General features: G+C 38.2%; 1 protein-coding gene and 1 non-coding gene across 2 annotated transcripts; both read left to right on the top strand.

The window, feature by feature from the left end:
• Positions 1–23,209: 23,209 nt before the first annotated feature.
• Positions 23,210–57,336, top strand: NMD3 (NMD3 ribosome export adaptor). Its single transcript, XM_055410526.2, has 16 exons — positions 23,210–23,345; positions 23,904–23,959; positions 25,042–25,176; positions 27,111–27,207; positions 32,393–32,473; positions 33,200–33,328; positions 33,745–33,835; positions 41,365–41,443; positions 42,124–42,220; positions 44,552–44,669; positions 45,867–46,012; positions 51,738–51,850; positions 52,631–52,703; positions 54,199–54,305; positions 56,566–56,636; positions 57,066–57,336. The coding sequence occupies exons 2-16, from the start codon at positions 23,916–23,918 to the stop codon at positions 57,194–57,196; spliced, it is 1,512 nt and encodes a 503-aa protein (XP_055266501.2). The 5' UTR covers positions 23,210–23,345; positions 23,904–23,915; the 3' UTR covers positions 57,197–57,336.
• Positions 53,383–53,489, top strand: LOC129554029 (U6 spliceosomal RNA). The gene has a single exon (XR_008685552.1). It is a non-coding gene; the product is annotated as a U6 spliceosomal RNA (small nuclear RNA).
• Positions 57,337–72,089: the final 14,753 nt, after the last annotated feature.

Raw genomic sequence — 72,089 nt, 5'->3', positions numbered from 1 at the left:
AATTCTTTCTGATTTTTGCTGAACTTTTGCATCCTTATCTAAGGCAGTGATTCCACCATGCTTTGATAATTTTATTCACAAGATACCAAATACATACATGAAACTTTTAAGTTTAATCTGCATTATTAATATTTCCCCCCTCACTTTCTGAAGTCTGTATAAATCAAGCCCTGATTAGTGGTATGTCCCAGTTTTCATAGTATAAATATTCCACTGTGGTCAATCTCAAACTACCTAGAAGATATTGCTAAAGAGATGCAATATAGTATTTCCATCATACGGATAAAATAACTAAATAAACTCAATAGCAAAGAATGATAGTCAAATATAGTACAGTAATTCAGTTCAGTTCAGTTCAGTTCAGTCGCTCAGTCGTGTCCGACTCTCCGCGACCCCATGAATCACAGCACGCCAGGCCTCCCTGTCCATCACCAACTCCCGGAGTTCACTCAAACTCATGTCCACAGAGTCGGTGATGCCATCCAGCCATCTCATTCTCGGTCGTCCCCTTCTCCTCCCGCCCCCATCCTTTCCCAGCATCAGAGTCTTTTCCAGTGAGTCAACTTGTCGCATGAGGTGGCCAAAGTATTGCAGTTTCAGCTTTAGCATCAGTCCTTCCAATGAACACCCAGGATCGATCTCCCTTAGATATGCAGATAACACTACCCTTATGGCAGAAAGTGAAGAGGAACTCAAAAGCCTCTTGATGAAAGTACAGTAATTAGGAGGTGATAAATTCTGAATACTTTTGTTTTAATATAACTTATTTATGCTTATGTGTTAATTTTTAATAATGGTTATTTTTAACAACCAGTTGTCAAAATTACTACAAATTTAACCTTTGGTCCCTGAGAGCTGGTCTGAGCCAACTCCGACATACCTTTGAACCTACCAGAATGAAAAGAGCCAATACCACATGAGATCTATGACAATTAATTCCTAGATAAATCCCCAATGGAAATGAACACCTAGGTTCATCAAAGACATGTATAAGAATGTCCACAGCAGCACTATTCATAATAGCCTTGAATGAAAAGCAACCCCAAAGTCATCCATAATAGAGCAGATAAATAAATCATTTAATATTCAATGAGAATGAACACACTATTGTTACATGTACCAACATGGATGAATCTCATAGATGTGAAATAAACCAGACCCAAATGTATACATGGGCTTCCCTGATGGCTCAGACAGTAAAGAATCCACCCACAATGTGGGAGACCTGGGTTCAATTCCTGGGTTGGGAAGCTCCCCTGGAGGAGGGCATGGCAACTCATTCCAGTATCTTTGCCTGGAGAATCCCCATGGATAGAGGAGCCTGGTTGCCTACAGTCCATGGAGTCACAAAGAGTCAGACACAACTAAGCACAGCATAGCAAAAGAATACATGCTGTTTGTTTCCATTTATATAAATTCAAAAACAGACAAAAGATGTCTACAGTGTCAAAGTCAGGAGAATGGGGTAAAGGCGCAAGGGAGACAACTGGTGTTCTGGCTGTGTTCTTTATCTCAGTTGGCAAGGCCTCCATAGTTGTGTCCAGTTTGTGAAAATTCATTAAACTGAACCACTTAAGATCTGTATGATTTTCTGTGGGTATGGCATCTCAGGGTTTAAAACATTTAAAAAAATCTACTCCCTAGATTTAAAAAGGTAAAACTGACCTAACTGATAATTCCAAGGTAATATTAAGTTGGCTTATTTAATTATCTATAACTGAAGGAGTTGTTTAGTCGCCAAGTCATGTCTGACTCTTTGCAAACTTGATGGACTGTAGCCTCACTAGGCTCCTCTGTCCATGGGATTTTCCAGGCAAGAATACAGGAGTGGACTGCGTTTTCCTTCTCCAGGGGATCTTCCCGACCCAGGGATCGAACCCAGGTATCCTGCTTAGCAGGTGGAGTCTTTATCACTGAGCCACATGGGAAGGCCACTGAAGGAGTAGGGAAGTAGAAACCAGAAGGTTAATTAATGGAGTCCCATTGTCTCATCATGAGAGCCTCTGAAAGAATTTTTATTCCTTTCGTGATTCAATACTTTCTACTACAAATAGAAGTGGATTACAAAAATCAGAAAATTAATGAAACACAAAGCTTACCAAATTTCTATACTAACCTTCAAAACAGTTAAACTCTATGAAGCTCTTTTGTAACAGACAGTAATATATCCCCAAATAATTTACTTGGTCCTTGAAAATATGACTCTGTTAAGAGTCATATAGCCTTTAAAATATTTTTCAAAGACATAATAACCTTGTTCATTTTTTCCCCATTTGGCCTGGATCCACAGAGAGAAAACAGCCGAGAGCCAATAAAATAAAAAGGAAGGAGTACTTCTCGTAAAAGATATGGGTAAATGGGTAAATGGATGTTGGAAATGGAGTGAGGGCTCCATCAGCCATAAACCCAGTGGAAGGAGAAGCTTTCTGTTGAGTAGAAATTAATTTAACATTGTATGTTGTAGATAAAAATGCTTGCCAGAGATTATTAATTCCTACAGACCCATAACTAGCTCTTTAAATTATTTTCAAATTACTTTTGAAAGCTTTCTCCTGCCATATCACAATATCACAGACAAAAATACATTAGACTCTGTTGCTACCTGAAGACTCTCCTTCTAGAAGCTTTACTGCTACAGCACATTTCACATTTCATAAATTTTGATGTCTGTTTTGCCCTAGACTTTCTTTCTATGTGAGTTATTTAGCAGAACTTAGTTTAAGATTATGTGATACGTCTAAAAGAGTACTCATTTTTGATGGACGTGATAGAAATCTTTTCTTGAAAGTTCATTCATCACATTTTGTAAGGAAAAGAACCATAACTGAGTATCAGTTTCACCGTAAATCTACCTATCTCCTTTGCAAAGAGTCTATAATCAGCAAATCAGTGATCTGGGAATTATTTTAGACATTTAACTCTGAACACACACCAACCTGACAAACGTGAGTAACAGGCTCACACTGACTGGACAGTCAGAAGCAGACAACACTTGGGTAAATCAAACAAGGTTTACATATTTGAAGGTGCTGCATGAAGTTAGAACAGATTAGCTGGGCAGCAGAGACATCAACTCTCATTTCCTATTAACGCTCAGAAGTGCTTTTACTTGAGAACCCGTCAAGGGGGCCACACCAGCAGATACACAGTTGGGAATGGCAAGTCTGAGCAAATGAGCATCCCATCAGACCTTTCAAAGACTAGGACTGTCACACCTAGTCTCGCATACATAATGCTAAAGCAGTCCAGGATGTCTTTCTTGGTCTTGCTTGGGTACATGCTGGAGACAACTGCACCCTGGCCAGGTATACCACAACTATCAGGGAATCATAGGACACATGCCAGATTGGCAGGAGTATATCGTTCTCACATTGTTTGTTTAGTCACTAAGTCATGTCTGACTCTTTTGTGACCTCATGGACTGTAGCCTGCCAAGCTCCTCTGTCCGTGGGATTTCCCAGGCAAGAGCCCTGGAGTGGGTTGCCATTTCCTTCTCCAATATAGTATTTGTACTGCTAAATAAACTCTTTGTTCACTGCTTTTAACCCCTCCAAACTATGACAGTATGGGCTGGATGTAATTCTGAACTCCATGCCATGGAACCAGAGTAATGGGTAATCTGTTACCCATATGGCTCTGGGAGTCATGTTAAAGCACCCTTGGACCAGTTTTAGGATCCAATCAACAAGTCCAGAGTTCAGTTCAGTTCAGTTCAGTTCATTTCAGTCGCTCAGTCATGTTGGACTCTTTGCGATCCCATGAATCACAGCACGCCAGGCCTCCCTGTCCATCACCAACTCCCGGAGTTCACTCAAACTCATGTCCACAGAGTCGGTGATGCCATCCAGCCATCTCATTCTCTGTTGTCCCCTTCTCCTCCTGCTCCCAACCTTTCCCAGCATCAGTCTTTTCCAGTGAGTCAACTCATCGCATGAGATGGCCAAAGTATTGGAGTTTCAGCTTCAGCATCAGTCCTTCCAATGAACACCCAGGATTGATCTCCTTTAGAATGGACTGGTTGGATCTCCTTGCAGTCCAAGGGACTCTCAAGAGTCTTCTCCAGCACCACACTTCAAAAGCATCAATTCTTCGGTGATCAGCTTTCTTCACAGTCCAACTCTCACATCCATACATGACCACGGGAAAAACCATAGCCTTGACTAGACGGACCTTTGTTGGCAAAGTAATGTCTCTGCTTTTTAATATGCTATCTAGGTTGGTCATAACTTTCCTTCCAAGGAGCAAGCGTCTTTTAATTTCATGGCTGCAATCAGCATCTGAAGTGATCTTGGAGCCCCCAAAAATAAAGTCTGACACTGTTTCCACTGTTTTTCCATCTATTTCCCATGAAGTGATGGAACCAGATGCCATGATCTTCGTTTTCTGAATGTTGAGCTTCAAGCCAACCTTTTCACTCTCCTCTTTCACTTTCATCAAGAGGCTTTTGCGTTCCTCTTCACTTTCTGCCATAAGGGTGGTGTCATCTGCATATCTGAGGTTATTGATATTTCTCCCAGCAATCTTGATTCCAGCTTGTGTTTCATCCAGCCCAGCATTCCTCATGATGTACTCTGCATATAAGTTAAGCAAGGTGACAATATACAGCCTTGATGTACTCCTTTTCCTATTTGGAACCAGTCTGTTGTTCCATGACCAGTTCTGACTGTTGCTTCCTGACCTGCATACAGGTTCCTCAAGAGGCAGGTCAGGTGGTCTGGTATTCCCATCTCTTTCAGAATGTTCCACAGTTTATTGTGATCCACACAGTCAAAGGCTTTGGGAATCGTGAGATTAAACAAGGAAAAAAAGACTGCAAAATATATGCCCTGCTAAGTCACTTCAGTCGTGTCCGACTCTACGCGACCCCATAGACGGCAGCCCACCAGGCTCCTCTGTCCATGGGATTCTCCAGGCAAGATCACTGGAGTGGGTTGCCATTTCCTTCTCCAGTGCATGAAAGTGAAAAGTGAAAGTGAAGTCGCTCAGTCGTGTCTGACTCTTAGCGACCCCATGGACTGCAGCCTACAAGGCTCCTCCATCCATGGGATTTTATAGGCAAGAGTACTTGAGTGGGGTGCCATTGCCTTCTCCGATACATGTCCTAGCGATAGACTATCCAATCATGTAGTCACTAAACACTGCAAGACAATTTTCTACATCATTATTTTTTTTTTAAACTTTCTATGTTGCATTGGGGTATAGCCAATTAACAATGTTGTGATAGTTTCAGGTGAACAGTGAAGGACTCAGCCACACATATATATATATATCCATTCTCTCCCAAACTCCCCTCCCTTCCAGCCTGCCACCTAACATTGGGCAGAGTTCTATATGCTATACAGTAGGTTCTTGTTGGTTATATATTTTAAATATAGCAGTGTGTACATGTACATCCCAAACTCCCTAACTATTTCTTCCACCATTCCTTCCCCCAGCAACTTTAAGTTCATTCTCTAAGTCTATGAGTCGGTTTCTGCTTTTTAAGTTCATTTGTATCTTTTCTTTTTAGATTCCACATATAAAGGATGTCATATATTTGTCCTTCTCTGTCTGACTTACTTCACTCTACATCATTATTTTATATGTGCTTTTATTTTGCTTATTTTTGTTGCCTTCTAAACCTATGTGGAGAAGGCAATGGCACCCTACTCCAGTACTCTTGCCTGGAAAATCCCATAGATGGAGGAGCTTGGTGGGCTGCTGTCTATGGGGTCACACACAGTTGGACGCGACTGAAGCGACTTAGCAATAGCAGCAGCAAACCTATGCACTGACATGTGAGGAGGTTTCTATTTAGCCATCCTCCATCATCTGGGGGCATCCTTTTACCAGGTGAAACACCCATTTGCGTTGGATGGTGTCCTTCCTTTCAACTCAGTTTTGAATAATAGGATGCCAAACTGCAGTGCCACAATGACATCCCAGCAATTTGGGCTCATCTTTGGCTTACTCCATGACTTTTTTTTTTTTTTGGCTGCACTGGGTCTTTGTCGTTGTGCTCAGGTTTTTCATCGCAGTGGCTTCTCTTGTTGCGGAGCACAAGCTCTACTGTGCCCGGGCTGCAGTAGCTGTGGTGCACAGGTTTAGTCGCCTCATGCCATGTGGAATCTTCCCAGACCTGGAACTGATGTCTCCTGCGTTGGCGGGCAGATTCTTCATCATGGGACTACCAGGAAAGCCCCCATGGCATTTTAATCGGAGAAGAATTGCTAGATGTTACACATCTCTGCCTAAAGCTTAATCTACCTTAACCACTCTGTCACGCTGAAACCTTTACTCACCCTGGATGGTTCCGCTGAGGCAGAGAGCTGATTTAGATCAGGAGCCAGGCTCACACCCTGGGTTTGCCTGAAGCCGAAGTTGAACGGTTCTATGAAGACCTACAAGGCCTTTTAGAACTAACACCAAAAAAGATGTCCTTTTCATTATAGGTGACTGGAATGCAAAAGTAGGAAGTCAAGAAACACCTGGAGTAACAGGCAAATTTGGCCTTGGAGCATGAAATGAAGCAGGGCAAAGGCTAATAGAGTTTTGCCAAGAGAACGCTCTGGTCATAGCAAACACCCTCTTCCAACAACACAAGAGAAGACTCTACACATGGACATCACCAGATGGTCAACAGTGAAATCAGATTGATTATATTCTTTGCAGCCAAAGATGGAGAAGCTCTATACAGTTAGCAAAAACAAGACCAGGAGCTGACTGTGGCTCAGATCATGAACACCTTATTGCCAAATTCAGACTTAAATTGAAGAAAATAGGGAAAACCACTAGACCATTCAGATATGACCTAAATCAAATCCCTTATGATTATACAGTGGAAGTAAGAAATAGATTTAAGGGACTAGATCTGATAGATAAGAGTGCCTGATGAACTCTGGACGGAGGTTTGTGACATTGTACAGGAGACAGGGACCAAGATCATCCCCATGGAAAAGAAATACAAAAGAGCAAAATGGCTGTCTGAGGAGGCCTTACAAATAGCTGTGAAAAGAAGAGAAGTGAAAGGCAAGGGAGAAAAGGAAAGGTATAAGCACCTGAATGCAGAGTTCCAAAGAATAGCAAGGAGAGATAAGAAAGCCTTCCTCAGCAATCAATGCAAAGAAATAGAGGAAAACAACAGAATAGGAAAAAACAAGAGATCTTTTCAAGAAAATTAGAGATATCAAGGGAACATTTCATGCAAAGTTGGGCTCGATAAAGGACAGAAATGGTATGGGCCTAACAGAAGCAGAAGATATTAAGAAGAGGTGGCAAGAATACACAGAAGAACTGTACAAAAAAGATCTTCACGATGAAGATAATCACGATGGCGTGATCACTCACCTGGAGCCAGACATCTTGGAATGTGAAGTCAAGTGGGCCTTAGAGAGCATCACTATGAACAAAGCTAGTGGAGGTGATGGAATTCCAATTGAGCTATTTCAAATCCTGAAAGATGATGCTGTGAAAGTGTTGCACTCAATATGCCAGCAAATTCGGAAAACTAAGCAGTGGCCACAGAACTGGAAAAGGTCAATCTTCATTCCAATCCCAAAGAAAGGCAATGCCAAAGAATGCTCAAACTACCACACAGTTGCACTCATCTCACACGCTAGTAAAGTGATGCCCAAAATTCTCCAAGCCAGGCTTCAGCAGTATGTGAACCGTGAACTCCCAGATGTTCAAGCAGGTTTTAGAAAAGGCAGAGGCACCAGAGATCAAATTGCCAACATCCACTGGATCATGGAGAAAGCAAGAGAGTTCCAGAAAAACATCTATTTCTGCTTCATTGACTATGTCAAAGCCTTTGACTGTGTGGATCACAATAAACTGTGGAAAATTCTGAAAGAGATGGGAATACCAGACCACCTGACCTGCCTCTTGAGAAATCTGTATGCAGGTCAGGAAGCAACAGTTAGAACTGGACATGGAACAACAGACTGGTTCCAAATAGGAAAAGGAGTACGTCAAGGTTGTATAGAGTCACCCTGATTATTTAACTGATATGCAGAGTACATCATGAGGAACGCTGGGCTGGAGGAAGCACAAGCTGGAATCAAGATTGCTGGGAGAAATATCAATAACCTCAGATATGCAGATGACACCACCCTTATGGCAGAAAGTGAAGAGGAACTCAAAAGCCTCTTGATGAAAGTGAAAGAGGAGAGTGAAAAGGTTGGCTTGAAGCTCAACATTCAGAAAACAAAGATCATGGCATCTGGTCCCATCACTTCATGGGAAATAGATGGGGAAACAGTGGAAACAGTGTCAGACTTTATTTTTTGGGGCTCTAAAATCACTACAGTTGCTGATTGCAGCCATGAAATTAAAAGACGCTTACTCCCTGGAAGGAAAGTTATGACCCGCCTAGATAGCATATTAAAAAGCAGAGACATTACTTTGCCAACAAAGGTCCGTCTAGTCAAGGCTATGGTTTTTCCCGTGGTCATGTATGGATGTGAGAGTTGGACTGTGAAGAAAGCTTATCACCGAAGAATTGATGCTTTTGAAGTGAGGTGCTGGAGAAGACTCTTGAGAGTCCCTTGGACTGCAAGGAGATCCAACCAGTCCATTCTAAAGGAGATCAATCCTGGGTGTTCATTGGAAGGACTGATGCTAAAGCTGAAACTGCAATACTGTGGCCACCTCATTCGACGAGTTGACTCACTGGAAAAGAGTCTGATGCTAGGAGGGATTGGGGGTGGGAGGAGACAGGGACGACAGAGAATGAGATGGCTGGATGGGATCACCGACTCTGTGGACGTGAGTTTGAGTGAACTCCGGGAGCTGGTGATAGACAGGAGGCCTGGCGTGCTGTGGTTCATGGGATCGCAAAGAGTCGGACATGACTGAGTGACTGAAGTGAACTGAACTGAACTGAACGCTTTTGATCTCCAGTAAGTCCCATGGGGCTCGAGTTTGTTTTCCTTACCAGTGAAGTAGGATCTAATCTTTTATGCTTTATGACTTTGCTGCAACAGTGTAGAGAATGCTTGTAACTTTGCCTTAAACAGTGCTTGACACACAGTCTGTGCTTGATAAACATAAATTGAGTCTAAATCTGACAGTTTAGGCTCTTGATATATCGCATGTGCAAAAAATTGTTTATTGTCTATACATTTTAGTGACATGGATGGGTTTTACTGAAAAGTCTCTAAACTTCAGCAATAAATTCATTGCTAGGATTTTAGAGGATAAGTTTGTTGTGCTGTGAACAGATGTAAAAGTGCCTGTAGCTAAAAGCATTTCCCTGTATGTGAAATTAAGATTTGCAGCTACATGCCAAGCAACTCATGATGGGCCACCACTTACCCTCTTAGAAGCTTTTTGAAAAAATTAGTAAGTGCAACCAAGAATTTGTTGAACTCAAGTAAATTTTCACTGAGCTGTTTGACTGCTCAGTCTGTTAGATGGATTAAAAGTTATTAGAGACGGACTGTCATTGACAGTGCTGCTGATGGATCAGCAAGCTGCGAGACTGCACAGTAATGAAGAGAAAGTCACTCCATACAGGGATTAAGATTTTAAATGGTTCCTCAAGGCACTTACAGACTCTACTCAAGAGCTAGTTCTGAAGTTTAAAAGAATATTGGAAGACTGCAGTCATGACCACTTAGGGCTTTCTGTTTTACATTCACAAATATTAATTGAATACATCACCACTGTCTAAAAACAGCCTAATAAACATTTACCAAGAATATCTGGCTATTAGACTTCTTAACTGAATGCACCCAGCTGTGTTAATTTTGGCAATGAATATGCAAATTGCTAAGCTGGAATAGGGATTCTAAACTTGGAAAGGGCAAAGGTAGGAGAGTAGGAGGTAGTTCTTGGAAAGTTAGCATGAATAGGAATGGACTACAGTGGTCAGTGGCTCAAACTCTCTGTGCATCTTTAGTTACTGCTCAGTCTCAGTCTGCTCACATGATGTTGGCTCTGCTGATTACAGGTGCCAGCCCTTAACTTCTGAGTTAATGATGAGAAGAATCAAGGACGGCAGGAAGCCTCATAACGGCCACAGAGAGTTCCTATGGAAGCAGGGACTGAGGTTCTAGCAGCAATAGCTGTATCCGCAGGGCAGGCTGTCATGTATATATTGCGATAGGGATATCTGTGTGGTTTTGACTGGATATGTTGGCTCTGCTGTGTGATTTCGGGTGATGTTCCTGGCTGCATGGCCCTCAGTCTTGTCTTTCACCTTCCTTTGGATTCTGGGGCCTACCAAGAGTATGTCACAAATTCCTTTTGCTAACTAAGCCAGAGTCAGTTTCTCATGCTTATAATTAAGAACATAGTATTTCATTTGAAAAGACCCTGATGTTGGGAAAGATTGAAGGCAGGAGGAGAAGGGGACAACAGAGGATGAGATAGTTAGATGGCATCACCGACTCAGTGGACATGAGTTTGGGTAAACTCCAGGAGTTGGTGATGGACAGGGAGGCCTGGTGTGCTGCGGTTCATGGGGTCGCAAAGAATCGGACACGACTGAGCTACTGATCTGAACTGAACTGATTACATGATAAAGCTATTCATTCAACTTTTTAAAAGCCAATGTTAGAATATCAAAAATCCCCATGGACTGGATTTGTGATGGTACATCACTTCGAGTCCTCCCTTATAAATTATAAGCTCCTGGGAATTCCCTGGTGGTCCAGTGGTTAGGACTCTCTGCTTTCACTGCCATGCTGCTGCTACTGCTAAGTCACTTCAGTCGTGTCCGACTCTGTGTGACCCCATAGACAGAAGCCCACCAGGCTCCCCTCTCCCTGGGATTCTCCAGGCAAGAACACTGGAGTGGGTTGCCATTTCCTTCTCCAATGTGTGAAAGTGGAAAGTGAAAAGTGAAAGTGAAGTCACTCAGTCGTGTCCGACCCTTAGTGACCCCATGGACTGCAGCCTACCAGGCTCCTCCATCCATGGGATTTTCTAGGCAAGAGCACTGGAGTGGCTTGCCCCGGTTCAATCCTTGGTCAGGGAACTAAAATTCCACAAGCCACTTGGTATGGCTAAATACATAAATGAATAAATAGCAAACTTATTCATAAACAAAGTGGGGGAAAAGAAATATGAACAGAATTCATATAAGCTGGGTTTCTTCATTTTCTCCCAGCATCCTATTTTTTTAAAAGAGTATTTTAACAGAGTAATAATTATTAAGTATTCTTTAAAAAATTGTTACCGGATCAAAGAAAAGACAAAGCTCAGGGGTAAAATGGCTGGGTCATAGTGCACATCTGGTTTGCCTGAATCCCTGACATAACATGCTGATGGGAAAATGTATATTCCATAATATTTAAAACAATCAGGTAGCCTGGAGAGAAAGACAAAGGAGACTTTCCCCTCTTGTTCTTTTAACACTTATGCCCGTAGTAAATGCTGTTTACTTTGGATAAAACAAGGTGCTAACAATCTGAAGAAACTCAAAGAAGTATGGATCACCTGACTGGCTTTCAAGGAAACACATTTATTCATTTTTCAAATGTTTATTAGACTCTCCTGTATCAGACCTGATGTATATAAAGATCTGCAAGGTATAGTCCTTGTCTGTTGAGGCTTATGGTTAATAGCAATAATCATCCACATGACTAGAAGCCTGTGTGGCCTTGTGACACACAGACACTTATTAGATATACATATATATATATTTTAGCTTATCTATTTTTGGTTAACGTTTTAAACATGTACAACCAACTACTGTAACCTGTGGTATTTTCAAAAGCTTGATACTCATTGCATGTCTTGAGTTTATAGACTTAAGCAGTATATAATATAATCAGAAAGTTATAAACTCATAAAGGCAAAGGTATATTCCCAAATGTGGCATGTACATTAATTAAATCAGGCATCTAAAATTATGACCAAAGTCTTTTAAAATGTAGAAATGTAAAATTACACTTTTTAAAAAATAATGAGATTATCTATGCACTTTAAAAATCAAATGTGTTTTGTATCAGAGACAGAAGACAGATATAGGATTGCACTCTTCAAAGCCAATTACCTAAGATTTTTCTTGTTACCTAAACAATAGCGATGGCATTAGAGGAAACTACACCCGCATTTTAATTGCCAATCTAGTATTAAGGTAGTTCTGCAAAAAGGTAACACAGTTGAAAGACTTCCAATTTCCAAATTAAAAACCTGTGAGGCCCAGATTAAAGTATGGATTATTACAGATAAAAATAAAGATACAATTGGTTTACTGAATGGAATCAAACATTGCTGACATTTCTATGAAACTTGGAACTACTAAATTTCATTTCTCTAAATATTTCCATTATTTTTTTCTTAGTGGTATGAATTATCTCAAATAGCTTACAAAGTTATTCTCTACAAAGCACTTTTGTTTGCTGCTGTTCAGATAGAACAAAAACTTTTCTGCATTAACTTAACAATATATGTATTTTTGTTACAAGATTTTATCATGATGGATAGCTAACAATTTTTTCACTAAAACAGTAAAACATTTTTGTTCTATCAGCACTGCATCTTAATCATGTTACATTAAATACAAAGAACCAATATCTTATTTGGCTATGATACACTAAGTTGGAAATTAAACTATAATTCTCCTGTGCTTCTCTTTATTCTCACACTGCTGTCACATTCATAACATGCCTGACACTTCTGGTCACGAAATGTGAGGGTATTTTCCCTATACCAAGCAATTCTCCAGGAAACCAGGTGGATTTACGATTCAATTCAACTGTGGCACTACCTACCTGGAGATAGTGTCAGATTCCACTAGTTAAGGGCTCAATCCCACAAGACTGCTCCCAACGTACTTCAGATATCAGTCCTAAGTCCCTGGGTCTCTAGGTTACCCACAACTTCTGACTTGGCTACAAACAGGAGGTCCTCACAGCTCTCTCCTTGCTGTGCTCTGCTAAGTTGCTAAGTTGTGTCCGACTCTTTGCAACCCTATGGATTGTTACTTGCCAGGCTCCTCTGTCCATGGGATTCTCCAGGCAAGAATACTGGGGTGGATTGCCATGCCTTTCTCCAAGCTCTCTCCTTAGCTACTATTAATTTACAAAAGTGGCTCACAGAACTCAGGGAAACACGTTTACCAGTTTATTAAAATGTACAATAAAGGATACAGATGAACAGCTAGTTGAAGAGATACACAGGGTGAAACCTGGGAGGGTCCTGAGCACAGGAGCTTCTGTCCCTATGAAGTGGGGTGTGTCTACCTACCGGTGTGTGTGGGTTTACCCACCTGGAAGCTCTGTGAGCCCCTAACTATTGGGATTTTATGGAGGCTTGCTCATGTAGACAAGGTCAATTGCTAAATCTATTTCCAGTCCCTCTCCCCTCTCTGGAGGATGGGAGGTAGAGATGAAAATTCAAAAATTCTAATCATGGCTTTGTCTTTCTGGTGATCATCCTTCACGCAGGAGCCAGCCAGGAGACCCACCCAGAGTCTCCTTGAAAAAAGTTGCTCCCTGTGCTCTTACCACTTAGGAATTTACAAAGGTTTCAGGAGACCTGTGTCAGGGATTTGAGATAAAGACCAAATAGAGATATTTCCTATTATATGGCAAAATACCACAGATATATTTTAAATCTCTTATTAGAGAGAAAGACTGGGAAGAAAATGCAGAAGTTCTTGAAGTTTAAAGCTTGCAGAACCCCCAAAGACAAAATCCAATCAAGTGGTTTAGCAGCCTAGAGGGAGGTTAAAGACATGTGAACTTCTTAAGACCTGAGCCAGAATGGGCTTCCCCTCTTTCTGGGTGTTATACTGATGACAAACTGAAATTATAGTGGAGTGATCACAGTTCAGGTATACAAAAGTGGAGTTGGGTGGCCATGTCCCTAAACTACTGAGACATGTCCCTTAAACTGCTGAGAATTGAACATTGTTTTAAACTGTACCACATCCAGGGACACAAGTAGCAGCTGCATTTAAAACAAATCCTGCCAACTGCAATCTTATGTTCTCAAGGTCTCCTCTTATAGCTATGCAACCATTTCAGACCTCAACCAATCCTTACTTAACAATCGTCCTTACTTCTTGCCAGCTCCAATTATAATTCTTAGTAAATAACTCATGTAATTAATTGTAGCTCTGCAGCTTTTGTCTTTATCAGTCTCTCTTACTTTGTAGTCTGGCAGAACACAATTCAAGTGCATCCTGGATCTGTGTGTCCTGGGAGGCAGCCCTGTTCCTGTCCTGTTCTGTTCCGTCGCTCAGTCGTGTCCGACTCTTTGCGACCCCGTGGACTGTAGCCTACCAGGCTTCTCCGTCCATGGAATTCTCCAGGCAAGAATACTAGAGTGGGTTACCGTTTCCTTCTCCAGGGGATCTTCCCGACCCAGGGATCGAACCCGGGTCTCCCGCATTGGAGGCAGAAGCTTTAACCGCTGAGCCACCAGGGAAGCCCGGGAGGCAGCCCTAACAAACCTCAAATGAACATTTTTTAAAATTTCAATTAGGTCTGAGTTTCTAAAGTTTAGGCTAATGGCACTTTTGCTAAGTAACCCCTCTCTGAGCTTCAGTTCCTTCACCTGGCAAATGGGGATTAAGACCTATTTCATAGGACTGCTGTGAAAATTTAAACAGAGAGTGTAAAGTGTCTGACTTATAGCAGGTAACTTAACAAATATTTATTCATTTTTCTTTTCCCTTGGAGCTTAAGATCCTGTTGGGATGATCAGTGGTAAACCCGTGACAAGGTAAAGAAAAATTCAAGATTTAAGCCACAATTCACATTCTCTGAGGTGGCTGGAGAAGATGATTTTTAATGTCCCTTCCAGCTCTAAACATCGATTATTCTATACGAGCTGTATGAGAAATGTCATGGGATGCTGCATGATGAATTGGCAGTTGGGAAGTGCAGACAGTAAGAGCTATGAGGTCAAAGTAGTGAGTGACTGCCCTGGGCTGGAATGGTTTAGGAAGACCATTAAAAAATTCTGAGCTGTCTGAGCTAGAACAAAAGCCCAATCCAATTAGGAGAATGACTGGCAAGAGTCTGATTATAATACAAATTCAGGCCAAGCTGAGAAGAATAAGAAACCAAAAATTGTAGAGAAAGGAGAAAGGAAAAGGCAGTGTCAGCAATTTGGTTTCTGAAACAGAGAATATTAAGCAGCTATCAGGCTTTTCATCCTTGTAATAGTCTTATAAGGTAGCTGTAGTGTATTAGTACTGCTGAGAATCTCCTGTGAGTGAAGAATCTGTTAGAAATGTGTTTGGTGACAAATAATAGAAAATCTGGCCAACAGTGGCTTACATAAATAAAGTGGTGTTTTGTTTTGTTTTTCCTCCTTCAAGGGAAAGGACTCCTGGGTTGGGGCCACCATATAATAACACACAGCCAAGACACAGGCTCTCTCCTGCCTCACCATCTGCTTGTTGGCCCTTGCCCTTATTGCTTTTTGCCTATGGTCAGGAGGTGGCTGCTGTTCCTCCATGCATCACATTTGCATTTCAGACAATACGCAGACAAAAGGGCAAAGGAGCAAAGAATGAGGGCAAGATGGCATACCCGCTGAGTCTGTGCCTTTTTATTAAGAAAGCTAAAGTTTTCTGGAATATTGCCCAATAGGCTTCCCCCTTGTAACCTGCTGGGCAAAGTCATGTCTCGTGGCTGCTCCTAGTGGTAAAGAGGGCGAGGGAGAATGTGGATGGGGTTAGTTAGCCGACTGATGATGAAGAAAAGTGCTGAAGCCTTGCGAAAAAAATTACTACAATTTCCTTAGTAGTTATCAGGTTATTTAAACTTTCTACCTCATCTGGGGTGAGTTGTGGTAGTTTGTGCTTTTTAAGATACTGATCTATTAAGTTTTCAAATTTTTGTGTGGAATTTTTTCTTAGTATTCCCTTATCAATATCTAACTATTTTCCAGTTACCAAACTCTTTAAGATGTTCAGAAACACTGTTCAGTTCAGTTTGGTTCAGTTCAGTTGCTCACTCGTGTCCGACTCTTTGCGACCCCATGAACCACAGCACGCCAGGCCTCCCTGTCCATCACCAACTCCCGGAGTTCACTCAAACTCATGTCCATCGAGTCGGTGATGCCATCCAGCCATCTCATTCTCTGTCGTCCCAGTCTCCTCCTACCCTCAATCCCTCCCAGCATCAGACTCTTTTCCAGTTATTTTCTTATAGAAATCTTTCTCAGAGCCATCTGATTGCTCCAAACCAGAGTGAAGTCCCCTTTGTATAGCGTATAACTATCACCTTGGGATTTTGCTTTCCTCCTATTTCCTGAGTCTTGTGTCTTCCTTTTGATTGGTTTATAGCTACTGGAGAATCCCAGGGACGGGGGGAGCCTGGTGGGCTTCCGTCTATGAGGTCACACAGAGTCGGACACGACTGAAGTGACTTAGCAGCAGCAGCAGCAGCAACTTCCTCAGAAGGGTGAAACTGAGAATATCTTTATTCAACTCTCACACTCTATTGGTAATTCAGTCTAGTATAGAATTCAAGGTTGGAAACAATTTTTCTTCAAAATTTTCAAAGTATGTCTTCATTGTCTTCTTGTATCTGGTGTTGCTTTTGACAAGTCTGAAGCTATTCTGATCTTGAGCCTCTGTTGGAGACCTGTTTTTTCCTACCAGAAACTTTTAGGATTTTTTTCATCACTAATTGGGAGGCCATGGTTCAACTAACAGATTAGTATCCTAAAGTAAATCAGCTACATAACCAGAAGTTTTAGAAAGTGCTTTTATCTAACATCCAAATTTGCCTACATACACTCCCTGTATATCCTTGAAACCTCCCCTGAAACTCTACTTCAGATGATATAAAATGCCCACACAGGCAAAGTAAGTTTACTTCTAAACAGTTTTGGCAGACAATTTCTCCCCATCACCTCCAGACTGACTGGTCATTACAAGTACAGTTTTGTGTGTCCCTTCCATTCTTGCCACAGGAGTGAATAAAAAACAGACACCAAACATCTTTGAGATCATCTGAGAGGAAGAGGTGAGGAGGCTTTTAGGATGAATGAGACACTGACATGGTAGCAATTACTGAGAAGAAAGATGAGAGGAAAAAGTTTGATATCCCCACATTCTCAGTTCTTTGGGACCCGGTCGAGATAAAGTTTATTTTTTTATTTCTTGATTTTTATTGGAGTTTAGTTGATTTACAATGTTGTATTAGTTTCAGGTGTACAGCAAAGGGAATCAGTTACATATATATATATATGTATATACCCTGTATATATACATATACATATGTATATATATATATATATACCCTGTTTTTGATTCTTTCCCCATATGGTCATTACAGAGCATGGAGTAGAGTTCCCTGTGCTATACAATAGGTCCTTATTAGTTATCTGTTTTGTTTTGTTGTTGAAAGTTATTTTGGTACATCTAAATTTGTTCATTTCTATTTTTTTATTGTAAATCTTCTCTTTTAGGATACCTATTTTCCCACTTTGCAAAAGTGGGGAAATTTCTCAAGTATTATTATTTTTATTTTATCATTTTATGTTTTTTTTTAAACTGGGATTCTATGTACAAGTTTATTTGTATTTTTAAAACTTTTTGTTGAAGTAAAATGCATATGCAAACATATGCACAGATGTTACAGCTGAATGAATTTCACAAAATGAACACTCAAATTTTATTTTGTTTATAATTTCTTTATCTTGTAAATTAATAGTGAAGCAAAATCACAAGTGCGATATCTGAAATTCTATACAATAGATGTATCAAACACTAACCATTTCCTGCCATTTAACTCAATTGCTGTTAAGGAACTTTGGCTGAGAATGACATACCTCCATAACAGTTAGAACTGGACATGGAACAACAGACTGGTTCCAAATAGGAAAAGGAGTACATCAAGGTTGTATATTGTCACCCTGCTTATTTAACTGATACGCAGGGTACATCATGAGGAACGCTGGGCTGGAAGAAGCACAAGCTGGAATCAAGATTTCCAGGAGAAATATCAATAACCTCAGATATGCAGATGACACCACCCTTATGGCAGAAAGTGAAGAGGAACTCAAAAGCCTCTTGATGAAAGTGAAAGAGGAGAGTGAAAAGGTTGGCTTGAAGCTCAACATTCAGAAAACAAAGATCATGGCATCTGGTCCCATCACTTCATGGGAAATAGATGGGGAAACAGTGGAAACAGTGTCAGACTTTATTTTTTGGGGCTCTAAAATCACTGCGGATGCTGATTGCAGCCATGAAATTAAAAGACGCTTACTCCTTGGAAGGAAAGTTATGACCAACCTAGAGAGCATATTAAAAAGGAGAGACATTACTTTGCCAACAAAGGTCCGTCTAGTTAAGGCTATGGTTTTTCCCGTGGTCATGTATGGATGTGACAGTTGGACTGTGAAGGAAGATGACTGCCGAAGAATTGATGCTTTTGAAGTGTGGTGCTGGAGAAGACTCTTGAGAGTCCCTTGGACTGCAAGGAGATCCAACCAGTCCATTCTAAAGGAGATCAATCCTGGGTGTTCATTGGAAGGACTGATGCTAAAACTGAAACTCCAATACTTTGGCCACCTCATGTGTCGAGTTGACTCACTGGAAAAGACTCTGATGCTAGGAAGAATTGGGGGTGGGAGGAGACGGGGACGACAGAGAATGAGATGGCTGGATGGCATCACCGACTTGATGGACATGAGTGTGAGTGAACTCCGGGAGTTGTTGATGGACAGGGAGGCCTGGCGTGCTGTGATTCATGGGGTCACAAAGAGTCGGACACGACTGAGCGACTGAACTGAACCGAAACACTTCCTTTTGTAGCTTACAGCTTACTAATATTTCTAAGTACCTTATCTTAATCATTTTTCATAACAACTTTATGAGGGACAAATAATTACACAGTTTTAGAAAGAAGGAACTAACAAGGACCTACTGTACGGCACAGGAAACTACAATACTCAATATACTGTAATAACCGATAATGAAAAAGAATCTTAAAAAGAATATATATATGTGTGTATGTTTATATATATGTGTGTATATATACATATGTGGGCTTCCCGGTGACTCAGTGGTAAAGAATCTGCCTGCAATGCAGGAGACGTGGGTTCAATGCCTGGGTCAGGAATATCCTCTAGAGAATGAAATGGCAATCTACTCCAGTATTCCTGCATGGGAAATCCCACAGACAGAGCAGCCTGGTGGGCTACAGTCCACAGGGTTGCAAGAGTTGCATTTGACTTAGCAACTAAACAACAACAATATGAATACATAACTGAATCACTTTGCTGTACACTTGAAACTAACACAACACTCTAAATCAACTATATTTCAATAAAAAATTTTAAAACAAGAAAGAAGGAAACTGAGGCTTAAAGAGGTGAAGCAGTTCCTTGGGGGCAGAGGGTCTAAAAGCCACAGGACATGAAGCAAGGCCCTGAGAGTCCAGCGTGGAAGGGAATTCATGCATGCTCAGTCATGTCTGACCCTATGGACCCACCAAGTTCCTCTATCCTTGGAATTTTTCAGGTAAGAATACTGGGGTGTGTTGCCATTGCCTACTCCAGGGAAATCTTCCTGACCAAGGGATTGAACCCGCATCTCTTGCATCTCCTGCATTGCCAAGAGAATTTTTTTTACCACTATGCTCCTGAGAGTCCAGGTCTAGTATCAGTTCCATAGACAAACTGCTTTTGTGTGAGGCATGTTGTGAGGCGCTGCCTAGATACCCCTTCAGGAATGAAGGATTTATTCCTCTGAAGTACTTATTCCTTATCCCTGCTACTGGTGGAAAACTCTGAGTTTCACCCACTTCTAGGACTCCCTTGGTTGAAGAGAGAAACCTCACCAAGGTTATGCCTTCTTCAGTGGGCAGTCACATCCAATGACTCATCAATGAACCATGGCCCAGTACCCTGGGGAAAACTGAACTCATCTCAGCTTCAGAGCTTCTAGCATTAAGGTTGGCGAGGCCTCCATCAGAGTGCAGAGCACCACATCTTCTCTCCTTACCCAACTGTGGGTCCCTTCCTCCCTTCCACAGGTGTTGATTCTAAGTGTGCTCCTTAATAAACGTCTCCTACTGGAGAAGACTCTTGAGAGTCCCTTGGACTGCAAGGAGATCCAACCAGTCCATTCTAGAGGAGATCAATCCTGGGTATTCATTGGAAGGACTGATGCTAAAACTGAAACTCCAATACTTTGGCCACCTCATGCGAAGAGTTGACTCACTGGAAAAGACTCTGATGCTGGGAGGGACTGGGGGCAGGAGGAGACGGGGACGACAGAGAATGAGATGGCTGGATGGCATCACCGACTCAATGGACATGAGTTTGAGTGAACTCCGGGAGTTGTTGATGGACAGGGAGGCCTGGTGTGCTGTGATTCATGGGGTCGCAAAGAGTCGGACACGACTGAGCGACTGAACTGAACTGAACACTAATCTCTGGATAATGAGACACATGTGCTATCACATGGTGTGAGAATAGCCATACTCTGCATTCGAAAGTTCTGTACAGAATTGCACTGACTAACAGCTGTTGAGGAGTTATTACTTGCTATGTATAGAAGATACTTAAAATTAAGAAAATTCTACCTTTAAAACACTTGTTCAAGTTGTCTCCAAGAAAAGTGAAAGTCACTCAGTCATATCAGACTCTTTGTGACCCCATGGACTATATATATAGTCCATGGAATTCTCTAGGCCAGAATACTGGAGTGGGTAGCCATTCCCCTCTCCAGGGGATCTTCCCAACCCAGGGATCGAACCCAGGTCTCCCATATTGCAGGCGGAGTCTTTACCAGCTGAACCACAAGGGAAGACCAAGAATACTGGAGTGGGTAGCCTATCCTTTCTCCAGCAGATCTTTCCAACCCAGGAATCGAACCAGGGTCTCCAAGAAAGTAATGCTGTAAGCTAAAACAAAACTGATGAAAATATTTATATTTATCTTAATTGGTCAAGAAAGAGATTTTATGGATTCTGATATAAATTTTTAAAATATTTATATCAATGTCATGTTTGTGGTTACATGCTCCCCCTTGTAATTTGGGAGGGAAAATTTCACAATATCTGGGGCCCCTGAGGGCCTGCAAATGAAGGAGGAAAATGTCCTCAAATCCCTTACAGCAGAGCCCAGTTAGGGGGCGCCAATGTGACTTCCCAATGGGTTAGCACATCTACAAAAGGAAAAGTGATGGTGTTACCTTGTGAATCTGAAGAGAATCTGGGAGAAGCTTCTGCTGGCAGCTCATGCCCTTGCTGACATTGAAAACCCAGCTGATGCCAGTATCACGTGCTCCAGGAATGCTGGCCATTCAGCCAAGCTGTGCTGAAGTTTGCTGGTTGCTATGGGAGCTACTTCCATTGTGGGGTGCATCATCCACTCCTGTAATCATCACTAACCAGATGTAGGCAGCTTCTGCCCTGTCTTCTGTGCTTACAGACCCCAGGGGTGACCACTAGTCTCACAAAGGGGTCTTACAGTAACCTACCTATTGTTGCTCCAGGTCACACAGACTCTCCCCTGTGCCATGTGGACACTGTCACCTCCACAGCAAGAGCGGAGCTCCTGGGGTCTGATGTGACCATGATGGCCAGGGGATTCTGCAAGTGCGAGGCTCCATCTCAGGTGTGCGCTTGTGTGAGGTCAGGTCCTGTCTCTGCTTCACCAGGGATCCTGAAGAGATTGAAAAGAAAGAGCAGGTGGCGCTGATAAGGCTGAAACTCAGGAGGAATTTCAGGGTCAATGAATCACTCCAGGTCCCGAGTTTATTTCTACTCAATCCCAAGTTGCAGACGGGTCTAGAGGGACAGGGTCAGCAGGCACAGATGGCCTCGGTGCCTTCCAGCAGCTCCTCCTGGAGAACCACGGCACTCTGCCCACTTCTGAAGGCTGGTCTACAGCTGCCGTGACTCAGGCCACTGACCCGGGAGGAAGAACCATAGGGGTCTTACACGGCTCCTTCACATACTCTTAAACAGAAAATGTAAATAAGGTCGATGGAAAAATAAATCGTTTCTTGGAAAAAAAAAGCCCATGAGTAAGAATAGCTGATCTGAGCCTCAGAAGGGCTGGGAGGCTGGTATGGTGGCACATGGACACAGACTTAGACAAACTGTTGTTTGGTTTCTGGTTCTGCCACTTACTTGCTACAGAACTCTCAGCAAATTACCTAGTTGTTTGGAAATATCAGCCTCACCTGTAAAACAGAAGCTCCATGAGGGCAGGAACCATGTCTGAGTTGACCTGATGCCTAGCAAACCTGGCAATATGGCACTTGATGACAAATCATACACAGTATGGAAGCAGTGTATTGAGAAAGAAAAAAGGAACTTCCCCAGACATTCAGAACGTGGCTTGTACTCACAGATCGGCCAGAAAAGGAAGATTAGTTCCTGCAGGACCTGCCAGTTGGCTTGTATGGCTGTGTGCTTAGGAACGTGATGGGTTATGCCCAGGCCAGATCCTGAAGGGTCTTTTTTCTATGCAGAGAAATGTGAATTTTCCATATAGGTAATAATCCAGAGCAGAGACCTTCGAAAGATTAAAAGAAGGGAAATATAACAAGCTCAAACTTATACCTTGGAAGGATGGGGTGTGGAAATAAGGAGAAGGAATGGGGGACTAAAGTTCCCTACACAAGACATGGGAGGACTTCTCTGATCACAAGGTAACCTTGCTTATTCCTTGAAATTTGGGGTGAGAAGACAGAAAAAAAAAAAAAAAAAGGTTGCCCTCTTCAAATATTTGAAATTCTGTCATAAGAGTGATTACATTCTTTCTGAGCTGCTCTAGGATCAAGGTATAAAGTCATTAAGTGCACTGTTGGGGAGCACTTTCTAATAATAAGTGGTCTTAAAATAACAGACTTCTTCACAAATAACTACTCACATTTCTTTCTCATCTATTCAACAAATATTCATTGGAGCAGTTATGATGTGACAGGCATTAGGCATAGGCAATAGGCACAGGCATTAGGCAAAACAGACAAAGGCACCGCCCTCGAGGGAAGTTACTTTAATTTCTTTGTGTAATGTGGTGCCGTGAACGGATAACTTTTATATAATCATTTAATCAAGAAGCAAGCTCCCAATAGGGATATCTAAAGAGTGGTTTCGAGGGAGCTCTGACCAAGGAAGGATGATAACCAAAGAGAAGAGTTGTAAAGAATGTGTTAATTCTCAGCAGCCATAGGACGAGAGTCTCCCCCATCTTCTCTCTTGGAGCCACCCACCCGTTCTGCCTCCGCTCCGCCCAACGTCCATCAGCACCCTCCCCTTTCTCCGCCGCCACACGCAGCTGGGAGTCTCGTCTCGCGACTCGCGGGATTTAGAACCCTTCTCTCGCGTGATTTGCACTGCACCAGAGTCAGCTCCGGTGGCTGCTTACTGGACTACTGAAGCTGGTCTTGCTGCACATTTTGAGCACGCTTGGGTCCGGCCCAGTGGTGTTAAGTAAGTTCTGGTGGTCGAGCCCCGCGCTGCAGCCCCTCTGAGAAGAGGCCGGGACGGACTCCCTGGTAGTGGGCCGACTTCGGGCCGCTTGGGCGCGGCGTGTATGCCGTCAGCAGGAGCTCGCACGAGGTCTTATCCGCGGGGTGCGGGGGTCAGGTCGGGGTGGGTGGCCCGCAGGCCCGGTGACACCGCCCGCGGACTTCTGCGGTGGGTTCTAGGCGCGTCCGCAGCAGGGTTTGGGGCTGGTGGTGCCCGGGACGGCCCCGGCCGTTTCTGGCCTCTCCTTGAGTTCGCCGGGGTTGGCGCCCAAGTGACACCTGAGGTCAGCGCCCAATTTCGTGGCTCCGAGGGTCTTGCATATGGGGATCCTCCGCCAGTCGCTTCCTTCTGTTATTAAGGAAATTAGTTCTTCCAGAGGTTGCAGGTGGAATGGGTTTTCCTTATTTGCTGCTGTACGAGACTTGGCTGTCTTACACAGAAAAGGCAGAAGGAAGATTTGTATAAAGGAGTGAATAGAAAAATGTCTGAATCTCACTGTTCTCTGTCCTTGAAATCAAGGTGTACAGAAAAATGGAGTATATGACAGAACCCGTCAAGCACACACCTGGACATATGTGAGTCGCGTCCCTTTTCCCCTATCCCCATTAAATTTAAAAACGTTAAAATGAGTCTTTAAAATTTACTGTGGGGAAAGCTTTGCTTTTAGGGGGATTCTTTAGTCTTATGTGGGAAAAATGAAAAGGCTTGTTTGCTGGAAAAAACGAGTTCGTTTTTCGCTAGAAAGTTTGTTGTGGTAAATACTGTTTTAAAACTGTTAAAATAGTCTTTGTATATTCTTCTAGATTGGCATCAACCATTGGCCATTTGTGGCTTTTTAAATTTCAAATAATTAAAATGTAATAAAACTAAGTATTCAGTTCTTCTGTTACCCGCATTTCAAATCCTCAGTAGTAACATATGCCTGGTGGCTACCATAGTGGACATTAGTGATTATGGAACTCTTATTTTGGATAGCCTCAATGATTTTTGAATACTTTATGTTCCCAAAACACCTATGGTTATGACACTGACATCAGTTATACTGATACTCTTCCATCCTTTTTACATTTTGTCAGTCCCAGTGCTATATTGAGGCTTTAAAAAGTTTTTTTCCTTTGGACTATAAAGCTGTCTGATGATTACTATGAGCAGTTATTTAGATTCTCTAGACCTTTTTTTTTTTACCTTTTTTATAACAGTCATATTTTGAGGCTTTTTGGAATTGTGGCCATCCTTTTTTTTTCCCTCAATAATTAAGGTTTTTAAAAATCTAGTGCATCTTTGAAGATTGCTCAAAGTCAGGTTTTTAAAAAGGGCAGAGATACTATGGCCTAACTTGAAGACTTTGGTTGGTTTGTTAATTTTATTACTATTTTTTATTGAAGTATAGTTGATTTTTCAATGTTGTGTTAGTTTCTACTGTACAGCAGTGTGATTCAGTTTTATATATAAACTGTGTGATTCAGTTATATATATATTTCATATTCTTTTTCATTATGGTTTATTATGGGATGTTGATTATAGTTCCCTGTGCTATACAGTGGGACCTTGTTTATTTTGTACATAGTTTGTATCTGCTAATCCCTGTTTGATAGTTTTTTAATCTAACTAGTACACTTATGAAATGTAACTTGAAAAAATGTATGCTTTATTTAAGCTTGTGCTGCGATTGTGGTGTCCCAATTAGTCCAAATCCTGCTAACATTTGTGTGGCTTGTCTGCGAAGCAAAGTAGACATCAGCCAAGGCATTCCGAAACAAGTCTCTATATCTTTCTGCAAACAATGCCAAAGGTATAGTGTGATACTTTTTTATCCTACTTAAAATTGAAATTCATATATAGGAGAGCCACTAGAATATAGTGAGATTAAGATACATATACTAAAGTGCATGTAACTGAGATTTAAGTTTTATTTATGGTGTCAATGCTAGAGATTATAGAATTTGCAATTTTGTGAAGTAGTTTTCTAGTTTTCCCTACTAATGTGGTAAAGTTAGTATAAAGGGATTGAATCTTTTTTTTTTTTCCTGTTAAGGGATTAAAAGGTTTGATGTGTATAATTAATACATGAAAGTTCATGTTTTCAGGAGTGAGAGCAGATTTTAAAGACATAACTGTTCCAATTACCATGAAATTTTTGTTTTTCCCTTCAATCACTCGAAGCCATATATGATAAAAAGCACCTTCTATTAAAAGTAATTTGACAATGTGCTTTAAAAATCATATATTAATGTTCTTGTGTAACTAAAATGACTATGGCTAATGGGGAAAAAGCTCAGTATATCATGTCTAGGATGGTCAGAAATTTAAAGGCAAACTTCTTGGGAAAGTTAATGTTTTTTTATATTCTTTAGCTGTTGCATAAATAGCTTATGTGTAGTCTGCTATTGAATAATACAAAACTGCCCATTGAAGCTACCCATAACATTGTATGTCTGTGACTTCCCAAGTAGGTTTGGTGCATAACTTTTTTGGGAGGGAGGTGTTCATGAATCCCTTTAAGAATTTAAAAACTGCGTTTCCCCGGAAAAATACATCAAACATGTACATGAATATAAAAACAGGAAACGTATTCTGTTTCAGGGAGATTATAGTTTGTAATCTTGGTTGATATGAGGCTTAGTCTGTAATATTCTCTATTCTTTATAGCGATGTGGAGTGAGAAAAACGCTCGATTCCTCATGAACTAGCCCTCTGAAACTTGCCCATTTAACCTCTCTAACACCTTAATTTCCTCATCAGAATAAAGGGCCTTTATTAGATGACATATGAAACATTTTCTAAATCTAAAAACTGGGCTTACAACAAAGGGACCTGTGTAAGTAAGGTTTTTCAGTGAACCTTTAAAAGTGAGAATCAGAATATTTACTTAACGAGTATGAACAAAGCATTCACGTAATCTATTTAGAAGTAGTATGTATTTAACAAACATTTACTATATGCTAAGCACTGCCCTAACTCCTTGCCTAGTTGGGCTACAAGACTTCAAGTACATATATAAAAGATTTTAATTTAGTCAGGTTTTATATAAGATTTGTGTGTTAGTTGCTTAGTCACGTCTGACTCTTTGTGAACCGATGGCCAGTAGCCCACCATGTTCCTCTGTCCCTGGGATTTCCTGGGCAAGAATACTGAAGTGGGTTGCCATTCCCTTCTCCAGGGATCTTCCCTACCCAGGGATCAAACTTGGGTCTCCTGCATTGCAGGCAGACTCTCTAGTGTCTGAGCCATCAGGGAAGCCTGAAAAGGGATTTGAAGTATGTGAGTAGTCTTGAGCTCTTATTTATGCATAGTATTAGGTAATAATTTATATTTTTTGTGCATGTGAGAAATAAGCAGTTCTTAAGCATTTTATTTGTACACTATAAACCATTTTAATGCTATTGTGAGATGAGTTTTTATCCATGTTTCAGAACATAGTTTCAGGAAATTCTTCGCATTTTGTCATCATTGTAATTCTTATTGGTGCTTGAAGTAATAAGACCTTTTAATGACTTATTACAGATTGACTTTCTCAAATACTCAGAATTTCAGCTTTTTAACTAAGCTACTGGTCTAATTGAAAGTTTCTGAACCTATTAAAATATATTTGGGTTAAGCGCCTCAGATCAACCTTGAGTATTATTATATCTGGTTAATAATTGTTGTTGTGTCTTCATATTTAAGTGAAATATTTTTTTTTTTCCTGAGAGATACTGAGTTTCAATATGGTACCTTTTCTCCCAGGTATTTCCAGCCACCAGGAACTTGGGTACAGTGTGCATTAGAATCTAGGGATCTTCTTGCTTTGTGTTTGAAAAAAATCAAAGCCCCTCTGAGTAAGGTAGGTCAAATAGCTAAAATCAGTTTTTGTAGGTGTGTGTGGGTGTGATTTAATGTCTTATTTTCAGATAATCTTTGTATGAGTAGATTTTACAAAATAACTTAAATGCTGCTGTTGGTAAGCACACTACTACACATGCTATTCTCATCTTTCAGTTCAGTTCAGTCGCTCAGTCGTGTCCGACTCTTTGCGACCCCATGAATCGCAGCATGCCAGGCCTCCCTGTCCATCACCAAGTCCCGGAGTTCACCCAGACTCATGTCCATCGAGTTGGTGATGCCATCCAGCCATCTCATCCTCTGTCATCCCCTTCTCTTCCTGCCCCCAATCCCTCCCAGCAACAGGGTTTTTCCAGTGAGTCCGCTCTTCGCACGAGGTGGCCAAAGTGTTGGAGTTTCAGCTTCAGCATCAGTCCTTCCAATGATCTCCTTGCAGTCCGAGGGACTCTCAAGAGTCTTCTCCAACACCACAGTTCAAGAGCATCAATTCTTCGGCCATCAGCTTTCTTCACAGTCCAACTCTCACATCCATACATGACCACTGGACAAACCATAGCCTTGACTAGATGGACCTTTGTTGGCAAAGTAGTGTCTCTGCTTTTTAATATGCTATTTAGGTTCGTTATAACTTTCCTTCCAAGGAATAAGCGTCTTTTAATTTCATGGGTGCAATCAGCATCTGCAGTGATTTTGGAGCCCCCCAAAATAAAGCCTGCCACTGTTTCCAGTGTTTCCCCATCTATTTCCCATGAAGTGACGGGACCAGATGCCATGATCTTAGTTTTCTGAATGTTGAGGTTTAAGCCAGCTTTTTCACTCTCCTCTTTCACTTTCATCAAGAGGCTTTTTAGTTCCTCTTCACTTTCTGCCATAAGAGTGGTGTCATCTGTATATCTGAGGTTATTGATATTTCTCCAGGCAATCTTGATTCCAGCTTGTGCTTCTTCCAGCCCAGCGTTTCTCATGATGTACTCTGCATATAAGTTAAATAAGCAGGGTGACACAATATGAAGCCTTGACATACTCCTTTTCCTATTTGTAACCAGTCTATATATTCTTTAAAGGAAATGAAAGTCCTTTTGCTTTAAAAGATTTAGTATAGAATCAAATTTTTCGTTGATTATTTGAGAACCTCTTTTGTTCAGTAATCTTTTATGAAAAAATATATATATATACAACCATCACTCAACATAATTTTGGAGACTATAATAATATTAGGGCTATGGTTTTCAGTTTTTCAAAAAATTTTCATTACTCTCTGGAAGGAAGATACCTGTGCTTATTATTTAAATCAGTACATAAACATCTCCAAAAACCAAACAGGGTTTGTTAGTCTAGTTAGCCTCTCTGCATAACACTTTCAGTTCTCTTTATGCTCAACTTTAAGAATTATTTCTAACAGCTATGTTTTTAATTGAAATGTACTCTCTTGGTTTGAAGACCTTCAGATTCTCTTATCCTCTGAAAAAATTTCCTGTAGTAAGTAGTTCTTTGAAGTTTCTCTATTTTCATTGTTTCTTTCTCCCTGGAATTCTCAGTCAAATTTTGGCCCTACCAGCTTAAAACTTGGTGAAATGCGTTTTTGCCCTTGTGTGTTCCTGGCAGTTTCTTTTATCTTCCAATTTTTATATGAATTTTTTCCAATACTGATAGTTTAAGTTTAGAATTTTTAATGTTCTTGATTCAGTCTGTTGCATATTTCTGAAAGTTTAATTGTTGTTTTTATACTTTCCTTCTGTTCCCTAATTTGTTTCAAGTTTTTCTTTTTTTTCCCCTGGAGTCAGTTTTCTGTGTAACTTGGTCTTTTGTTTTGATTCTTCAGGCTTTTGTCAAATGTTCTTTAATAATTCATTAGCATTTCACAGATGTTTATTAAGTGTCAACTTTGTGCCAGTCTGCTTGTGGTGTCAGAAATATGGCAGTGAATGAGAGAGGAAAAATCTCTCTTAGAGACCTTTAATTTTGGTTGAAGAGGGGGGTGTGGAGTGGGCAGTAAACAAAATAAATAGGTATATTGAAAGGTATAAATTCTGTGGAGGAAAAATTGAGGAAGGGGATAAAAACTGCTCAGCAAGAGTTGCAATTCAAAATAGAGCGGTTAGAGGAGACCTCATCGATAAGGTGATCCTGCTGCTGCTGTTGCTGCTAAGTCGCGTCAGTTGTGTTCGACTCTGTGTGACCCCATGAACCGCAGCCTATAAGGCTCCTCCATCCATGGGTTTTTCCAGGCAAGAGTACTGGAGTGGGTTGCCATTGCCTTCTCCGAAGGTGATACTAGAATAAACATTAAAAGTAGTAAGGGAGGTGGCCACAGTTTAGAGAAGAGCACTATGGGTGGCAAAACAAGTGTAGAGGCCAGGGACAGGAGCCTTACCTGTATGGTTAGTGTGGAACTGGGAAGAGAAGGTACTTGGGGGTGAACTAGGGAAGACATGGAAAGTCCGAGTAGGTCAGGCCTTATGGGCCCTTTTGAGGACTGGTTTTTACTCTGAGTGGGGCTCCCTTGGTGGCTTAGATGGTAAAGAATCTGCCTGCAATGCAGGTGACCCAGGTTCGATTGCTGGGTCGGGAAGATTCCGTGGAGAAGGGAATGTCAACCCACTTCGATATTCTTACATGAGAATTCCATGTGTTTAGAATAGATATGAGGGGGATGGGGACCTTTAGGAAGCGATTGTAGTAATCATGAGAAATGATATTTGAATCAGTAGTAAAGGTAGTGAGAAGTGGATTGATTCTGGCTCTGTTGTTGAAGGTAGTCAGTAGGCTTTATTGTGAAGCTGGATGTATGCTTATGGGTTGAAAGAGTCAAGGGTGACTTCTGTGGTTCGTGAGCAACCGGGAGGAAGTTGCTGTTGGTGAACTAGGAAAGACTTCAAAAGGAGGAGGTCAGGTGGGAGAAATCAAAGCTCATCTCAGGTGGTACTTAGCTGTTCATTAGACATGGAAGCTGAAATAGTGGGGAGCTGGATGAATAAGCAAGGGCAGGGTCTAGACTGCAGATAATGAATTTGGGGATGTATATGGTATTTAAAGCTATTAAATTGGATGAGATTTCCTAGGGAGTTTAGAGAAGGAGAAATTTGAGGACTGAATCCTGGGATCCTTTGATAATAAAAGTTTGAGAAGATGAAAAAAAATCAGTCATTACTTCTCATTAGCTGTTCAGTTCAGTCGCTCAGTCTTGTCCGACTCCCTGCGACCCCATGAACTGCAGCACGCCAGGCCTCCCTGTCCATCACCAACTCCTGGAGTCCACCCAAACCCATGTCCTTTGAGTTGGTGATGCCATCCAAACATCATCCTCTGTCATCCCCTTCTCTTCCTGCCCTCAATCTTTTCAAGCTTCAGGGTCTTTTCAAATGAGTCAGCTCTTTGCATGAGGTGCCCAAAGTATTGGAGTTTCAGCTTCAACATCAGTCCTTCCAATGAACACCCAGGACTCATCTCCTTTAGGATGGACTGGTTGGATCTCCTTGCAGTCCGAGGGACTCTCAAGAGTCTTCTCCAACACCACTGTTCAAAAGCATCAATTCTTCGGCACTCAGCTTTCTTTATAGTCCAACTGTCACATCCGTACATGACCACTGGAAAAACCATAGCTGCTGCTTCTGCACCGTCGCAGCCTCATTAGCTGTAGGGAGATATATACACACACACACACACACACACACACACACACACACACACGTATATATATAATCAGGAGATCTGGAAGGTGAAGGGAATGTTCAGGAAAGAGATTGAGGATTTAGGTTTTGTTGTTAGTGAATGTTGAATTCCAGAGGCCACAATAAAAAGGTTTTCAGGATTTGGGGAGGAGTATTGGATGGGATGGAAAAGGGCATATGTGTTACACATGGAGATTGGAATGTGGGAGATGAGCCGGTGGCTGAGGTAATGGTAAAGAAGGCTAAGGGCTCAGTGAGTTGGATTAGTCCTGGTTGTCTGAGGACAGATAGTGTGGTGAGACTGAGCTGGGGAATGGTGAAGTAGATCTGTTTCTCTCTCCACTCCTACAAATGGAGATTGGAGGCTGAGGAAAGGGCATTCTGATACAGGCCCATGGAGCTTCCTTGGACTGCCGCAGATGGAGACTGAGGGAATAAAAAGCTCTCTGTCACCCTTTGTACCTGGTGACTTGTTGAGTAGGCTTTGGTTTAGGGGAGCCAGTCATATGAGGAAGCTGTATCTCCACTAGCTTATCTAATTCTCACCAGACAGGCCTTGATACAATTATTATCTGCCTGCTGATGTCTCCCAAACCTGTTATCTGTAACTCAGATTTCTCCATAGAGCACCAGACCAAATGTGTATATCTCACTATCTCCTGAACAGCTTCACTTGGATATCTCAGATAAATCCTCTTGAACTTAAGTGTCTGAAACCAAGTATAGCATTTAATCTCTTTTTTGTGTCAGAAAAATAGTGTTACCTTGGTGTCCAAGCTGGATCCTTGACTATCATTCTGAAATCTTCCCATATCTGTTTGTTATTAAATCCTATAGATTTTATCTCCTAAATATCTCTTGGCTTGGATCCTTCTGCTGCTGTTATTTCCAGCCCCTCAGTTCAGGTTACCTTAACTCCTGCTCAGATTAATGAAACGACCTACTTTTTGTTCTCTACCCTCCTTTCTTAAAACACTCATTTTAGCCATATGAGCTGCATTGAGTTTGTCACATAGGGCAAACTGTTTTTGGCCTCTGCTGATTTAGCAGTGAGTTACCATTGTGGATTCAGTATTCAGTGCATGAGACTCCCTCTGAAGAGTGAATGTCCATATATATTTTTTAAGTCACAAATTTACTGTAGAGAGAATTATAAAAGTAAAAACCTTTGTTCATGAGATTTCTAGTAGATGATGAAGTCATCAGGTCTTTTGTTTTCTCCTAAAAAGTGTACTTTGAATTAGAAAAACTACTGTTTTTAGGGGAAAGGAGTTTTTTTCCTTTTTAATTTTGCTTGAATTATACCAGCTGCTTTAATATAGTCATTAGAGTTTCACTTGCTGTTTTTGTTGCCATACCTGTGATGGCTTTTTTTTTTTTAAATTGGTGGTGTTGGATAGATTAGTCACGGGCTTGCTTAAGCATCTGTGAAATCTTTTTATTTTGAGTTATTCTTTCATCTTTTTTCTCTTCAGAAGGGAACTTGTGTTTCTTTTTGTTTGTGTTTTATTGAAGGTACGGCTTGTAGATGCAAGCTTTGTTTGGACTGAGCCTCATTCTAAGAGACTTAAAGTTAAACTGACTATTCAGAAAGAGGTAAGCTATACATAACTTTTTTGGCATGGTTAAAGTGTAGGTAGTGAAAATATGGGGCTATTGGTAAATTATGACTTGATAGCTTAAAGAGAAATAACATTCTTAGTTTTAATTCTTTGTTTTCTTTTGGATCATCTGCAGAAATGATCAGGTCACTAGTAAGACCAGCCTTTGTTCATGATTAGTGGGCTAAAGTAATTTTCTCAAAGTCATTTTTTTTGAAATAAGATTGAAGTAAAAACATGGGCTAAGGCAGTGCTTCTCAAACTTGGCAGATGATTATGGCTCACAATGAGTGAATCAGACTGGATTCACCTGGATGTAAGATCGAGGAATCTATAAAGCTTCCCAGGTGATTTCTGATGATTGGTTAAGTTTGGGAACAATTAAGGAATGTCTTCTTTCTTTGAGAGTTTTCTTTGTCTCCTAAGGATGAATTTTATACACACACACATGCATATATTTGTATATATAGCTATAAAAAATCTTCAAAGAATATCTTATAACCACTTCAACCCAAAGGTAAATTTGAAATGTTAATCTAATAAATCCTATGAGTTAAGCCTATATATATTTTTGGAAAAAGTATAACTTAACAACTTTAAATGTAACTTATTTATTACTAATGTCCTCAAAGCATTCTTAGAAAAAGATTGTAAGTTAAATATTAAAGGATCTTCTTTTGAGAAAGGAAAGAATGAAGGAGTGGATTGTTTTCTCTGTCAGGTGATGAATGGTGCCATCCTTCAGCAAGTGTTTGTGTTGGATTATGTTGTTCAGCCCCAGATGTGTGGAGATTGCCATAGAGTGGAAGCTAAGGATTTCTGGAAGGCTGTGGTTCAAGTCAGGCAAAAGGTAATGAGAGAAAGATGATGTGTGAGTCCTCCATCTGTACTTTGCCTTTGTCCATTATAAATAGTGGGTAAAGCCTTCTCCTTTCCCTTCTTTCCAAGTAGTTCAGGCACCAAGGATATTCCAGGTCTTTGGGACATTCACCTTTAGAAACAGATCACCGCCACATTTTAGATAATCTTTAGATTGTTTTTGTTTTAAAAATTATTGTGCTATCCTACATGGAAAGAAAATCTGAAAAAAAAAGGATACATATGCATATAGCGGATTCACTTTGCTGTACAGTGGAAATTAACACAACATTGTGAAGCAACTGTGCTGTAATAAAAATTAAAAAAAATTTAGTGTGCTGTGTCTGTAGGTGCCTTTTTTTTTTTTTGGCATTTCATCTGTTAATCTAATAACTCATTTATGTTTAGACTTTGCACAAAAAAACTTTCTACTATCTGGAACAGTTGATTTTGAAGTATGGGATGCACCAGAATACACTTCGTATCAAAGAGATTCATGGTGAGTTAAAATTTAAAACATTTGAAATGATTTCAGATTTTATTTTTAACTATCTTAAGGAGTCTTTTACCATTACTGATAATATCTAGAATAGGACTGTCCAAAAGAACTTTGTTAGGACGAAAAAAAATCTTAGTTCTTTTTCTGCGTTATCCAACTAATATGGTAGCTACTAGCCATAAGTAGCTGTTGAATATTTGAAATGTGATTAAATTTTTAATTTAATTTTTTAAATAGAACAGTTTTTTTTTCTATTTTAGTTTATATTTACACTAAATGGCTACCAAATGAGTAAACCAGTAACTGCATTAAGAGAATGTAAAGTGGTAGAAATTTATCAGAAACTTGTTTTATGCAGAATTCAGTTTCTTATTGAAAGGAAATTATTTTTAAGATCTGTTAGTTGTAATATTTTTGTTTTTCATATGCCTAGTGGCATTTGTGATACATACATTGAATCAGAAGGATAAACTCAGTAATAATAAACAGTGATATACAAATGATATAATTAGACTTCTTGAAGATGGAATTTTAAAATATTTGCGTAGTTTCATAATGGCTCCTCAGAATGTGTTCTGTCTTAGCACTTATTATTTATTAGTGTAGCATACTTACATATACTAGTTGATGGATGAATATTTCTTTAATAATAGAAAATATAAGTATTTAGCAAATACTTCAGTCTCTTGCTAAAAGTGAATGTTTTTAGTTGTAGGACGTGTACATAGTTTTTCTAGTTGTTACAGTACGGGTTTAGAGATAGCTTTTCTTGAAGGAATGACCAAATTCTTGTGCTACTTATTTTAAAAGTGTAAGTTCCTCTTTTACTTACTGATGTATTACTCATTTATCTCATATGTCTTGAAGAAAGTACTTAGAAGTGTGGTTTGGGGTCTCTTAATTGGGAGGAAAATCAGTTTTGACACCTGGGGAAACTCTTCTAAACTTTGTATCTGATTTGAGTGCATTACCAGTAGTCCTAAGGTTAATAGTCAAAATCTGTGGAATGTAGCTTACTGAATACTACTGTCAGTAAAGTACTTTGCTACCTGTTTAACATGGTGTCTGCTATTTGTGGCTAGCCATCAGGCAAAAATGCACTTTTGTTCTGAGTAACTTTGTTTTGAGTAACTTGGGAATTGGGATCCTAATATTCTAGCAAAGGAAACAGAAAACTCTGATTATTGTTCATCACCATGGCAGAAATACCCTCACCGAATTTTTTGTAGCAAAAGACTTGGATACATTCTGAGACATACTTTTGCAGTCATTTTCAAAACCAAAAATGCTGGAAGTGTAACAATCCTTTTTTTCATCCAGAATTAAATCTGTTTTTTTTCTATTGGTTCTTGGTTTAATGTAAATTAATCTTTGTTAATTTGCTTGTAACTGTGTTTTTAAAATCATCATAATTATAAAAATTCAAAAAATTTTAAATTTAAAATTCTAAAAATTACAAAAATTATAAAGAAAACAAGCTTTCATGAATAAAGGACCTCTGTCCCATTTATCGGAGAAGGCACTGGCAAGCCACTCCAGTACTCTTGCCTAGAAAATCCCATGGATGGAGGAGCCTGGTAGGCTGCAGTCCGTAAGGTTGCTAAGGGTCGGACACGACTGAGCGAGTTCACTTCCACTTTTCACTTTCACACGTTGGAGAAGGAAATGGCAACCCACTCCAGTGTTCTTGCCGGGAGAATCTCAGGGACGGGGGAGCCTGGTGGGCTTCCGTCTATGGGGTCACACAGAGTCGGACACGACTGAAGTGACTTAGCTGCAGCAGCAGCAGTCCCATTTATCCACTTGTTATCCCCAGATATAGCCCCTTCAAACAGGATATTACAGTGTTTATTCTGTATATCAGTTGTGATAACATTGGTTTCTCCTCATGTTTGAGATGGTTCTGTAACATTCTGTGATTTGCCATCTTGCGATATTTAGAAACTTTTCCACATCATTGCATATAATCCTGTTTCATTATTTTTAACTCTGTGGTTGTGTATTTGTTAGTCATTGTGTTTTTAATTATTTAGTTGTTTCCTCTTTATTGGTTTACAAGATGTTCCAGTTTTTTGCTACTACAAGCAGTACTGTAGCAAACATCTTTATGTTGTGCATAGTTATTAATTTTTCTTTGGGACTGAGTTCAAGAATTGAAATTACTGGACAAGAGTTTGCAAATGTTAAATTTTTACATGTGTGCAACTAGATTGTTTTCCAAAATAGTACCACTTTACAGTCCCATCACTTGTGAGAATTTCTATTTTACCAAACACTTGCCAGTACTGCATAAGATTGTTTTGGGCTTTCTAATTTTTGCCGTTCTAATGAAGAAAAGAATGGCATCTTGTTTTTATTTTAGTTTCCTTGATTACTAATGAGGGTTAACATTTTCATATGTATTGGCTGTTTATCTAATGTAGATTATTCTTTATGCATCTAATTTTTCCTTATTTATTTCCTGTCTGTCATAGAGGATATCAGTCTCATTATGTGTGTATTTATATACAGAGAGAAGCATGCAGAGCATGCCCTTGAGTGTGAGCTGAGACAGCAGATACTTACTGTCTCATGTCTTTCATCTAAGCTGTTCATATTTTAGTCATATGAAGACATGTGAAAGTCACTCAGTCGTGTCTTACTCTTTTTGACCCCATGGACTTTACAGTCCATGGAATTCTCTAGGCCAGAATACTGGAGTGGGTAGCCATTCCCTTCTCCAGGGGATCTTCCCAACCCGGGGATTGAACCCAGGTCTCCCTCATTGCGGGTCGATTCTTTACCAGCTGAGAGCTACAAGAGAAGCCCAAGAATACTGGAGTGGGTAACCTATCCCTTCTCCAGTGGATCTTCCCAACCCAGGAATCCAGCTGTGGTCTCCTGCATTGCAGGTGGATTCTTACCAACTAAGTTACTATAGAAGCCCATTTTAGTCATATAGCTATGGCTTATGACTTTCTATCTTACATAGGATAGAGTCTTTCTATCTTTCTTTGATCTTTCTATCTTTATACTCTCAAGATTATTTTTAAAAAGTAGATTTTTGTTGTACTTTTGGATCTTTAATCTTACCTGGTATGACTTTTTCCCAAAAAGTTAACTTGCATTGTCTCAATACTTACCTCCCAAGTAGTCTCTTCTTTACTCACTGATTTAAAACATCTCCTTTCTTATGTATACTAAATTCCTTTATACACATCCCACAGTTCTAGTTTATTTTGTCTCATCGCTTTATCACAATATGTAAATTATACTTCATAATATGTACCCTCTTGTTAATTCTTTTGTGAAACTTGGTTGATAGTAAGAGCATGAATTGTGGAACCAGATTTTGTGAATTTGAATCTCTTTTCTGCTGTGTGACCCTAGGCAAGATATTTAACTTCTCTGAGCCTCAGTTTTCCTGTCTGTAAAATGGAGCCGATGATAATAACACCTGCCTCATAGGATTACAGTGAGAATTAAATAATTTGTGTAAAGCACTTATAACCTGGTACATAATCATGTTTTTTCAGTTATTTTCTGTATTTCTTTGACATAGTTTTCCTCATCAAGATTTTGAATGAGTCTCACTTCTTTTTCCAGACTATTCTATACTTTTAGTTATTGGGGATGGCAGTTTTTATTACATTTTCTAAGTCATTATTGCGAATATTTTCGGGAAGCTCTTGATTTTATAGGTTGATCTTTCTGAAATTTCTTAATATCACTAATGGTTTACATTATATTCTTGTGTCATTTACATAATACTCTTGGTTTACTAGGTAAATTATTTGTATACAATGATAGTTTTATTTCTTCCTTTACGGTATTATTCCCTCTTTTTCTCCCCTTTCTTTTTAACCCTGTGTCTAGGAGTGGAGAATAGTGTTGAGTGGTAATGTAACAGGCATAATCGTCTGTCTGTGTTTCACCCCTAAATAGAATATTTATTGAGATTTGTATTTGGTTCATATGCATACATAATTATATTTAAACTGTTCTTTTTAATCGTGCTATTAGTTATGTTAGTGATATAGAAGCAATCAGAGTTTTTTCTCTTTCTGCATGGTGTTAATCAACATCTTTAAGTTTAATAAGAACCAGCCCATTAAGCCATTCAGTTTGGTATGAGGAGAGGGAGGAAGCAAAACCTTTTCAAATCCTTTTGTTAGGATGTTAATTTTTTTCAGGTATTATACTGCTTCTTGAATCAATTTTAATAGCATTTCCCAAGGAAATACATGTCATTTGTCTTTTCACATACTTGACATAGCATTGAACATGGTGTGTGTGTGTGTGTATTGTAGTCTTAAATCTCATCCATAACTCATCATTATATCTTCTTCATTGTTGCTAATGTTTGTCTTTTCTCATCTTTCACTTCTTCCCTCTCCCCACTCGAATCAGATTTGCCAGAGTTTTGTCTGTTATAGTAGTTTTTTCTAAAGAGTTAGCTTTAGTTTTATCAAAAAAACAAAGTCTTTCTTTTTTCTTAATTTTTGTTTTTATTACTAACTCCTTTTACTTAAAATTTTTTTATTGAAATGGAATTGTAAAATTCACATAAAGCATTATATTAGTTTCAGGTATGCAACATACTGATTGGATATTTGTGTACATCGTTGAATGATCACCTTGTGTCTCCTTAACATGCATTACCATACATAACTAAACAGTTTTTTTCCCTTCTACTTTCTTTAGTATTTTTTATTTAAATTAATTGAAAGCTTAGCTTATTTTAAGTTTCTAATATATAGATTTAAAGTTAATACATTTTCTTCTGAGTATCATGTTGGCTCTTTAGCTGGTACTTACAGCTATATTTTTCCATTTTTTTTCTCAGCAAGTGTTAATTTTCTTGAGTGCCTACCTAGGTATGGGATTGCTGAGTTGTATGGTAAATTTGTATTTATCTTTTTAAGAAGCTGCCATTTTCAAAGTGGCTGTACCATTTTATATTCCTGTCAACAGCCTGAGGGTTCCAGTTTCTACATCTCAACATCACTTGCTATTGTTTCTTTGTGTAAATAGCTATTCTAGGGGATGAAGTGTTATCTCATTGTGGTTTTAATTTGCTTTTCGCTAATGACTGATGATCTTAATTGTCTTTTCATGACTTTATTATCATTTCTGTATCTTTTTTGGTAAAACAGCAGTTTAAATTTTTGCCAGTTTTGATTGTGTTGTCTTAAGTTGTAAGATTTATTAAAATATACATTAGATATAAGCCCCTTTTCACATATGATTTGTTGATATTTTCTCCTGGTCTGTGTTTTCATTTTCTTAATGGGTTCTTTCTTTTTTTTTAATTATCATAAGAACACAACATGAAAACTACCCTCTTAAAATTTTAAGTGAATGACAGTGTATAATCCTTATAGTTGAGTAAGTATGGTGTTATGCAGCAGATCTCTAGCTGAATCATCTTGTTTGATTTAAATTTTATGCCCATTAACTAGTCACTCTTCGTTTCTCCTTTCTCTCTGACAAACATAGTTCCACTCTTACTCTATGATTTGACTGTTTTAGGTACCTCATGTAAATAGAATCATGCAGTATTTGTTTTTCTGTGACTGGCTTATTTCACTTAGCACAATGTTCTCAACGTTCATCCATACTATTGCACGTTGTAGAATTTCCTTCCTTTTTAAGGCTGAATAATATTCTGTTGGGGGTATATATCACAATTTATCCATTCATCTGTTGTGGAAACAACTTAAATGTCCATTTTCTTAGCTATAGTGAATTATACTTCAATAAACATAGGAAATCTGGATTTCACTTCTTGTGGATAAATACCTCGAAGAAGGATTACTGTATCATTTGATAGTTCTGATTTTAAGTTTATGAAGAACGTCTGCACTGTCTTCCATAGTGACTGTAAAATGACTGAAGTGACTTAGCAGCAGCAGCAGTAGTGTACAAGGGTTCTAGTATCTCCATATTCTCACTAGTATGTGTCTTTTTTTTCCTTTCATAATAGCCATCCTGAAAGCGGTGAAGTGTAAACTCATGGTTTTGATTTGCGTTTCCTTGATGATTAGCAACATTGAGCTTTTTTCATATATCTGTGCCATTTGTACATCTTTTTTGGAGAAATGTCTTATTCCTTTCCCATTTCTTATTGGCTTATCAGGTTTATTTGTTTGTGTTTTTTTTTTTTTTGCTGATGAGTCATAAGAATTCCTGATAGATTCTGGAGATTAGCCGCTTTTCATATACATGGTTTGCAAATTTTTTTCCCATTCTGTAGGTTGCCCTCTTACTGTGGTGATTGTTTTGCCGTGTGTGAGCTTTTTTTAGTGTGATGTAGCCTCAGTTGTTTATTTTTCTTTTTGTGTCATCCATGAAATCATTTCTAAGACTGATGTCATGAAGCTTTTTCCATATTTTCTTCTAGAAGTTCTACAGTTTCAGGTTCTAGTTTGAGTGTTGAATCTGTTTTGCGTTGGTTTTTGTTGATGATATAAGACAAGAGTTCATTCTTTTGCATGTTGATATCCAGTTTTCCCAATGCCATTTGTTGAAGGTATTATCATTTTCCCACTGTGTATTCTTGGCACACTTGTTCACGATCAACTGACTGTTGTAAGTATGGATTGATTCTGTAGACTTGCCTTTTTGTCTATACCACACTGTTTTGATGACTGTAACTTTGTAATATGTTTTGAAATTAGGATATATGGTGCCTACTTATAATAATGTCTTCTGAATCATGAAGGTTTTAAAATTTAATCTTTGTATGTGAATATTTTATGAATATTCTATCAATTTTTTAAAAATAATAGGTATTCTTTCTTAGACCATGTTCTATAATCTCAGTTAAATCAACCTTGATAGTTGGTTATTCAAGTTCTTTGTATCCTTCCTATTTTGGGTCAGTTTGGGCTTCTGTGGTGGCTCAGATGGCAAAGATTCTGCCCGCAGTGCGGGAGACCTGGGTTCGATCTCTGGGTTGGGATGATCCCTTGGAAGCGGGCATGGCAGCCCACTCCAGTATTCTTGCCTGGAGAGTCTCCATGGACAGAGGAGCCTGGTGGGCTACAGTCCATCAGGGTTTCAAATAGTTGGACATGACTGAGCGATTTGGCACAGCACATTTCATTTTTTGATCATTTTGGTTTTGTTAGTCTTATACTAGTCTCCCTCAATGATTGCATGTGTTAACATTTGCCGGTTTTTTCTTTTTAGTAGTTTTATGATTTCTGTATCTCAACACTATGCTATTACATGCATTTCTGTTGTTTTCATGGTGGATTGTTCTGTTTTTTAAATAAAATACCCTTTTTTGTTCTGTTTAATATTTTTCTTTTCCCTTTGACCTTGAATTTTGTCTGAAGTTTAAGTTATGAATCTTGTTTTGTTTGCATTTGTCTGATTTATCTATCCTTTTGTCAGACAAGTCTTAAGTGATACGGCATTCCTAATGTACTATGGCAAGAAAATTATAATTTAATTATTTAATATGCATTTAATTTGTGATATAGTCATATTAGTAGAAGAAAATCTTTGCAGTGTTACTTTAATATGGGTTTTTTCTTTAAAAGATGGTCTGGATTTCTATTATTCCTCAAAACAACATGCTCAGAAGATGGTAGAATTTCTTCAGTGTACCGTCCCCACTAGGTATGTTCTGAAACCCACATGTGATTAAATCCAGGCAATAGGGAATGAACGTAGGTCACATCCATTCTTCAGGCTTAGGCAACTTACCTTAAAATATGTAAAACTATAGTAGGATTACTTGCACAGTTAGTAAGCATTTGTTGGATAAGCTGCTTTTGATGGAACTGTTAGCCAAAGAGCATTAAGAATCTTTGGGGCACTAGACTCAGCCTGTGATAGTAAGCACTGTAGTCCCAAACCATTGATCAATGTATTTAAATAAGAAAAAAGAAGAACAGGGTTAAAGGACTTTGGGGAGAAAGTTTATGGAGTCAGAAGGACTTAAGCTCCTAAAATGGGAAATTTTCAAAAGTGAAGTTTGTACTGAAGGGTGAGATTAGTGTGAACAATGACTTGGAGTGGACATTAGTGTGGCTTTTAATGGATGATATATGTAGACTTGCTTGGTCTAAGCCATGGGCATGCTTTATAGGTTTTCAGTAGATAAATGTGAAAACAGAGTGCAGTCAGACTGGTGAAAGTTTATAAATGAAGTGGATGAACTGAGACTTCACCATAACAGGCATCAGGAAGCTGTTTCAGACCTAGGACAGTGATGATTTACTGAAAATTTATATTCCCAAGGTTAGACAAATAAAGACCTTTGCCTTTTTATAATGGTTAACTTTTTCTCTTAACAGATACAAAGCCTCACAGAGACTGATCTCTCAGGATATCCATAGTAACACATACAATTACAAAAGCACTTTTTCTGTGGAAATTGTTCCAATATGCAAGGTACTTTTTCTCATTTAATTAATCCATGTCCTTAATTGGTTTATATGTAATTATTAGCTCCTGATTTCATTCTGGGATTGGTTAAACATTTAGAATAACTTCTTAATGATTTCTGACACATTTTAGTCATGTTAAAAAGGTTTAAGAGTAATCATGCTTAAAATTATAAATTTTTGGTGTACTAATTAAAAGACCTCATTGCAATTTTTAAGGCATATATTCCTTAAACTTTGCAGTCCTAGTGGACACATGATAGTTATATGAAACTGGATTTTGGCATGATAAAATTAAAGAATATTATGGAAGGAGAGCATTGAATTATTTTTGTGATTTTAAAAATATCTGAGTAATAAGATATAGATTATCATTTTTTTAATGACCATCCATTATTTTATATAGATATAAAATTAAATTAGGAAATATTTTTCTCCTCATAAGAACTTAGGATTTACTCTCTTTACAACTTTCATACATAACATACAGGTTTGTTAATTATATTTATCATGTTGTGCATTATATCCTTCATAGTCATTGATCTTATAACTGGAAGTTTGTGCCTTTTGACTACGGTCATCCAATTACTCTTTCCCCTTGCCCCCACCCCCACCACTTCTGGTAGTTGCAGATCTGATCTCTTTTTCTAAAGACAAAAATTGTCATTGCATTAATTGTACTAAGGTAAAACTCTGCTTCAAAAAATATAAATGATTTAAAATTCAACAAATAGTTACTGGGGATCTGTTGTAGAAGACTGTGTATTAAGGACTGTGTCCTAGATGTCTCTGCTACATAGGAACTTACATGTCTATGTTTAAATCACTAATAATAAGTGCTATAATTTATTGTGAGCATTTTGCATAAAGGTACTTTCTGAGTACTTAAGTATGTTTCACCTGTTTAGTCTCATAACAACTGGAGTAAATCATACCATCATTCTGAAGATGAGTAAACTGAAGCTTGGGGAGGTTAGATGATTTGTCCAAAGTTAACAACAAAAGGCAGAGAAGGCAATGGCAAGCCACTCCAGTACTCTTGCCTAGAAAATCCCATGGATAGAGGAGCCTGGTAGGCTGCAGTCTGTGGGGTCGCTAAGGGTCGGACACGACTGAGCGACTTCACTTTCACTTTTCACTTTCACACATTGGAGAAGGAAATGGCAACCCACTCCAGTGTTCTTGCCTGGAGAATCCCGGGGACGGGGGAGCCTGGTAGGCTTCTGTCTGTGGGGTCACACAGAGTCGGACACGACTGAAGTGACTTAGCAGCAGCAGCAACAACAAAAGGAAGCCAGGATTTGTACCTAGGTCTGTGACTCTAAGGCTGTAAATCTATTATCACTAATTAGTACAGACTGAACAGTACCATGAAATGATGGCTTAAACAGAGTCAGCAAATTTTTTTTTGTAAACAGCCAGATAGTAAATAGTTGCAGTTTTTAGGTTATATAGTCTGTTTTGCAACTACTCAGCTATGCTGTTGTTGCACAAAATTGGCCATAGATAATAGGTAAATGAAGGGCTGAAGCTGTGTTCCAGCAAAACTTTATTTACAAATATTTGCCTCAGGGTCTTATTTTGCAGACCCCCAGTTTAAATAAAACAGTGAATCTAGGTGAGAGGACATATTTAGGCCTTGTGTATTAAGTGCTTTCAGTGATTCAGATAGGTGTCTGAATGAATACACAGTGTAAAGAAGTTTTTCCATTAATCTTTGGAGAATCTTAGTAAGTTTCAGGAAAAAAAGACTGAGCTAGATGCCAGTAAGGATGTACAGAATGTCCTTTTGGTGAGGGAGCCTCTGATTGTGAATAGATACAGCTTAAAATATAATCCAGACCCCTTTTAGATTTTAATAACATCTTAAAATCAGATCGCCACATTGGTGTTAGTATGTCCTGGTGCACACAGAGGCATATGTATTCTTGGGGGGGGCATTAGATCTTTGATTACACGTTGGTACATGTAGGCAAGAAGGAGGAACATATGGCTCCTCTTAAATTTTTATGGAGAGTAAATGAAGTCACACTGTATTAACACAGAGTAATAAGCAAGGATTCACACTTCAATAAAATTGAACTAAACAGCATGGTGACTAGGATCTTTAAAATACTTTTTAAAGCCATTTTATTAAGACAATTATCTCCGTCTTAAGAAGGTGTAGCTTATTTTCTATTTCTGCAGGGTCTGATTCTCTTAAGCCATTTGTTGATACATAGAATTAACAATGACATTTTGGTTTGATCAAATGCACGTTGATCAGGTTTAAATTGATGAGTATCAAAGACTCCTACTTATTATTTGCTTCACACTAAATGTTAGTTCTTATTCCTAGGATAATGTTGTTTGTCTGTCTCCAAAACTGGCACAAAGCCTGGGAAACATGAACCAGATTTGTGTGTGTATTCGAGTAACAAGTGTCATCCACCTCATAGATCCAAATACCCTACAAGGTAAGTTTTAGAAACTGCCTTGACACTTCTATTTAAAAAATAGTAATAATTTGTTAATGTTAATTTTATCAAGTATTCTCAGTAATATTGTTTTAAAAAATTAGTTAAAATTAACACTGTACAGTGTTTAAAACACTGGAATTTTTTAACACTTTTGGTTAGTTGCCCTTGTGTTTTTTTTTTTGAAGAAAAATTTCTTTGAATTTTTAAGTTTTTATTAATCTTATCCCATTTATTTTTCTGAACTGGACTTATTTACCTCTTTTATTTTTTATGACTAATTATTTAAGTTCATTATCAAATTTTAGTGTAGAGCATATGTTTTAAAGTTTGGAACATCTGACTTAAAAAGAAGACCCTATATTGATAGGTGTCTCTCTGTACTTGGTTGCATCTCCTACTTGATTGTTTTCATACGTTTACTGTAATACAAGTTTTCTTTTATAAAACATTGAATTTATTTTGATATTTTCTAGAAAGTCATTTATTATCCTTATCAATTAGAATTCATCAGTCAAAATTCTGTTTGCAGTATTGGGATGAACATCTGTCAGGTCGAAATTTATTTCCCATAAACTAAACACCTAAGATGGCTGATAATGTGTTAAATAAAATGCCAGCACATTAAACAGCTATACAGCTGATTGGATCTGATCTTATTTTAAAGGTACTTGTTAGTAGCTACTTAAGATATTTTTGACACCTGGTATTTCTCTTACTCCCTGGGAAATTTGGGGTTAATTATGGAAATAAACGGAGAAGGCGATGGCACCCCACTCCAGTACTCTTGCCTGGAAAATCCCATGGGCGGAGGAGCCTGGCAGGCTGCAGTCCATGGGATCGTGAAGAGTCGGACACGACTGAGCAACTTCACTTTCACTTATCACTTTCATGCATTGGAGAAGGAAATGGCAACCCACTCCAGTGTTCTTGCCTGGAGAATCCCAGGGACAGGGAGCCTGGTGGGCTGCCGTCTATGGGGTTACGCAGAGTCGGACACGACTGAAGTGACTTAGCAGCAGCAGCAGCAGCAGCATAGGAATAAATGATGTCCCTTGCAGTGTGAGTTGCCACTCTGGTTTCTGTTGACCTGATGCTTCCCAGTTCACTGTATCAACTTCTTCCTAGTTAACATATTTGATGGCTTTTGAAATACTTCAATTCTTTCATTCTTTAATGTTCTGTGTTTCCTCTTAGTTGCAGATATTGATGGGAACACTTTCTGGAGTCACCCTTTCAATAGTTTATGCCATCCCAAACAACTGGAGGAGTTTATTGTTATGGAATGCAGCATAGTCCAAGATATAAAACGCAGTGCAGGTGCTGGAATGATATCAAAAAAGGTAAGTTCCATCCTGTTCACCTTCCCCTAATCCTAACTTACTGTTTTAGTCTCCCTCTCTCACTCTTTTTTTTTTTTTAATTTGTTAGTAATTCCAAAGTGTGGTTCCAAATAAGCTAACACCACATTCAGTTAAAAATGCGTCTTGTGTTTGTATGCCATTTGCTTTTAACATGTGGCCATTGTGGTAAAAACTATCAGACTTACACTGTCTGATAAGTTAATTCTTTCTCTTTAATATTAAAATGTTATTATGAAAAGGTATTTCTTTTACTTTTTGTATAGAAGGAGCAAATGAGAAGCTTAACTCTTTCACTTTTTAAAAAATTTCAAACATTTTGAATTAAATATATATATATTATCACTAAATACTGAATACTTCAATATGCATCTATAAAACCTCGAAACATTTGCTACATAATCAAAGTATTATTGTACATATCAACTATATAGCTTGCCAAATTTCTTCATTTGTCCCAAAGTGTCTTTTATGGTTTGTTCAAACCAGTACCTATCTGGGGACTGACTGTACATTAAATTTGAATATTGTACCTCTTAAATAATAATAGTACCCACTCTTTTTTTCTAATTTATTTTTTTTATGATACCAACTTTCTAAGGCAACTAGGCCATTTATTTTGTGGATTTATATTCTCATTTCCTCATGATGTTATTTAACTTGCTCCATAATCTCTTATGTTTCCTTTAAAAGTGGATCTGAAGTTTCATTTAAATTTAGGATATTTTTTTTTTTGTCAGAACATTTCAGAGGTGATGATATGTACCTTTTGTGATATATCAACAGGCAAATAATGTTTGATTGTTTGATAGCCAGATATCTCTGTTGAAATTTTTGAATTTTTTCCCTTTGTTCCTGCCTTCTTCCTCCTCCTTCTTTCCCTCGCTGCCTGTCTCCCTTCTACTCAGATTGCCTCAAATGTAGCCAGTGGCAGCCTCATCAGAATAGTTTTTGTCGTTTAAAAAAAATTGTTTTTTAATAACTTTTACTTTTTGCGACTGAACTGAACTTTTTTGTGGCGGGGGCGGCTTCCCTGGTACCTCAGATGATAAAGGATCCACCTGCAATGCAGGAGACCAGGGTTCAATCCCTGGGTTGAGATTGCCTGGAGAAAGATTTTTTTTTAGAACAGTTTTAGGTTCATACCAAAATTAATAGTAGATAAAGATTTCCTGTATACCCCTTGCCTCCACACATTGATAGCCTCCTCCATTGTCATTGCCTTTCTCCCACCAAAAGAGTGGTACATTTGTTAAAATTTATAAATAGATTTATGGACCTGTAATTTATGTCCACATTGACATGTTATAATCACACAAAATGATTACATATTTGACATTACAGTTCACTCTTAGTATTGTACTGTCTATGAGTTTGGACAAATGAAATCATATAATGACATGTATACATCATTATAGTATCATGCAGGATATTTTCATTTCCCTTAGAACCTGCTGTGCTCTGACTATGCATTTTCTACTCCCTCCTAACCCCTGGCAATCACTGTTTTTTTTTTTTTTAAATACTGTCTCTATAGTTCTGCCTTTTCCAGAATGTCATATAGTCTTCTCCTATTCGACTTGTATAGTCTTTTTATATTGACTTCTTTCACTTAGTAGTGTGTGTTTAAGGCTCCTCCGTGTCTTGGCTTAATAGCTTCTTTTTTGTAAGTGCAAAGTATTGTCTTGATATCCCACCGTTTACTCATTCACCTACTGAAGGACATATTGGTTGCTTCCAAGTTTTGGCAGTTATGAGTAAGTTACTGTAAACATTCCTTTGCATGTTTTTGTGTGGACATGAGTTTTCAGCTTCTTTGGGTAAATACCAAGGAACATATTTAATTCTGTAAGAAACCACCGAAGTGCCTTCCAAAGTGATGGTATCATTTTGCACTCCCACTAGCAGTCTATGAGAGCTCCTGTTACTTCACATCTTCACCAACATTTGGTGGTGTCAGGATTTTGGATTTATCCGTGTTTAGGATTTGGGCCATCCTAATAGGTGTATGATGGTATCTCATTGTCAATTTATATTTCCCTGATAACTCATGATGAGGAGTATTTGCTCATGCTTATCTGCTATCTGTATGTCTTCTTTTGCGAGTTGTTGGTTAAGGTCTTTGGCCCATTTTTTTAATCAGATTGTTTTTTTCTAATTTTTGAGTTTTAATAGTTATTTATGTATTTTGGATGATGTCCTTTTTTAGATGTGTTTTCTGGAAATATTTTCTCCCAGTATAATTTATCTTCTTATTCTTTTGACATTGTCTTTCATAGAGCAGAAGTTTCTAATTTAATGAAGTCCAGTTTATCATCTGTTCTTTCATGGATCCTGCCTTTGTTTTACTTACAAAGTCATTGCCAAACCCAAGGTCAGCTAGATTTTTCCTTTTGTTATCTTCTAGGAGTTTTATAGTTGTATGTTTTCCACTTAGGTCTATGATCCATTTTGAGTTAGTTTTTGTGGAAGGTGTAAGGTTTGTGTCTAGATGGACTTTTTTTTTTTTTGCATGCCGATGTCCAATTGATTGGGCTTTTCTGGTGGCTCAGCAGTAAAGAATCTGCCTGCAGTCCAAGAGTTGCAGGAGATGTGGGTTTGATCCTTGGGTTGGGAAGATCCCCTGGAGGAGGGCATGGCAACCCACTCCAGCATTCTTGCCTGGAGAATCCTCTGGAGAGAGGAGCCTGGTCCATAGGGTTGCGAAGAGTCGGACATAACTAAAGCAACTTGCTTGCATGCATCCAGTTGATCAAGCACCATTTGTTGAAAAGACTGTCTTTGCTCCATTGTGTTGCCTTTGCTTCCTTGTAAAAGATCGGTTGATTGTGTTTTTGTGGGTACACTTCTGGACTCTGTTTTGTTCCATTGATCTATTTGTTTATTCTTTTGTCAGTGCCTCACTGCCTTGATTTCTGTAGCAGTTTAGTAAGTCTTAAAGTTAGGTAGTGTCATTCCTACAACTTTGTTCTTCTCCTTCAAAATCTTGTTGACTATTCAGGATCTTTTGCTTATCTATTTAAACTTTAAAATCAATTCTTAATACCCACAAAAAAATCTTATTGGGATCTTTAAAAAATTGAAACGTAGTTGATGTATAGTAGTTTATTTTCTATATACAAGTGATTTGATATTTGCATAATATTATGAAATGATCACCATGGTAAGTCTAGTTACCATCTGTTGCCATACGAAGGTATTACAGTATGACTGACTGTATTCTTTATGTTTTATATTATACCTATGTGGCTTAACATGGGATTTTGATCAGAATAGGTCAAGTTGGGCAGAACTTAAATCTTGACAATATTGAGTTTTCCTTTCTCTGAACATGTAACTTCTTTGTGTTCTTTGATTTTGTTCATGAGAGTTTTGTAGTTCTCATACAGATTTTATACATAGTTTGTTAGACTTAAGTGTCTCATTTTTGGGTGCTAATGTAAATGGTGTTTTAACATTTCAGGTATCATTTTTTTGTATTGGTAAACAGGAAAATGACTTTCATTTATATCCTTGTAGCCTGTAACCTTGCTATATATATATTCAGGAGCTTGTTGGTCCATTTAAATTTTCTGTGTAGATGACCATGTCATCTGCAAAGATAATTTTATTTTCACCTTCCCAGTCTATATACCTTGCATTTCCTTATCTTTTGTATTAGCTAGGGTTTCCAATAGGATATTGCAAATGAGTAGTGAGAGGGGACATTTTTGCCTTGTACCTGATCTTAGAGGGAAAGCTCCACAAGTTTCTGACCATTAAGTATAATGTTAGTTGTAATTTTTAAATAGATACTCCTTATCAAGTGAAGGACGTTTCCCCTCTATTTCTAGTTTACTGAGAGTTTTTATCATGAATGGGTGTTGGATTTTGTCAAATGCTTTTTATCTATTGATAACATTGTGTGATTTTTTTTTTTGTTTTTAGCCTGTTGTTGATGCCTGATGGGCTCCATTAACTTGATTTTCAAATGTTGCACTGGCCTTGCATGCATGTGTTACATTCCACTTGGTAATGGTGTACAGTTCTTTTAGATTTTGTTGAGTTTTAAATCTGTGTTCATGAGAGACTGGTCTGTAGTTTACTTTCCTTGTAATGTCTTTGTCTGGTATTGATTTTAGGGTCATGTTGGGCTTGTCAGTGAGTTAGAAAGTGTTCCCTGTGCTTCTGCCTTCTGGAGAAGATTCTAGAGGGATGGTATATCTCCCTTAAATGTTTGCTAGAATTCACCAGTGAATCCATCAAGGCCTGATGCTTTCTGTTTTGAAAGATTATTAATTATTGACTCAGTTTCTTAATAGCTATAGATGTATTCTTATATCCTTTGACATGACTTTCTTTACTAGTCTTTGAAAGGATCCTTACATTTTGGGATAACACCACAACATTTAGGTGTTCTAAAATCGCATTGTGTAGTCCTTACCCCAGTATCTGAAATCAGATATTTCTTCAAGCATGTCAGTCCTGTTTTCTCTACTTATGAAAGTAGTATTTAAGGAGCTATTTAAGTAGTATTTAAGGTGTTATCATTTAAACACCACCACTTCCTCTCCAACATATATAAAGCTAGATATTATTATTTTTTTTGTTTTCAGAAAATACATTGTTAGAATTTAGCCTTTCCCTGGTAATTTGCTTTTTTTTCTCTCCCCACCCCCCCAGTTTTCCCCTAAATCCCGGACCTGTCTGTAAACGTCAGTTTTTTCCTCTGTCTTTACCTCTTCTTTTTATCTCTTTGAGATTCTTTAATTCTATCTATAATTCTTAGTGTTTTGCTCTGAATCCCATTTTACTTGGGTTGTTTTTGTTAGTAAAAGATATTGGCATGGCTATACTTAATTCAGCCAGGAAATCTGAAATGTCATTTACAATTGCTTATAAAATTCCATGTTGGAAAGGGCCTTTAGTGGTTTTTTGCTTAAAAAGTTCAAACTTGAGATGATGTTTCCATGATAGTTTTTTTAAAAAGTTATACCTCAAAATACTAGACATTCAGAAAATTAATTTGTTGAAGATTTGGGTGCTGTTGTGGCAGTGGTGCTGCTGGGATTGTTAGATTATTTTCTATGAACTCCGGTGTTTTTAACCTTATGTGTAAAACATAAGGTGTTACTTAAGATATTTGCTGTATTTAAATGAAGATTCCCCTGCTTTCTAGTAGGTGGCTTCCCAGGTGTGCAGTGGTAAAGAGTCTACCTGTCAATGTAGGAGATGCAGGGTTTGGAAAATTCCCCGGAGAAGGAAATGGCACCCCACTCCAGTATTCTTGCCTGGAGATCTCATGGACAGTGGAGCCTGGAGGGCTACAGTCTATGGGATTGCAGAGTTGTACGTGACTGAACACACGCACGGATGCATGTACTTTATTCTTTTTGCTCAGTCTTTGTTGGGTAATCTCCCTGTGAATACATTTCTTTTGAAAGTTCTACATATGTGTCTGCTTTTAGGTGATAATGTTAATGTATTCTAGAAGCCTTGAATAAAATCTTAACAAAAATATTTATTTTATGAATTACTTGTGAGTTTTTCTCTACTCATAGTTCAGTAATTGGTTAATTTTGACAGTGTTTCAGAGGTCTGGAAAGTCAAACACTTTTAATTTAAAATGAAAATCAGAAACCAAAATCAACATTGTATTTAACTTTTCTAGAGATGCTTTTTGAGTTATGCCTAGATTATTGAAGAGTTCATTTTCTTCCCTGTTAAGCATACCCTCGGGGAAGTCTGGGTACAGAAAACATCTGAAATGAATACAGATAAACAGTATTTTTGTCGCACTCATTTGGGACATCTTCTAAATCCTGGAGACCTGGTGTTGGGGTTTGTATTATTTTATATTATTTTAAACTGCCCAGTCGCATTGCAAATTTTCTCTGGGAGCCAGCAGAGCTATCTAGAATAAAGTTGTTTCTACTAAAAAGAATTTAAGAATTCTTAGGAGCTGTATAATAGCTCACTTTATTATTGATAAATAAATTACTGATTGGACAGAAGCTTATAATTATTCCATTTTGGCCATTATCTTAGAGTCACTTGTTACAAGATTTTGAGTAATTGATCCCTGAAATTGTATGATAAGATTATGTGTATAGTTTTTTTGGGAGCAAGTGGTTTTTTGTTAGGCATATGCTGCTGTTAAAATAAATTTCACCTTTAAAATATGGCAGCTATATATGTAAGGGGTCTTTATGGGCATAGGATAGCCCATTCTGATGCAGAACTTAATAAGCTTGCCTTAAACATTACTTTTGCTCTTGGGGTTTCACTTCTTTATACTGGAGAATGAAGGGTGTTTTGTTTTTGTTGTTTATAAATGAAATGGAGCCATCTAACTGAATCCTAACATTAGACTGATATATATCTGTTTTGTTCTTTTACAAGAGTATGGTAAGGTGGGCAATAGTGGATGACTTGTGAAACTCAGAGATAGAATGCATTATTATCTTTACTGTGATCTATAGAAGCCTATTCACTGCACAACTTCTGAAGTGGGAAAGCATGTTAAATGCTTGATCTTAGGAGGAACTGTTAGGTGATCATTTATAAAACAACATGGAAAGTGTAAGTGTGTCATTAATTGTTTCATTGTTTTCATTTCAGGTTTGATTTGGTCAACTGTAACTTAAATGATGAACATGTCAACAAAATGAAATCAGATAGAGTCCCAGATGTGGTAAGGCTTTAGATTTTCCCCCCTTTTTTCTTGTGTTGTTGGGGATTAATGTAACTATTATGGGGAAGATACATGAGTTCACATTTTTTGAAAATAATAAACTTAGAGATTTCTTTTGAAATTACTGTTAAGTTATAATAGCAAAATCTTTATGTAAGATAATTATTCTTTGATAATCTCAAAATCCAAGATTTATTGAGTTTGTTTTCTCTTACCAAATTTTCATTCTGTCAAATTGCTTGATAGTGTCTATAGAGCAAAAATAAATTTACAGCTAAAATTGGTGACCTTTATTTTGTTCATTCTTTTAGGCTCAGTTTATTTCATGCCTTTTTTCTTCATTTTTTTGGCGGCAGCTCATATAGATCTTATTTAGTTCCCTGACTGGCGATCAAGCCCGTGCTTCCTACAATGGAAGCGTGGAGTCTTAACCACTGCCAGGAAAGTCCCTCATGTATTGTTAAGAAGGCATTTAAAGTTAACACCATCATTCAGGTTTGAATATAATTATTAGTTGAAAATAATCTTCACAGTATTAAGTCTTAGAAAGGATGTTGCTTCCGAAAAAAAAAAAATGTTAAGTTTTAACATGAGTTTATAAGAATCAGGAGCAACAGTGAATGTGAAATGTGAAAAGCTATCTCCTGTTTGCCTAACTTAATGTTTTAAAATAAATATTGTGCTCGCTTCGGCAGCACATATACTAAAATTGGAACGATGCAGAGAGGATTAGCATTGCCTCTGTGCAAGGATGACAGGCAAATTCGTGAAGTGTTCCATATTTTTTAAAAAATAAATAAATAAAATAAATACTGATCTCTTTAGCTGTGGGCAGACATCAAGTCGTGGCATAAGAAGGACTCCGCTCTTCGTCACCCAATTGTGCTTTTATTAATTAATAAATTAGGAAACAGAAACATGGTTTAGGTGTAAGTCTAAATAGGTATTTCTCAAAGAGGTCATAAAGAGAAGATTAGAATGGTCTTATAAGATTTTGTGAAATTATTTAATCCCCACTTTATTAAATTGTTCTAGGATATATAGTTGTGAATATATATATATGTAGTCTATAAGTATTTATTAGTAGGAATATGAGGGAGAAAAATTGTCTTCCTTATAATGTTTCAGAATGACTTACATGAATGGTAGTGGAAAAATGAACTTTGATGTAACAGAAGGAAAAAACCACCAGAAACATGAAATTTTTAATATAAAAAAGTCTCAGTCACTGGAAAATTTCAGTTAGTAAATTTAGCAGTTATACACATAAGGCTAAGTGCATTCTCATAAAATACTAAGTACTTTAATAAAAACGTTGAAAGTTCTGACACTGCTTCTTGATCTGTACTCCTTTCCTTTGAGGTATAACCACTATCATCAGTTAGTGGTCTTTCTGGCATTCCCATAACCTTTCATTTAAAAAATTTCATTGGCCTTTGTTTGAGGTACTGTTACTTAGTTCCCATTTTTTATAATTTTGCAAATATTTCTTTAGGTATTAATCAAGAAGAGCTATGACCGTACCAAACGTCAGCGTCGTAGGAACTGGAAACTGAAAGAACTTGCAAGAGATAGAGAAAACATGGATACAGATGATGAAAGGTTCCACTTCATTTATACTTTTTATGTTGTCCCAAAGGAAATCTTTTTGATAAATCTTTATGGTTTTTATATCATCAAGAAATAGTTACCACATGTTTGCTTCTTGTACACAATACTAATTTTGTTTTCTTATCAATATGTTGTTTGGATCAGGATGAGCAGATATAATGACCTTTACCACAGATCTAGTTATTTTTTCCTAATTTGTGACCTGACAATTGCAGTGTTGTTAACAGATGATTCATTTGAAAATATAATGAGTTCTTATAGGTCCAGAGTATAATCCACAAAGTATAATGATAACCTTATGGATATCACAGAGAGCAAATGAGATGAGTTCAGTTCAGTTCAGTCACTCAGTCGTGTCCGACTCTCCGCGACCCCATGAACCACAGCACGCCAGGCCTCCCTGTCCATCACCAACTCCCGGAGTACACCCAAACTCATGTCCACAGAGTCAGTGATGCCATCCAGCCATTCTCGGTCGTCCCCTTCTCCTCCTGCCCCCAACCTTTCCCAGCATCAGAGTCTTTTCAGTGAGTCAGCTCGTCGCATGAGGTGGCCAAAGTATTGCAGTTTCAGCTTTAGCATCAGTCCTTCCAATGAACACCCAGGATCGATCTCCCTTAGAATGGACTGGTTGGATATCCTTGCAGTCCAAGGGACTCTCAAGAGTCTTCTCCAACACCACAGTTCAAAGGCATCAATTCTTCGGCGATCAGCTTTCTTCACAGTCCTACTCTCACATCCATACATGACCACGGGAAAAACCATATCCTTGACTAGACGGACCTTGGTTGGCAAAGTAATGTCTCTGCTTTTTAATATATTATCAAGGTTGGTCATAACTTTCCTTCCAAGGAGTAAGCGTCTTTTAATTTCATGGATGCATTCAGCATCTGCAGTGATTTTGGAGCCCCAAAAAATAAAGTCTGACACTGTTTCCACTGTTTTTCCATCTATTTCCCATGATGTGATGGGACCAGATGCCATGATCTTTGTTTTCTGAATGTTGAGCTTCAAGCCAACCTTTTCACTCTCCTCTTTCACTTTCATCAAGAGGCTTTTGAGTTCCTCTTCACTTTCTGTCATAAGGGTAGTGTCATCTGCATATCTGAGGTTATTGAGATTTCTCCCAGCAATCTTGATTCCAGCTTGTGCTTCTTCCAGCCCAGCGTTCCTCATGATGTACTCTGCATAGAAGTTAAATAAGCAAGGTGACAATATACAACCTTGACGCACTCCCTTTCCTATTTGGAACCAGTCTGTTGTTCCATGTACAGTTCTGACTGTTGCTTCCTGAGCAAATGAATACTTATGACTTAATGTAAAAGAAAACAGCTCTCTGATACCAAATATACTGGTTTTCAATTTAAGGAGAAATGAAGATGCTGTGTTCTAGAAAAATTTATTGAATGATTAGAAGAGTGGCTTTAATGATGACATTAATAATATTGATATATATGAATGAAAAGTTTAAATAAAGTTATGTCTTGAAATGTGAGTGGGAGACAGCAGTATTTCTGAAATATAGTCTTATAGTGTAATTTAAAATAAGTACGTTATGTATAAATATATAATATTAAATAGATATTGTAAGTACATATTTAACTTTTCATCTATAGTCTTAAAAATGTTTGTATTTCAACTTTGGGGGGAGAGGGTAAAGTATGAAGGAGTCTTCTCATTGTCTTATATTTAATGTCCCCTTATATTCAAGTATGGCTTCCCTGATAGTTTAGTTGGTAAAGAATCCGCATGCAATACAGAAGACCCTGGTCGATTCCTGGGTCAGGAAGATCTGCTGGAGAAGGGAAGGCTACCCACTCCAGTATTCTTGGGCTTCCCTTGTGGCTTAGCTGGTAAAGAATCTACCTGCAATGTGAGAGACCCGTGTTCGATCCCTGGGTTGGGAAGATCACCTGCAGAAGACAATGGCTACCCACTCCAGTATTCTGGCCTGGAGAATTTTATAGCCTGTATAGTGAGTGGGGTCACAAAGAGTCAGACACTACTGAGCGACTTTCACTTATATTCACGTGTGTATTGTTTTTTATTAATCAGAGGTAATTTTGAAGGAAAATATTTTTCAAAAACCTGTCATATTTATTTAAGATCCATATTTGACCTTCAGTTGTTATTTTTAAAGATTTTAATACTTGGAACACACTTACATTGTAATGCTGAAAATGAAGACGACATTGACTTCATACTTTTTGGTAAAGGAGAGATACTTAAATGTTTCTTTATCCTTCTGTAGGCAATACCAAGATTTCCTTGAGGATCTTGAAGAAGATGAAGCAATTAGAAAAAATGTGAACATTTATAGAGGTTGGTGGATAAGGAGTATTTAAGTTGTATCTTTTGTAAATAAATAATTATTGCAGTATGAGTATCTTGATATCTTAAAATTCAATTCCATAAATGACTTCTATTGTATTTTCTAAAACTACTCTAAACATTTACCCATCTTCCCCCTAAAAAAAACTCCCAAACTTTCACAACAGTAAAATATTGTTTACTTTGCTACATTTATATAATTTGCATCCTAGCATGTTCCCTCAATTTGCTGACCCCTGTACAAATGGATAGTTATTCATACATTTATGCAAGTTCAGTCATTCAGTGCATATTTAAATGCCTGCTCTGGACGTGATATAAGTGCTACAGATATAGTATGGTTAAATAGTAGTAATGATGGGGAGGGCAGGTATTTGCATATTTGTATTTATTTGAAGTTCTCTTTATATTTTGTCTTAGATTCAACCATTCCTGTGGAAAGTGACACAGATGATGAAGGAGCACCTCGAATTAGTCTGGCTGAGATGCTTGAAGACCTTCACATTTCTCAAGATGCTACTGGCGGCGAAGGTGAATCGATGATGACCTGAGATCGTGTTGTGTATGGTTTCCACATCTGTAGGGTCGGGGTGTTGGAAAAAATACTTTTACTGTCTGTTCTGTCTATGCCTTCACATTGAGAGAAGAGAAATTTAGTTTAAAACCTGAATAAATGCAACTATTTCACTTACTCACTTGAAGAACTGAAAACAGTTGATGGCTTTGAAGTTTTAGATAAAAAATGATGGAGAATGGAATTATTACTGAAATTTAGGCCATTTACAAATAGAAGTTTATTGGCTTGCCTTTTTTTATGAGACATTAGTATTTTCACATACTGTATAGCCCTGGGTTTAAAAGCTTGCAAGTTGTGATTTCTTGTAGGTTACCTAAACCTTTAAGCACTAAACATGCTTTTACATTCTTTTTATATTGATCGCTTTAGTGGAAGAGCATATGAAAAGTCATTTTTAATATGAACTTGTAGGCACTTTAATCTACTTTAGATCATTTTTATATCCTTGGCATAGGAAAATTGGGACATTCAGTAGGAAAGTTACCTTTTTTTATTTGTAATGTTTACATCTTCAAAAGCTGTTAGCTGGGGATAAATCTTACTTTTTATTGCAGAAGAAGGTATATTTAAAATATTTACAAATTATATAGCAAACAGAGTATTGAAAGGTTAAATAATAATTTATTCCTTAATTGTTTTGGTCTGTGCCAGCAGCTTAGTGTTGTAACTGCTTATGTTATAAAAATGTCTTCCTGTCTCTACAAGAGTTTTGCTTTTAAAATTTTGGTTTACAAATTGAGAAGGAATTCTATCTTTATAAGTTTGTTTCATTGAACACATCACCATCAAAAAGAATGTTAGAATCCAGCATATGGATGATGATATAATATAAATGATCTTCTTGCTTTATAAAACCATGAATCAGATTTAATTAGGAAATACCTTTCATATCCTTGAAGGGAAAGCATTGGTTTGGTTTTTAAAGTGTTCAGAAAATGAAGTTTTAAGATCCTATTTCTATAAGCAAGATAACTGAGCATGCCAGAACTATGAGCCAACTCATAAATTCTATATATATCACTAAATAAGGAAATTGAGTAAGTGCTGAATGGAGCACTTTCCTATTTAAGATTTGACTCCTTAATCCTGAAGTTATGAATAAAGCCTTGTTCTTTCTAAAGTGACTTCTTTTCTGTCTGCATATTTAAAGTTTTTACCTGTGGTCTGTCTTTATCCCTTCTATGTCAGGACTTTAAAAAGCATGAAAATAAAAACAATCTCCCCCTTTTTTGTGTCCTTGAAGTGATTATGTTTGTGTCGTATTTAAGTTTCTTGCAGTTTTCTGAGATAGAATTAGTGTTTCTTACTTGTTTTGATGTTGTGTCTTTCTGAGTAATGAAATCTGTTGGTTGAAAGAAGGCTGTGACAAGATGAGGGAATATAGCTAAAAGCAAAGCTGTTAGCCAAGAGTGTGCAGCTATACTGCCTTGCTAAGTCTGCCATTTTAGAGGACAGTTCCCAGGCTTATGGGTCCCGAAATACTCTTGTTGATGTCCCAGAGTTGATACGATTTGGGAAATGCTGGTATTAATCAGAACCACAGAACCCTGATTTATAACCCAGTTTATCAATACGAATGATTTCTCAGTCAATATGATTATTTTTTTATAGCCAGATCTGCACATCAAGCCACTCTAGGCAAAAGGCCCTTGATGAACAGGGGAGCAGTTGAGGGCAGAGAGTTGCTTCAGTAGTTAAGACACTTAACAGCATCAAGCTAGTTCCTTGCCACAGTAGAACATTCCAGGCTTTGTGCTGGGACACCGTTCTCTGGTCAGTTTTGGAGTAAGTACTAAGAGCATGTCCATGACTCTTAATTTTATTAAATGTGTTCATGGTGATTCTTACCTTTAGATAACTTGATCTGTTATTTTTAGCCTGAAGGATGTTTATTTTAAAAAATAATTGAATTTTGACATAATTTCAGACAAAAGTTTCAGAATAGTACAAAGAATTCCTGGAAACCCTTCACTCAGATTTGCCAAATGTAAACACAACCTTATTTTTTTTCTTTGTCTTTTAAATTATTTATTTTTCCTGAGCCATTTATGAGTAACACCCTAAATACTTGTTTTTTTTCCTCTCCAAAGCAAGGAATTCTCTTATGTAATCACAGTGCAATAATCAAAATCAGAGAATTAACATTGACACAATATTGTTATCTAATCAGTGGACCACACTGAAATTTTGTTATTTATCCCATCTATAATAAAGTCCTTACCTAAGATTGTGTTGTGTGGAGTTCTCTTTCTGGGCTTTTTTGATCTGAACCCGTTCCTGAGTTTTTTTAAAGGTGTAATTGGCATTTTTGAGGAGTCCAAACGAGTTGTTTTTGTAGAATGGCCTTAGTTTAGCCTTGTCTGATATTTCCTCACAATTATGTTAAGCCCTTTTAGCAGGATTACCCTAGATGTAGTGTTAAATTCTCATTGCATTGCATCAGGAAATGTATGATGTTGATTAGTCTAGGTGATTTCAGACCTTGGGTTATTTTAAGTTGGTTTTCTGTTTGAAGGGATTAAAAGACTTGATCCTTTGCTGTTGTTATTTTAACTTGATTTTTCTTTTTAAATTCATTAGTTTATAAATGGTGAAGCATATGCTTTGATTTATAGTTCTTTGAGTTTTAACATAGTTCAGTTCAGTCGCTTAGTCATGTCCGACTCTTTGATCCTTATAATTGCCACTACAATTAAAAAAAATTTATCATCCTCCCAGCTCCCCTGAATTCCCTTTGCTACCCCCTTTGTTTTCAAACTGTTCACCTATCCTTCACCCTGCCGACTTCCAGTCTAGTTTTTTAAATTTAAGGTATGCTTTTTCCAAAATATATAATATGAAATCATAGAGTATGTAGCCACTTAAATCTGCTTCTTTTCAAATAGGGTGGTGCAGTTGAGATTTGTCTAAGTTGTGGTACATATCAGGAGTTTGTTACTTTTATTTTGAATACTGTTACATTGGTTGTACCACAGTTTATCCATTCCCCTGTTGAGATACATTTGAATTTCCAGGTTTTGATGATTAGGAGTAAAGCTCTTGTGAACATTTGTGTTTCAGTTCAGTTCAGTTGCTCAGTCGTGTCCGACTCTTTGCGACCCCATGAATCACAGCACGCCAGGCCTCCCTGTCCATCACCAACTCCCAGAGTCCACTCAAACTCATGTCCATCGAGTCGGTGATGCCATCCAGCCATATCATTCTCTCTCGTCGCGTTCTCCTCCTGCCCCCAATCCCTCCCAGCATCAGAGTCTTTTCCAGTGAGTCAACTCGTTGTGTGAGGTGGCCAAAGTATTGGAGTTTCAGCTTCAGCATCAGTCCTTTCAGTGAACACCCAGGATTGATCTCCTTTAGAATGGACTGGTTGGATCTCCTTGCAGTCCAAGGGACTCTCAAGAGTCTTCTCCAACACCACAGTTCAAAAGCATCAATTCTTCGGCGATCAGCTTTCTTCATAGTCCAACTCACATCCATACATGACCACTAGAAAAACCATAGCCTTGACTAGAGGGACCTTTGTTGGCAAAGTAATGTCTCTGCTTTTTAATATGCTGTCTAGGTTGGTCATAACTTTCCTTCCAAGGAGTAAGCGTCTTTTAATTTCATGGCTGCAATCAGCATCTGCAGTGATTTTGGAGCCCAAAAAAATAAAGTCTGACACTGTTTCCACTGTTTTTCCATCTATTTGCCATGAAATGATGGGACCAGATGCCATGATCTTTGTTTTCTGAATGTTGAGCTTCAAGCCAACTTTTTCACTCTCCTCTTTCAGTTTCATCAAGAGGCTTTTGAGTTCTTCTTCACTTTCTACCAAAAGTGTGGTGTCATCTGCATATCTGAGGTTACTGATATTTCTCCCGGCAATCTTGATTCCAGCTTGTGCTTCTTCCAGCCCAGCGTTCCTCATGATGTACTCTGCATATAAGTTAAATAAGCAGGGTGATAATATACAACCTTGACGTACTCCTTTTCCTATTTGGAACCAGTCTGTTGTTCCATGTCCAGTTCTGACTGTTGCTTCCTGACCTGCATACAGGTTTCTCAGGAGGCAGGTCAGGTGGTCTGGTATTCCCATCTCTTTCAGAATTTTCCACAGCTTATTGTGATCCATGCAGTCAAAGGCTTTGGCATAGTCAATAAAGCAGAAATAGATGTTTTTCTGGAACTCTCTTGATTTTTCCATGATCCAGTGGATGTTGGCTGGATATATACATTTGTGTATAGGTTTTCATTTTACTTGGATAAATAACTAGGGATCTGATTGTTGGATCTTTATAGTATTGTGTATTCAACTGTTTTCCAGTTGATTTGTGCCTTTTTGAAAGTTTCTCACCAGGCTTCCCTGGTGGTTAGGAGTAAAGAGTTCATCTGCATTGCAGAAGGTGCAGGAGCTGTGGGTTCGATTCCTGGGTTGGGAAGATCTTCTGGCAAAGAGAATAGCAACCGACTCCAGTATTCTTGCCTGGAGCATTTCTGTGGACAGAGGAACCTGGAGGGCTATATTCCCTGGGGTCGCACGACTGAAGGGCCTTGAGCACTCACGCGTGCTTTTCTACCAGCAGTGTGTGAACCTCTCAGTTACTGTGTATCCGCACTACCACTTGATGTCATTTTTTTCTTTAACTATTTTGATAGTAGATAGTGTGCTTTGTGACTTTTAAATTTACATTTTTCTAATGGAGTTGCGGAGTTGGATGACTGAGCAGGCACACACAGACACACAAAATGGCTTATTATGTTGAGCATCTTTTCCTATGCTTACTTGTTATATGTATATCTTCAACTGATAAAATCGTTGTTCAAAACCTTTGCCTACATTTAAAAATCAGATTATTTTCTTTTTGTTGAGTTAGTTTTTTCTTCTGATGCTCATGTCCTGTGATTGGCTAGTGGGTGTGCCATCAGTCTGGTTCCTGTGTCCTTTTCACATGTTCTCCTCTATGTGTTTGATTTTATTCATGGATGCTGATAATGTAAGTCTTTGAGCAAGTTTTGGGTTTCCCTTATTCAGGGGCTTTGTGCAGTCTGCTTTTGGCTTGTTTTCATGATGGGGCACATTTTCCTAAAAATAGCCCAATTTACTTAAAAATAGGCCAGCCTCAGTTGAGTCATCCTAGGAATTAAGGAATCAGGAAATGGTGTCATAAAAAGCACAGATATAGACTCTTCATTCTCAGTTTATCAATTCTGTCACATGTTAAACTAACTTGAGCAGTAAGGTGGTGAGCCTTGATGAAAGCAAGGAATCAGTCTCTCTATCTCTTTGTGCTTGAAAGTAGTTTAAGGAGAATAATCAGTTTGATACATTTTGAAAGAGCTGACTTATTGCCTTGGAAAGAGGCATGTTGGAGGATTCCTTCTGGTAAAACAAGATCTGTAATATTTCAGAGTTATTAGAAGTAGGTTTGACAGTCACTGTGTTTCTGTAGCAATGCTGCTTGTACGGATGGTCACTGATTTATGGTGGTTCAGTTGAGGATTGTTCAGCTTTATGATGGTGCAAAAATGATGTATATTCAGTAGAAACCGTAATTCGAATTTTGATCTTTTCTGGGGCTAGAAATATGCAATACAATACTCTTGTGATGTTGATCAGTGGCATCGAACATAGCTTCCAGTCAACAATGAGGGTAAACAATCAATAAACTTATGGTCATTCTGTACCCATACAACCATTCTGTTTTTCACTTTCAGTATAGTGTTTCATTGTAAATCAACTATACTTCACTTTTAAAAAATTTTGTAAAAAAATATTTGGGGAAAAGTTACAGTGATTTATATAGCATTTACATTGTATTGGGCTTCACTGGTGGCTCAGGTGGTAAAGAGTCTGCCTGTAATGCCTGAGACCAGGTTTGATCCCTGAATCAGGAAGATCTGGAGAAGGAAATGGCAGCCCACTCCAGTTTTGTTGCCTGGAAAATCCTGTGGAAGGAGGAGCCCAGAGGGCCATAGTTCATGGGGTCGCAAAGAGCTGGACATGACTGAGTGACTAACACTTTATATTGTATTAGGTATTTAAATAAATCTAGAAATGATTTGAAGTGTACAGCATGGTGTGTGCAGTGTGCAAATATTATGCCCTTTATCCTTGTAGTTTGGAGCCTCTGGGGTGTCCTGGAACTAATCCTTTGCAGATTCCCAGGGACAGCTGTACTAGGTCAGTCTTTTATTTAGAGCAACATGGACTCATGAGTACTTACTTTATATTGAGGTTATTAGCTAATACTCCTGTACTTTGCTGTTTGAGTTGTTCTAGCTTCGGCTATTTGTAGCTCTTTTGGTTGGTCTTCCTTTGACACAGCCCCATTAGGCTTGTATATGTGTTTTTTTTCCTTTTCCTCTCCTTTCTCCTCCTTCCCTCCCTCTACTTCCCTTTTCCCTATTCCTTGTCTCCCTCCTCTTCACATTCCCCTTCTCTGCCACCATAATTGTGGTACTGCAGACTCATTTTGTATATTTACTGCTTTAGAATCAGCCATTTTGCCAAGAAATTCTGGTTCCGTTTATTGGAGAATGTTTTTGTTTTTTTATTTTAATTGGAGGCTAATTACTTTACAATATTGGTTGGTTTTGCCATACATTGACATGAATCTGCCCCGGGTGTACATGCATTCCCCATCTTGAACCCCCCTCCCACCTCCCTCCGCATCCCATCCCTCTGCTTCATCCCTGTGCACCAGCCCTGAGCATCCTGTATCATGCGTCGAGCCTGGACTGGTGATTCGTTTCACGTATGATAATTTACATGTTTCAATGCCATTCTCCAAAATCATCCCACCCTCACCTTCTCCCACAGAGTCCCAAAGACTGTTCTATACACCTGTGTCTCTTTTGCTGTCTCGTATACAGGCTTAAGGTTACCAGCTTTCTAAATTCCATATATATGCGTTAGTATACTGTATTGGTGTTTTTCTTTCTGGCTTACTTCACTCTGTATAATAGGCTCCAGTTTCATCCACCTCATTAGAACTGATTCAAATGTATTCTTTTTAATGGCTGAATAATACTCCATTGTGTATATGTACCAAAGCTTTCTTATCCATTCGTCTGCAGATGGACATCTAGATTGCTTCCATGTCCTTGCTATTCTAAACAGTGCTGCAGTGAACATTGGAGTCCATATGTTTCTTTGAATTCTAGTTTCCTCGGTGTGTATGCCCAGGAGTGCGATCGCTGGGTCGTATGGCAGTTCTATTTCCAGTTTTTTGAGGAATCTCCACACTGTTCTCCATAGTGGCTGTACTAGTTTGCATTCCCACCAACAGTGTAAGAGGGTTCCCTTCTCTCCACACCCTCTCCAGCATTTATTGTATGTAGACTTTTGGATAGCAGCCATTCTGACTGGTGTGTAATGGTATCTCATTGTGGTTTTGATTTGCATTTCTCTGATTATGAGGGATGTTGAGCATTTTTTCATGTGTTTGTTAGCCATGTTTATGTCTTCTTTGGAGAAATGTCTGTTTAGTTCTTTGCCCCATTTTTTAAAAGCCAGTATCTAGGCACAAGGTATGCTTGTTGCTACTGGGTGTCATTTCTTTCAGGCCTTGAGTGACTGAAAAAAAATGCTTTTATAGTAACTTATGTATTAATATTTATACTTATTTATATCTGTATTAAGCTAAATATGAGTTCATATTATCTCCAGCTTTTAATTCTTTACCTCATGGATCCGTCTGACTTCTATTGTTTATCTGTAAACTCCCATTCCAATAGTAAAAAAAAAAACAACAAACCTAAAACTCTGGTCCTCTCATCTGCCATTCATTTATCTAATTATTTAATTCTAGTATACATGTATAGGCGTCCCAGTTGGCTCACCCAGTGGTAAAGAATCTGCGTGCCAACACAGGAGATACAAGAGACTCAAGGTCAGACCCTGGGTTGGGACAATCCCCTGGAGTAGGAAATGGCAACCCACTCCAGCGTTCTTGCCTGGAGAATCCCGTGGACAGAGGAGCCTGGTGGACTACAGTCCATGGGGTTGCAAAGAGATGGACATGGCTGACTGAGTACACATGCATCTTCAGTGAAGTTTCTGTATGTTGGTAATACAGTTTTAGAATCTCTTGTCACAGTCTGCATTTAATCCCCTGACTTCCTAAATGATTCTTAAAAATTTTCTTAGATTAAGGTTCATTTTGTGCTATAAAGGTTTTATGGGTTTTGATAAATGCATAATGTCTTCTAGTCACCATTATAGTATGATGAAGAATAGTTTTACTGCTCTAAAAGTCCCCTGTACTTCACCTATTCATCCTGAACCCGATACCTTTGGCAGCCATTTTACTATCTCTATAGTTTAGCCTTTCCAGAGTGTCATGTAATTGCAATCATATATACCCTTTTATATACTGGCTTCTTTCACTTAGCAATATGTCTTTAACGTTATTCTGTCTTTTGTGCCTTGTTAGTGCATGTATTTTATTGTTGAATAATATTCCTTAATATAGAGGTACCATACTTTATTCATTCACCTGTCAAAATATCTTGTTTACCAGCTTTTGGTTATTATGAATACATCTGCTATAAACTTTTGTATGCAGGTTTTTGTGTTGTTTAAGGTTTTCAAGTCAATTGGATGAATACCTAGGAGCAAGATTGCTAGCTGTTACGGTAACACTGTGTTTAGCTTTGGAAGAGATTACCAAACTGTCTTCCAAAGTGGCATTCTACATTCCCACTAGCAATGTGTGAGAGTTCTCGCTGCTTTGCATCCTTGCCAGCATTTGGTTTTGTTCACTTTCTGGATTTTAGTTATTCTGATAGGTGCATGGTGGCATTTCATGGTTGTAATTTGCAATTCTCCGTTGATAAAAAGATGGTTAGTGTCTTTTCATATTACTTATTTACCATCTGATATATCTTCTGTATGTAATGAGGTGTCTGTTCAGATCTTTGGCCCATTTTTTAATAGAAATATAGTTTATTTACAATGTTGTGTTCATTTCAGGTGTACAACAAAGTGATTCAGTTATGTATACATATGTATCTTTTTTTTTCAGATTTTTTCCCTTGTAGGTTATTACAGAATATTGAATATAAAGGATATCATATGATATTTATCTTTGGCGGCCCATTTTTAAATTGAGGTTTTTTTCCCCGTTTTATTGAGATATAATTGACATGCAGCTTTATATATGTTTAAGGTATGCAGTATAATGATATACATCATGAAATGATTATCACAATAAGATTAGTGAACACCATTATTTCATATAGATTCAGAATTAAATGCATGGAAAAAAATAATTTTCCTTGTGATGAGAATTCTTAGGATTTACACTCTTTTATATATAACATGCTGCTAAGTCACTTCAGTCATGTCCGACTCTGTGCGACCCCATAGATGACAGCCCACCAGGCTCCCCCATCCGTGGGATTTTCCAGGCAAGAGTACTAGAGTGGGGTGCCATCGCCTTCTAATTATTTTCTTGAGTTTTTAAAAATTCTTTGTGTATTTTGTATAAAGATCCTTTATCAGATATGCATTTTGAAAATATTTTTGTCTGTGGCTTGCCTTTAAATATTTATATGAAGATTATATATATGAATTATTTGTGATATTTGTATTTTTATATATAATTATGTAGAGGTGAGATCATACTGTCTGTATAGTTTTGTACCTTCCTTTCTCTTTAACACTAACATTATTTTATAAACCTTTTCTAAACCATTAAAAATTTTTAAACATATTTAATAATAAAACATATTCCACTGGTGGATTACGAAAATAGTCCTAATTCTTTACTCTTCCCTGTGTCCGTTCCCTTTATCTTGTAATTCACAATAAGACCAAATAATAAACATTTAAGGATTTTTAGGTTGTATGATCTCTGTTACTACTACACTGCTGTTATAGTGTAAAAAATCCATGGGAAATATATAAATGAAAGGAAGTGTCTATATTCTAATAAAACTTTATTTATAAAAACACGTAGTGGATCAGATTTTGCCTGTAGTCTATAGTTTGTTGATCCCCGATGTAATTTTGTAGTGCCTTCCTACTCTTGGGTTTGGTGATTAGAATGAGGTTCTGAGTTGAGGGCTCAGGAGGCTCGTGCCTCTGTCTTAACTGTGAAAACATGCCTGGATGAGTGTTGGAGGAAGAGACACAAGTGGCACAGACCAGGTTGCCCCAGTTACCCTGTATGAAGCCAGCCAACCTCATACGTTGAACAAACCCAGCTAAGATCAGCAGAACTCGTGAACCAGCCTCAACTAACTTGGCATATGAGCAATAAGCTTACATGCCACTTTGGCTTTGCTGTTGTTGCACAGCATTAGACAGTTGGTAGATTGATATGCCAACATTTAATTATCCTACCTTAAAGTTGGTTGTTGCCACATTTTTTTCCTTATAATAATCTTTGTTTTGCTCATTATTTTCTTAGGAATGAAATTGCTGTCAAAGGGCATATAAGAATCTCCGGACACATTACAAAAAGTCCTTTCCAGAATGATACTGTTTGATACAATTTTTAGGAGTGTCTCTTACAGTCTTACTGTTCTTAAAGATTGACCTGTTTTCTCTTTTCACTTAATATTTTCTGGACTTAAGTAGGTGAGGCCCAGTCCACAGTGATCTGTGTGTTGAACTTCTAGGGCAGTTATCATCTCTCCTTAGTTTTTAGATGCCTCCTAAGTTATCATTACAGTTTTTATATGTACTCGTCTCTCAGGCAACATGAGTGCAATGCATAGTCTTCAGGTAGTTAGTAGTATGATTTGATTGAAGTCAGTGTTTTAAAAAATGGGCATAGTTTTAAGTGATTACTTACGAGTCTGTCCATGAAATAAGAAATAAAGCAGATCTGAATGGTGTTAAAGAGGCAGTAAATGGGATTTGTAAGGAGAGTTATTTATGTTAGTCAAGACTTCATTTTATTTAAACAAAACCTACATCTAATTCTAAGCTTGATAACTTTTATTTGAGTAGTACTGATTATAATTAGTTAACCACAGAAGTCTGATGTAGTATCATCGCAAACTGTTAAGTGCAACACACAGTAAATAGTTTTCTTCCTTCAGGGTACTTTATTGTATATAATAGCACAAATTGTATTCGTAAATGGTCATGTGGACGGAGAAGTACAGATGACCTACTCGGAGAAGGTAGCCTTTAATCAAAAGGATAAACTATTGGGCTGTATTCAGGAAGTTTTGAGTATGTCTGATAGTTCTCCTTTGTTTATGCATTTAGATCAGAAATAATGTTGAAGTGCAGGCTGCTTGACAGAGGCTGAGATAAATCCATGTTCATCTGGATTCTAGAGTGTCCATATAAATGAATGCTTTAGAAGTCTCTGCAGAGTGTTATGAGACAGATTTCTGGGATGGTGACACTATGAATAGACTGGGATGTGGAATTCAGTGTTTCAGAGAGGGTCTTAAAAATATCTGTGTTCTGATTGTAGAGTTCTATTTTGGCATTTTGCCTTTTTTTAATTTAAATTGGCGAATAGTTACAGTGTTGTGTTAGTGTCAGTTATATGGCAAAGGGAATCAATTATACATATATACTCTTTTTTTAGATTCTTTTCCCATATAAGCCATTACAGAGTATTGAGTGGAGTTCCAGTGCTATCCAGTAGGTCTTTTATTTATCTATTTTATGTATAGTAATGTGTATATGTCAGTCCCAGTCTCCCAGTTTATCCCTCCCCTTATACCCCCACCTTTCCGCCTGGTAACCATAAATTTGTTTTCTACATCTGTGACTGTATTTCTGTGATATTTTGCCTTTCATTTTGTAAGAATACATAGATTCTGATCCTCAGGAAATTTGTATATTGCAAAAAGTTTGTTTGGGGTTGTTTCCCCAGTCCCTTACTCTTTGCCTTCCCTAGTCATGTTGGCCTTTTCTCTGTTTTTATGGGAGATGGTCTGATACTCATGGTCTGATGGATAAATAGTTATGGAGTGAAGTGTTAGTTCTGGGAGTATTTTTTGTTGGGACCAAAGGCTTAAGCAAAGGCACAGATGGAGGAAACATTTTGGGAGATAGCAAATCTTCTGAGTGTGGTAGATTGAATCGTTGGTTACAATTCTTAATCCCTCTGTAGGTAATAAATAGCGTTCTATTTCCCCAGTCCTCATCGTGATGGAGTGTATTTCTTTGCTCCTTAACTTTGGACTTGGCTGTGTGCCTTGCTTTGGCAGTGAGGTGTTAGTGGATATGGTAAGAAGATTAAAATGCCTTGCTTATTTGCACTTGTGTTCCTGTCTTTCTATCTTCACCACAAAGAGAAATGCCCTTGGTAGTCTCTGCCTCCTCAACTGGGCTCAGAATGGAACATCTGAAGCAGTGTCACTCTAAATAACTGTTAATGCCAAGTGTAAGAATAAATGATTATTGTTAAGCCACTGAGTTCTGGAGTGGTTTCTTAAGTAGTATTATTGGCAATAGCTAACTGATAGTCTCATCTTTAAAATTCATTTCATTAAGTAGTTGTTAACGGACAGTACTTTCTGTGATAATAGAACCAGGCAGTCTCCCTTCCCCCCTCTCATCACACACGGTTACGGTTAAGATGATGGGGGTATACTCGTATAGATTCCCTTAAAGCAGCCTGAGTTTTACTGCTGCTTTCACTGTTGTGAGCAGATATAAAAATTTTATTGGGTTCATTCCCATGCTTTCTCCTGCCTGTTTTTTAGGCTTTACTGGTTTAAATAATGGTGTCTTGGGCAGATGGGGGAGGAGGCCAAGAAGACCTAGCTCTGGCTATCCCAACTCATGCTTCAAGCTAGCAACTTCATTTTTATTTAAGATATTTGATTTTCGTGTAAGATTTTGTTAGGGAAAAACAGGTATTTTTTACAAAATTAAAAATTGTTGCTTGTAAACAAACTTGTACATTCATACCGTGGGATATTCATCAATAAAAGGGAATGAACTGTTTGATACACACAACCTGGATGGATCTCAAGGGAATTATGCTGAGTGAAAAGAGTCAATCTCAAAAGGTTATAAATTGTGTCATTCCATTTATATAGCATTCTTGAAACAACACATTTATAAAGAGACTGGCTTAGTGATTGTCAGTATTTAGTGATGGGGGTATGTGTGGAGGTTGGATGTGGCTGTACTGAGATTGCACATGGGAGCTATGATGATGGAAGAGTTCCGTGGTTTGATTGTGGTGATCACATGAAATTACATAGGTGATAAAATTGCACAGACAGGTGTGTGCACACACGCATGCATATACATACACGTGTTTGTAAAACTTGTAAAATCTGAATAAGCTCTATGGATTGTCTCAGTGTCAGTTTCCTTATTTTGGTCCTGTACTATAGTTATGTAAGATGTTACCATGGTGGGAGGATAGATGAAGAATGCATAGGACCTCCCTGTGTATGTGCGTGTGTATATATATATTTATGTTTTCTACTTCCTGGAAGTAGATTATTGTTTCAGAATTAAAATTTGAGAGTTAAAACAATGCCATGTATACAAGCTAATAGTGAAAGTGAAGTGAAAGTGTGGGTTGCTCACTCATGTCCAACTCTTTGTGACCCCATGGACTGTAGCCCGCCAAGCTCCTCTGTCCATGGTATTTTCCAGGCAAGAATATTGGAGTGGGTTGCCATCCCTTTCTCTAGGATATCTTCTGACCCAGGGATTGAACTTGGGTCTCCTGCCTTGCAGGCAGATTCTTTACTGTCTGAGTCATTAGATAGAGCTAATATTTGAGGAAAAGAAATGAGTATTTCTTTGATAGTAAATTGTATGTGTATGTCCATGGAATTTTCCAGGGAGGAATACTGGAGCAGGTTTCCATTTCCTCCTCCAGGGTAATGTGTTTCTTGCGTCTCCTGCATTGCAGGTGGATTGTTTACCACTGAACCACCAGTAGTAAATCATAATAATAAATAAATCAGGTGATTTACTTGAAAGAAATTTAAGTGAATATTGACACATTTTATTAGGCAGTTTATTCATTTTTTGGTAATCTAACATATACTTTAGAGAAAAATGAAGAAGCCGAAGTTGAACGGTTCTATGAAGACCTGCAAGACCTTTTAGAACTAACACCCAAAAAAGATGTCCTTTTCATTATAGGGGACTGGAATGCAAAAGTAGGAAGTCAAGAAACACCTGGAGTAACAGGCAAATTTGGCCTTGGAGAACGGAGTGAAGCAGGGCAAAGGCTAATAGAGTTTTGTCAAGAGAACGCACTGGTCATAGCAAACACCCTCTTCCAACAACATAAGAGAAGACTCTACACATGGACATTACCAGATGGTCAACACCGAAATCAGATTGATTATATTCTTTGCATCCAAAGATGGAGAAGCTGTATACAGTTAGCAAAAACAAGATCAGGAGCTGACTGTGGCTCAGATCATGAAATCCCTATGGCCAAATTCAGACTGAAATTGAAGAAAGTAGGGAAAACCATTAGACCATTCAGATATGACCTAAATCAAATCCCTTATGATTATACAGTGGAAGTGAGAAATAGATTTAAGGGACTAAATCTGATAGATAGAGTGCCTGATGAACTCTGGACAGAGGTTCGTGACATTGTACAGGAGACAGGGACCAAGACCATCCCCATGGAAAAGAAATGCAAAAAAGCAAAATGGCTGTCTGAGGAGGCCTTACAAATAGCTGTGAAAAGAAGAGAAGAGAAAAGCAAAGGAGAAAAGGAAAATTATAAGCATCTGAATGCAGAGTTCCAAAGAATAGCAAGGAGAGATAAGAAAGACTTCCTCAGTGATCAATGCAAAGAAATAGAGGAAAACAACAGAATAGGGAAAACAAGAGATCTCTTCAAATAATTAGAGATTCCAAGGGAACATTTCATGCAAAGATGGGCTCGATAAAGGACAGAAATGGTATGGAACTAACACAAGCA

The sequence above is a fragment of the Moschus berezovskii genome, chromosome 1 (assembly GCF_049115385.1).
Source record: "Moschus berezovskii isolate FMDL1 chromosome 1, NW_MosBer_1.0, whole genome shotgun sequence".
NCBI lineage: Eukaryota > Metazoa > Chordata > Mammalia > Artiodactyla > Moschidae > Moschus > Moschus berezovskii.
This window is presented reverse-complemented; position numbering and strand designations above follow the sequence as displayed.

Excerpts from the sequence above, each read along its gene's own strand:
- NMD3 (XM_055410526.2), top strand. The coding sequence starts at position 23,916 with ATGGAGTATATGACAGAACCCGTCAAGCACACACCTGGACATAT. Across the intron at positions 32,474-33,199 it reads AACTGACTATTCAGAAAGAG|GTGATGAATGGTGCCATCCT; the intron begins GTAAGCTATACA and ends TTTCTCTGTCAG. Across the intron at positions 41,444-42,123 it reads CAGTGTACCGTCCCCACTAG|ATACAAAGCCTCACAGAGAC; the intron begins GTATGTTCTGAA and ends TTCTCTTAACAG.